This window comes from Myotis yumanensis, unplaced genomic scaffold, assembly GCF_028538775.1.
Source record: "Myotis yumanensis isolate MYYU_CA2020_CCGP unplaced genomic scaffold, mMyoYum1.0.hap1 SCAF_11, whole genome shotgun sequence".
Taxonomy (NCBI): domain Eukaryota; kingdom Metazoa; phylum Chordata; class Mammalia; order Chiroptera; family Vespertilionidae; genus Myotis; species Myotis yumanensis.
This window is the reverse complement of record NW_027223762.1, coordinates 44059202-44130600: the sequence shown is the minus strand read 5'-3', so window position 1 is coordinate 44130600 and position 71399 is coordinate 44059202. Positions and strand designations below refer to the sequence as shown.

Sequence of the window (71399 nt, the reverse complement as noted above, 5' to 3'; positions counted from 1 at the left end):
TTGATTTCTTCCTCAACCAGCTCAATATTCTCTTCATTCCAAATTCTTTCACCCCCTTCTCATACGACATCATGTGATTATGTTTGAGAGCTCATGAGAAAAGTGTCTCCAACTCATCAGTGCCCAAGAGACATAATCCCCCGAGATGAAATTTGTCCCAGACCAGGATGATGCTAAACCCAGGAGGCCACTGAGCTACAGGCCTGGCAACTGGACTCTGAGCATCTCCCAGGTAGACAGGTCATTGTACAAAGAACGGGATGGAAGGAATTGGGTGAAGACCCACCTTGATCTTCATGGTACTGGGAGCCAGGGCTGTAATCTCCTTCTGCATCCTGTCAGCAATGCCGGGGTACATGGTGGTACCCCCAGAGAGGACATTGTTGGCATATAAGTCCTTGCGGATGTCGATGTCACACTTCATGATGGAATTGTAGGTTGTTTCATGAATTCCGGCAGACTCCATGCCTAGTAGAGATCACGGTCTCTAGTTAACATCCATCACTCATAAACACCCTCACTTTCAGCTCCTCAAGTGACCCCCTTCTGTGGTTGCAATTAATGGTAGTTCAGGTCCTTATTTACCTCCCAAATGTATTAAGATCAGACCCTCTAACTAGTCATCACCCTACCTTTAGTTTCCCTCTGTTTGCCTGAGATATATTTCTAAGGGAACACTTTCATTGCATCATCTTTTTTCACAGCTTTATTGAGATATAATTCACTTGCCATTATATTTACCCTTTTTGAAGTGTACAGTTTAGTAGTTTCTAGTATAATCACAGAGTTGTGCAACTATTGCCACAATGTAATTTTAGAACATTTTTAACACCCTCCCCCCACCCCTCGCCAAAAGAAACCCCATACCCATTAGCAGACAGATACTCCCCATTTTCCCTTTTACCCTTCCCCAGTTCTAGGCAGCCACTAATTTACTCCCTGTCTCTATAGATTTCCCATATCATATAAATGGACTCATACACTATATGACCTTTTGTGTCTGGCTTGTTTCACTTATCATGTTTTCAAGTGCATCCATGTTACAGCTTGTGTCAGTACTTTATTCTCTTTTATATTCCATTGTGTACATATACCCATCATATCAGCTTTGATAGCCCTTCGTTGCCCACAGGTTGACATTTTGCTAACTTAGCCTGGCACAGGGATCTTCCTACATGCCAAACCAGCTCACGCCTACCTACTTGGCCTCCCACCTCTAGTCTTTTGTCCTTATGATATAATTTCACATAATAGATAGAAGAATCTTCCTAAAATACAAACCTGCCCTTGCTACTGCTGCCTAAAAACTTTCAGGAGATCTCCATTGCTGATATGATTAACCCGAACATTCTTAGTGTGGTCCAGCCATTCTCTCCATTCTCCCCTGTGTGAAAACATACAACAGGCATGCATACACACATGTGCACACGCACACGCACACGCACACGCACACAGAATTCGTCCATCATGTCCCAAATAGAACATGACCTTTCACACCTCCATGCCTTTGCACATACCACACATATTGCACATATTGTATGTCATTCCCTATTCTGCACTCCTTCCATCCCTGGATACCATAAAATGATACTCTTTCTTCAAGGTTCTGTCCAAATACTCACCTTCTCTAAGAAGTCTTCCCTGGTTTCTTAGGCCTATAGCACTCTGTCCAGTTTGCTATCTACCACTATACTGTATATCAACATTTGCTTACAGGCCCACCTCTTCTTATACACTCCTCAGCAAAGAGTTGTCCTTGTGTTATTCTTTCATTTAATCCTTGTTACAACCCTACTTAGTAGGTACTATCATTATTTCCACTTTACAGATAAGGTTACTGAAGTTTGAAGATGGTAACATGTCCAAGGTTAAAACCAGGTCTGCCCCAAGCCCATCCTGTTTACTACTATAAATTTCAACCTCATGACCTAAATGCTGAGCGGTCCAAGAAGTGTTTTGTTTATTAACCTCATTCTTAGTTCCATATTATGTTCCCTCTCCTGCTTTGCCTTTATCTTGATTTCCTTTTATTTAAAATTAGATTTTACCTCGCTGTATTGTTTATGTATTTTGGGCACTTCCTGGAAAAATATGGGCTATGTATAAACAATAAACAAAGAGTGCGTGACTCCTGGTGTTTCTCTTTCCATCCCACGCCCACCCCTCCACCCTGCCCTCCTGATTGGCAGGGACTGTGGGCAGTGCCTCACCGATGAAGGAAGGCTGGAAGAGGGTCTCGGGGCAGCGGAAGCGCTCATTGCCAATGGTGATGACCTGCCCATCAGGCAGCTCGTAGCTCTTCTCCAGGGAGGAGGAGGAGGCGGCCGTGGCCATCTCGTTCTCAAAGTCTAGGGCCACGTAGCACAGCTTCTCCTTGATGTCTCTCACGATTTCTCGCTCAGCTGGAAGCAGAAATGACAGAAAGTAGGTACTCAGCTCTGTTAGTTGGGTTGTCCCATTTTGATCTCTATGAAAGCCTTCTTACTTCTGCTTTGGATTCAGTCTTAGGAGGAAAGTTAATTTTTTTATTCCTCTTCCTAAAGTGGGAGTTCAAAGTCTTGATTCCCAAGCAAAATGTTGCATGGGCTTTTCACCTTGCTGTCTTCGCTCTGCCCTGACAGCGCTGCAGGCCTTCCTGAGGGCCTTGCAGGACACACCTCTGGTCTAGATGTAGGCTTATACGTTGTGATCTTACAGAATCTAGGAAGGCCCCTACCTAAATACTCTCTTTCCCAGGGTGGCCCCTGAGGCATGATACCTTCCCCTTAGATATTCAGACCTTATTTGTCCCAGATGAACTATAAGTGCCCCTAGTTAATGACATGCATCCCCAGATCTTACTACCATTCAGCATTACTGAAAATGAGCTCTGGTCCTGGTGTGGACATGGACAGAGGTAGCAGGTCCCTGGGAAGAAGGGGTGCTGTGAAAGGGCACTTAAGGGGGGCTCAGGGAGTGCTGCTTAGGATAAGTAGGTCTAAGCGTTGTTCCCCTCCCCAGGGTGTACTGGTTGGGAACCTTTCTCTTAAATCAGGTTGCCTTAACTATGTATCCGGTCTTGTCCAGAGGCCCAGCCTCTGGCTACCTAGAGCCTCCCTATCTACCCCAAGAGAGTTTGAGGACATATAGCCACAGACTTCTCACCAGGCCTGGGAACTTCTGGTCCTAGATCAGATTTGGTTTTGAGCTGAGCTCAGAATCAGGAAAGGGGCTGGATACCTGTGGTCACAAAGGAATAGCCTCTCTCTGTGAGGATCTTCATGAGGTAGTCCGTGAGGTCGCGGCCCGCCAGGTCAAGGCGCATGATGGCGTGAGGCAGTGCGTAGCCCTCATAGATGGGAACATTGTGGGTGACGCCATCCCCTGAATCCAGGACGATGCCTATAGACAGAGGGGATAGGACCTGTTAAAACTTTTCTTGTCTTTCATCTGTCTCTTCCTGGGACCATTTACCCATGATTTTCAACGACCATGTTTTTCTTTAGTAGCTGAGAAAATTCACCCACCATAACAATAATCAATCGTATTTTTGTGTGCACATCAATTTATTCTCCCAAATGAGACTATAGCCTATGGAAAGCAAGTAGAATGTCTCCTCTTCATGTACTCCTTGAAACACTTATGACAATGCACACTTGTCAATTTGCATCTAGACTGCACACTCTTTAATTGAGACTGGGTAATTTGTACATCTTTCAGGCATCAAACTAACACATATGCACAAGCAATTAGCATCTTAGATCTCATAGGAACTATAAAAACCATTTGAAAAAAATAAAATTCTCTACTAATAAAATTTTTTAGCAAACCATGAAGGGAAATAAGCTTTCTCAGCATAAGTAATCTCACTTGGTTCTACAGCCACATCATAATTGATGGGGCAACCTTATAATAGCATTATTTTATTATTATTTACTATTGTCCTGGGTGCTTTAGCCAATGCAATAAGACACAAAATGGAAATAAGAGGTATTATTATAAAAAAGAAACAAAATTGTCATTATTTGAAGATGATGTGGTTGTATACTTAGAAGAGAATCAACTGAAAAATGATTAGAGCAAATAAGATGGTTTAGTAAGGGCCAGAAGTAAAATAAATATCCAGGGACCAGTAGCTTACTCTTATACAAGATGTTCATCACAGCATATCTTATATTAAACAAGAAAAATTAGAGACAATGTAAAGGCCCAACAATAGACAAATGGTAAAATAAATAAATAAATAATGGAGTCATCATACAATGGCTTCCGGGTAGCCATTAGACATGATGCCTACAACAAAATCAAGCGCAAAGCACAGGGTTCAAAACTGTATATACCCGTACTTCCCTATTACTGTCCTTATCACCTGTAGTGAAATTATCGCTTACTCCGTCTCTTCCCCACTAGACTGTTAGCTCCACAACAGCAGGATCTGCCTTGTTTGTCAGTGGTGCAATGTTTGCACATGGTAGGCAGGATTGGAAAATATCTGATGATGCATGAATGAATGAATGAATGAATGAACATATCCATGAATACATGAATGAATATTAGTAAGGAAAAAAACCCAACCCAACCAAACAAAAGACCACCGAAAAGAATACATGAGTGAACGTGTGAATGATATTCAAGCTGTCAAGTCCCTATTAAAAACTGTCCTATTTTTAAGCCCCCTCTGTTTCCCTGAGCACCTTTCTACACCAAGGATACTTGCATATCTGCCATCTCAGTTTTTGCTATTCCTGCTTCGTGAGCAGAAACATCCCAGTATTGTTGGGAAGTGTGTATACGCTCCCAGGCTGACTGCTGTGAGGAATGGCCCTTGCTGGGTGTACCGGTCACGGCTGTTCATTGAACCCTTTCCATCTGTACTGGGCACACTCCCCTCCACATGGGCTTCCCGTCTGTTAGCCCTGGGCAAGGTTTCCCCTGGATTTTGGCTGTCGCTTTGATTCTTCTGAGCAGGAACCTCTATCCCTTCCTCCCTCTAGAGCAGTGGTTCTCAACCTTCTGGCCCTTTAAATACATTTCCTCATGTTGTGACCCAACCATAAAATTATTTTCGTTGCTACTGCATAACTGTAATGTTGCTGCTGTTATGAATCGTCATGTAAATATCTGATATGCAGGATGGTCTTAGGCGACCCCTGTGAAAGGGTCGTTCAACCGCCAAAGGGGTTGCGACCCACAGGTTGAGAACCGCTGCTCTAAAGTCAGAAAGGGCGCGATTACAATCAGGGCGACTCACCTGTTGTGCGGCCGGAGGCATAGAGGGAGAGCACAGCTTGAATGGCGACGTACATGGCAGGGACATTGAAGGTTTCAAACATGATCTGAAAGGACAATGCAGAATTAAATACTGTCTGGCAGAAATCACAGCACCTCTGGGCCCAAAGAATGGTTTGGAATCTTTTTTAAGGGCAGGAAATATGACTATTTACCCTACTCCCACCTCCCATAGGGCCTGGCATGGACTATGCACAGGGCAGGCTCTCAAAGAATTCTGTTGCCCTGATGTGTGAATGGGAGAAAGGATCATGTGTGGCATCCATTCTTGTGCCCGTGCTCAGGTCTGGCTGGCCTCTTACCTGAGTCATCTTCTCCCTGTTGGCCTTGGGATTTAGGGGTGCCTCCGTGAGCAGGGTGGGGTGCTCTTCAGGTGCTACCCGCAGCTCATTGTAGAAGGAGTGGTGCCAGATCTGTTTGGGACAAAAGTCAGATGAGTCCAGCAGACTCCCAGTGGGCTGGAAAACTCCAACTGACATGCTGTGCTGAGGGAGTATGGCTCCATGTTCTTGGATCTGGAGAGAACGGTCAGCCCTGGGAAGTTCTGATTGAAATTTAGAGGTTATATTGCTTCTCAACAGGACTCAGATCTGGGGCCATTATACTTAGCATGTCGATTATGTCCGTCTGAACGCCTTTCTCTCCCCTGCTTTGTGCCTTGGGCGGCCAGGCCCCCTACATCTCTGTGTTCCTTGCTTTCTGGCTTCTGCCTCTGTTTGGCTTATAGAAGATACCAGCAAGAGGTTGGAGAGGGGAGGAGTGTGTTGCTCCCGGGTACAGTGTGGCCTTTCATGAGCACAGCTCCTGTTGAGTGGCCCCTCTTTCAGGGCTCCAGCTCTCACGAAGTTTTACTGGCCTTGCCCTCCCTACGCGCCTCCTACCTCCCTCACCCCCAGCATTAGGGGAGGAAGAGCTTCTCTCTGTTGCTAGTAACTTGGGTGCCTCAACATCCCTTGCTGGTTCCCTTTCTGTGCACATCTCTGTAAGCAGCCCTTCCTTAAATTAACTCTCAAGCCCCAGCTGGGAGTATGCTGGCTCCTGCTGGGAAGCTGACAGACATGCTTGGACCTTCCTTGTATATTGTGACCCAGCTGGCACTTTAGAGCAGGGTCTCCCAACCTCGGCACTTTACTTTAGGTTGGACACTCCTTGTTGCAGGGGCTGACCTGTGCGTTACAGGATGTTTAGCAGCATCCTTGGCATCCACCCACCAGATGCCAGGAGCATCTCTTTATCTTGAAACAGGCAAACATGTCTCCCGACATAGCCAAAGGCCCCCTGGGAGGCAAAGTCGCTCAGTGGAGAACCCCGGTTCCAAAGGAAGTTCTTTCTCTCTGTGTCTAGATCCCTCTTCCGTGATCCAGGCCCACAAAACAGGAGTTTTTTATTTCTTCATTTCAGAGAGATTTCATGTTTAATTTCAGAGGCATTTGGCAAAGGGTGCCAGGGGCCTAAGCCTGGATTTTCTCAGAGATGGGGCACAGGGTCATTTGATTCCACTGTGCCCACACGTTGACGAGCCACTGGCTTTGTGACAGGACGATGCTCGAGATAAGGAGTGCAGATATGAACCAGACATGGCCCCTAGATTTTAGTTTCAAGAGAGGAGAAAGACAGGCAAAAACGACAAAAAACAAAGACACCCACATTTTAAGTGAAGAACAAGGCAGAGGCAGTTCAGTCAGAGGGTTTAGGTGGGCCCTGAAGGCAAAGGAAGTCTGCAGGGGCGGAGAAGGGCACCCAAGGCAGAGGGAATGGCACAAGCAGAGGCCCACGTCTCACAGTGACACAGAGCAGGTGGCAATCAGTCTGAATGAGGTGATGCCAGCATTTCTTCTAATGTGGTCCCCAGATCCCTTCTATCAGCATCATCTGGGATAGCTGTTACAGGTGCAGGTTCCTAGGCATATCTCAGACCCACGACGCACAGTCTTTAAAGTACTTTTTTTTAAAAAATTGACTTTGCAAAACATCCTGTAATGCAAACATCTGCACTTCATTTTATTTCAATTTTTTTGGAGTTTTTATAATGTACTTTAAAAACAAAAGATACCAATAATGTTAAAATTAGAAAAAAAATTTAAGAGGAATAAAAATCTCCCATATTTTAACAAAAAATTGACTTTTTTCTTCTTCCTAACTTTTCACTCTTATCAATTTTCAAATTTATCACTATCACCATTTACTTATTTCATATACTTTGTTTTATTTACTATTATATTATTATTATAATACTTTCATATTCAGTTTTGTTTCTTGCCACTTTTCAGATAATACAATATAAATAATTTTCTTTTTCATAGTAAATATTTATTTTTAATACATTGAACAACACTTATTTTTTAATGCTTAAACAATATTGCATCATATACCATCATATATTTAATCATATTACTATTCATATGGTATCTTGCATTTTTATCTATAAATAATCCTGGGATAGCTATGTTTGTGCATATTACATTTTCTTTTTTTTCTATTCAGGTTGTTTTCCAAAGAAAAGAATTCTAACTGTGGAATTAGTGGCCTAAAGAGTATGGCAATTGGAAGACTTTTTTTATTTTTACTACCAACAAAGAGGCTAAATTACAGAATAAGAAAGTGCCCATCTTACCCTAACCTGCATCCAGTGCTCTCGCTCTTAAAATAGGAAATAATTTGATAGATAAAAATAATATCTAGTTTCACTTTGAAATTTTTTATTTGTTTCAGATGAGTTTAAATTTTTTCAGATTTGCAACTTTTTATAATTTTCATTTGGGAAAGTATCTGCTCACATCCCTTGTTTATCTGCCTGGTGGACTTTGTATCTATAATCATCAATTGGCACTACCTGTTTATATCGCACTTGTGAATGTTTTTTTGCAATTCGTTGCTTACCTTTTAAATTTGGCTTTATTTTTGACATGCTAGAAGTATGAGTTTTAAGAAATCAGATTTGTCATTCTTTTTTTCTATGACTTCTTACACCAGAAACTTGATACTCACACTTATTATATTGTATTTTTTTGATCATTTGAGTTTTTATATTTAACTTTTATATTCAATTGATATGTGTTTGGTGAAATAGAATGAAGTAAGGGCAATAAACAAAAATACCTCACCTCTCAAATAAGTAATCAGTTGTCCCAGAATAATTTACTGAGTAAATCCTTTTCTGGTATTGCAAGTTTCGTTGATCATACATTTCCTCTTTATCTTTGTGCTGGTACCAAATTGTTTTAATTTTTAGAACTCTATATTATATTTTAATATTTGGATATGGCAAGTCTCCTCTTACAGTTTTTCTTATTAATTTTGTTCTTAGAAATTTTGCCTTATTTCTTTCTTCAAACATACTTTATGATTATCTTGCATAATTAAAAAGCGTGCTTTCTTTTTAGTCAAACTGATAGAAGCAGAGAGTAGAATAGTGGTTACTAGGAGGTTGGGGGGGTGGGGGTGATGGGGAGATGTTGGTCAAGGGGAGCAAAGTCTCAGTTATGTAGGCTAGGTAAATGCTGGAGACTTAGTGTACAGCATGTGGACTATAGGTAACAGCACTGTATTGTACACTTAAAAGTTGCCAAGAAAGTAAGTCCAAGTGCTCTCACTACGAGAAAAAAACACCTATGTGAGGTGACAGGTATGTGAATTGACTTGAATGTGATGACTGTCATACAATGTATATCACATCGTCAAATTGTATAACCTTAAATGTATACAATTTAAAAATTGTGAGATTTTTATTGGAATGGCAACGAGCCCATAAATTAATTTTAGAAGATTTGACAGCTTTACCTTATTCTGTTTTTAAAAATATGTTTTTATTGATTTGAGAGAGAGAGAAACATCCATTGGCTGCCTCCTGCACACCCCCTACTGGGGACTGAGCCTGCAACCCGGGCATGTGCTCTGACCAGGAATCAAACCAGCAATCTTTTGGTGCACAGGATGATGCCCAAGCAACTGAGCCACACAGGCTAGGCCCGTTTTTCTTCTAAGACACATACTATATTTTTAGTAGTTTATTTAAAGAGTTCATATTGTTGCCCTGGACAGTGTGGCTGAGCGATTAGAGCATTGTCTCTGCTCCCACGCCCCGCCTCGCCCCGCACCAAAGGGTAGTGGGTTTGATTCCCCATCAAGGGCATGTACCTGGCTTGTGGGTTCACTCCCTGCTCGCCAGTCAGGGCTTGTGTGGGAATCAACCAATCGATGTGTCTCTCTCACATTGATGATTTTTCTCTCTCTCTCTCACTCCTCCTCCCTCCCACTCTCTCTGAGAAAGCAATGGGGAAAAAACATCCTCTGGTGAGGATTAACAACAACAAAAAAGAGTTCATATTGTTACTACTACGAGTAAAATGTTTTTGTCTGTTATGTTTTTGAGTTATATATTGTTAGGTATACACAAATAGTATGAGCCATTTATTGAGCTTTCAGTATGTTTCCTACCTTGGGGTTATACTAAGTATTCACCTAATTCAATCTCCCGAGCAGCCTAAGGAAGAAAGTATTTTTATTTCCACAAATGAGGAAACTGAGCCTTAAGGGACGGATCTGCTCCTGGATCTCCCTGTCCCTTTCTGTGTTCTTAATGGTTCCACTGTATGAAGCCAAAGCTATTGTATTTTATCTATTTATCTCACATCCAGAGTGACTGAATCTAGGATCTGGAGAAATGTACAGTGAATTACAGATTTCAAATCAACATTCTTTATTCCCAGTGGCAGCCTGCTCAATACGCCCTCTATTACATTTCAAAAGGCAGTCAGTGCAAAACAAGAACTCCGAGACAACTGTCAGCAGAATTTATCAAAGGAATATTAAAAAGGTTCTATTAGCATTTTGCACACATGACTTTGTGATCACAGACTACATTTTTAAAAGTCCTCCTTCCCCACACTTTCTTACACACAAAAAGGGCTTCTAAAGCCCCCGAGAGAATCTTACCTAAGATTTTCATTAGAGAATCATCATCATCATATAGCAGCAGTGCACCTATCTGAGGTGGTGGCAGGAAATATTAGAAGGAGGCAGCATTAGCATTGGAAGGAAGGAAGAAGCGCTGGTGCAGAGTGAAGGCTGCGTGAGGGATGGAGCTGGGAATTCGGCACCACCAGGCAGGTCCTCAGATGACAGACAGGAAGTTGGGGACCTTCTCTAGGTGAGTGAGGAGCTCCTGGAGATTCCTGAGGAGGCGAACGACAGGATCTGACCTGCTTTTAGAAAGAGAAGCTGTGCAGCCGTGTAGAGAATTAATTGGGTGAGTGAGACACCCAGTCAAAGGAAGCAGTCAGGAAGCCATGCCAATAGTCCTGTGGGAGATGTCAACATCCCTGGTTGGGTGTGGCCATGGGTTTGGACAGGAAGGAAAGGCGGCTGTGAGAAGCACGTTAGAGGGAGAGTTGACAGGGCTCAGAGGACTGTGAGGTCCGAGGGTCACGGTGATGTCTTATCATTAAGATGAGCGCGCTAAAGGGGGAGTGCACCAGTACCTTCTCCATGTCGTCCCAGTTGGTGATGATACCGTGCTCAATGGGGTACTTGAGAGTCAGGATCCCTCGCTTGCTCTGAGCCTCATCCCCCACGTAGCTGTCTTTCTGGCCCATTCCCACCATTACACCCTGCAACACAGAAGAGGACGGATATGAGCTGCCTGAGGGCTCCCCTCAGAGGGACTCAGTCATCAGAGGGTTTCTGAAGAAAGATGAAGGTAGGAAAACTGTCCTTCTTCCCCAGGAAACAGAACAGCAGGCGATAAGGGTGAGGCAGACACCAGTGAATGAGGGAGACAAGGAGAGAAGGTGGAGGGTTTCTTGTGAGCTTGTCTCTCTTTTTTCTCCTAAGACAATGTCATTTTCTGAGAGAGAGCAGAGTTCCTCCACACGCTTCCTCTCCTTACCTTACTTCACACACACACACACACACACACCCCTCAGCATAGTCCCCACAATGCAGTGCTTCCTCCTAATGCCTCAAAGCCTTGTGTCCAGACGAGCACACACCTGGTGGCGAGGGCGGCCCACGATGGAAGGGAAAACGGCTCGGGGGGCGTCATCTCCTGCGAAGCCAGCCTTGCACAGGCCGGAGCCGTTGTCACACACGAGGGCAGTGGTCTCCTCTTCACACATGGTGAGTGTGGTCAAGTGAACCGGGGGCTGGAGCACCTTTGGGGTTGAGGGAGAAGAGAACTAGTCAACGGAGGGTCGAAAACATGTCGGAGACGGTCTTCTTGACTTTGGGGCCTGAGCCCACCGGCAGCCAGGGCCCAGTTCCAGGAGGCACCGTGTGGACCTGGCCTCCCAGACCCTGGCAATCGGGCCCCTTCCCTCTCCCCTGCTGACGTGGGCTGAGTTGTGTATCCCAGGTTCACATGTTGAAGTCCTAACCTCCAGGCAGAGTGTGAGTGTGTTTGGGGACAGGCCTTTAAAGAGGTAAGTAAGGTAAAATGAGGTCATGAATCCAATCTGCTGGTGTCCACTATAACTAACCCGATAGGATGGGTGTGTTTACAAGAAGAGGACAGAGACATGCGGAGGGGAGACTGTGAAGAGGCCCGAGAGAGCAGCCGTCTCCAAGCCAAGGAGAGAGGCCTCAAAAGAAACCAATCCCGCCAACGCCTCGATCTCGGACTTCAGACCTTGAGAACTGTGAAAAAATAAATTTCTGTGGTGTAAGCCACCCAGTCAGTGATAGTTTGTAATGGCAATTCTAGCAAACTCATCTACCTGCCTCTTAAAAACCCCAAAGGGCTACAACGCTATAATCCACTGGAGAGAATCTTAAAAGACTTAAAGGTTAGGAAAGGAGTTGAAAAAATGTGCAGCACATATAACAACGGATTATTATTTAATATATATAACAAATCAGTAAGAAAGATGTAAACAGCTCAAAAGAAAAACCAAGATGATGAAAGGATAATTGACAGAAAAGGTGATGCAAACACCCAACAACTGCATGAAAAGACGCACAGCCTCGCTAGTTACCAGGGAAGCGCAAATGCAATAAGACGCAGCAGAGTGTGAAGATTCAAAGCTTTATAATAGATGTTGGCAAAGGTGTGGAAAAGCTGGCGTCATTAACTGGAGAAGCACACGACTTGGAACTACCCCAAAGTCCAGAGTATGGGATCCTGTACTGAGATTAAAAGAAGATCCGGGCCGGGCTCCATGGGCCCACGTGGCTGGATTTCTAAACCATTCTACTGAGCGAACAAAGCAAGTTGCAGAATAGACTGTATAGCATAAAACCATTTGTGCAAGTTATTTTTTAAAACAAACCATAAAAACAACATGGTGCATTTTCCATAATTTTCTATTTGTGGATATAAACACAGCAAAAAGTTCGGGGGAAAAAAAAGTCTAAGACTGATCATAGTGATTGCCTCTGGAGGTGGGAAGGGGCTGGGAGAGGTGCCCGCTGTAATGTTTTACATTTTTACAAGGAGACTGTGCTCATGAACAGTTTATAATTAAAATCAACATAACATATCGTTAAGGGAGAAAGATGCAGGAGGTACAGGGGAAACGCACAATCCTCAGGGTAGAAGCACCTGAGGGGGAGGGACAGCCTGAGAGGAGAGGAAAGCAAGAGGTTCCTGATGAGACTCACGGCCCCCTGCTGTTTCGGACGGAGAAAACAGAGAAGTCCTCCTCCCATGCCGATACCTAGAATGGGACGGCTGCAAATTGAGGAGGGGGTTCATTTTTCCAACATCTGTGGCAGGTTTTCTTTTATCGGGGGAGGTTGAAAGACAACATCTGGCCCATTCTTGGCACTCCGTGATGAAAGAGAAGCAGCAGACACTCAGGAGGCAGTGAACCATGGCCCTCGAGCCTGGGAAGCCCTGGGCGGGACAGTGTGGCTGGAAGTGGGAAGGCCCTCGCTGAGGGGTCAGGAGGCCAGCTTTCAGGAGTCCAGAGAAGAGAGGCTCGGGGCGTGGAAAGAGGAGGTGGCGGTGGAAGAAGCCCCAACTGTGCTCCATTCAGGATGTGGGACCACAGGAGGAGAAGAAGATGGATGCTACGGAAGCCTTGATCCTGGCCCGTCGATGGCCTTATGCTGACTGGGGACAGACTAGTCGATGACCAAAGCCAAGAGGAGACAGAGCCACAGGCCTGTGAACACGAGGTCAGAAAGGCCAAGTGGAGACTGAGCAGAAGCTTGTTAACAGAACGTTAAGGCTGAAAGGAAGCCCCTTCCCGTTATGTGTGAAGCACAGAGCACACTAGGAGAGCGGCCCCTGTGACTTGCTGAGTCCAGCTCTGCTTCTGTCGCGTTGATCCTCGTGACCTCCCCTGACCATGGAGATCAAGTCCCAGCTCCCCAACGTGTCCCACAGGGCCCATCGGGGTCTGGCCCCTGCCTGCGTCTCCAGGCTCATCTTCCCTCCTGCCCCCCCTCAGCCTCCTCCTCACTTGGGCCATGTGGAGTTTCTTTCCATTCTCCGAGCTGTGTCACTTCCTCTCTCTTCTGACCCTTTAGAGTCTGGAAGGGCCTTCTCCCCACCTGTTTGCTACCCCTGCCACCTGTCAGGCCTCTGTGTTGACACTGCGTTTCCAGGAGGCCTCTCTGGCCACTGGTCTTGGTTAGTGGCTCCTCTTTGCCCCACAGCACCTAGAACCCTCCCCACCCCCCGCCCGAGCAATGACCAACTCTGCATATCCTGGCTCCAGCGAGCTCGGTGAAGGCAGCAGCCAGGCAGGTCTGCCTTATTCCCCATGATTCTTCAGTGTGTCCAACGTAAGGCCGCCACAGAGTGGGCTCCTAAATGTGTGTTATCCAAATGAATGCGCGAATGAGCCAATGACCGGCAAGGAGAAAGGTTTTCAGAACCACAAAGCAGGACAAACATGGGTGAGAGGAACTGAGGTCTGGGGTGAAGTGGAGGTTAGCACCTCCCTGCTCAGAGCAGTGCTGTCTGGGCTGCAGAGAAGGCCTGCCAGCCTCCTGCCATGTTGGAAGAATGGAGGCGTGAAGGGATGTTAGACCGGAGATGGGCAAATAAATGTTCCATGATCAAAAGGAAAAGCAGGCAGAGCTCTAAGACCTTAGATACTCCTGATACGTGGGTCAGGTTTCCAGAGGCGCTGTCCAAGAAAGCATTACTTTTGTTGTTGTTAATCCTCACCCGAGGAAATTTTCCCATTGATTTTTAGAGAGAGTGGGAGGGAGGAAAGGAAAGGAGGGAGGGAAGGAAGGGGAGAGAAAGAAACATTGATGTGAGAGAGACACATCGATTGGTTGCCTCCCACACGTGCCAAGACAAGAGCCAGGGATCGACCCTGCAACCCAGGTACACGCCCTTGACCAGGAATTGAACCTGAAATGCTTTCGTGCACTGGCCGACGCTCTAACCATTGAGAACACTGGCCAGGGCAAGAGAGCATTTTTTTAAAAATATATTTTATTGATTTTTCACAGAGAGGAAGAGAGAGGGATAGAGAGTTAGAAACATCGATGAGAGAGAAACATGTATCAGCTGCCTCCTGCACACCCCCTACTGGGGATGTGCCCACAACCAAGGTACATGCCCTTGGCCGGAATCGAACCTGGGACCTTTCAGTCCGCAGGCCGACACTCTATCCACGGAGCCAAACCGGTCAGGGCAAGAGAGTATTTTTAAAGAAGCTGTGATTTCTTATATTTGTCATCATTTACCAAGAGCAAATGTCAGTGTGACAGCCCTCCCTTTTCCCTCAGGACTGCGGTGCAGGAGCAGGTGGGAGACACTGAGCTTCATTAACTTGATCTTGGCATCTGACAAGGTCTCCTGTGACATCCCTGTTCTAAGAGCCAAGCGGGCTGAACAATAAATCAAGGGGCATATGTGTAGTCGCCTGTAGTTACTGAAAAGTGTTCATTGATGGATCAGCTCAACTTGGAGACAGTGATTGGCCTCAGGCCCTATTCTTTTCTTTTTTTCTTTAATCCTCACCTGAAAGGGGAAAGGAGAGAGAGAGAAAAAGAGAGAGAGAGAGAGAGAGAGAGAGAAGGGAACATTGGTGTGAGAGAGAACATTAATCGGTTGCCTCCTGAATGGGCCCCAACCAGGAATTGAACCCACAACCTAGGTATGTGCCCTGACCGGAAATCGAACCCGCAACCTTTCTGTATACAGGATGGTGCTCCACCTACCTGAGCCTCAGGCTCTACTCTTGTCCTTTTTCTCACATTCCATTTTAATAAATGAGTTGGATAAAAATATAGAGCACATGCTGATCAAACTTCCAGATAATACAGATTGGGGGAAAAGTGGTTTTAAATATGCTGGACGGAAGAACCAACCCCAAAGCAGATCTCAGAAGGCAGAGAAGACACGCTGAACCCAATCAGACCCAAGTTAATAGGATAAGCATGGGGTTCTGCCTGTGGGTCTAAGTAACAAACCGTGGAAGCTCTCGCTCAGCACCTGTGAGCGGGGCCCGGGGTCTCGCGACGGCCAGCAGTGCGCTGTGGCCAGGATAGAAGCTGACCCACCTCTGGCCGGGGTGCTGTGGCCGGCGCTGGGGTCACCCTTATTGGAAAAAGTGTGGGGAGGTGGGCTTGCATTCACTGCTGACGTGTCAAACTGCACTACTTTTTGGAAGGTGAATTTGAAAACTACTATTTAAAAGCCTTAAAATGAATATATAGCTTTTGTGTATAATGTCCAGGGTGGACAAAAGTAGGTTTACAGTTGTGAGTATGTGAGACAGTGTATTCTTGCATTATTTTTTTTTAATATATTTTTTTGTTTTTTTTACAGAGAGGAAGGGAGAGGGATAGAGAGTTAGAAACATCAATGAGAGAGAAGCATCGATCAGCTGCCTCCTGCACACCTCCCTCTGGGGATGTGCCCACAACCAAGGTACATGCCCTTGACTGGAATCAAACCTGGGACCCTTCCGTCCGCAGGCTGACGCTCTATCCACTGAGCCAAACCATCAGGGCTATTCTTGCATTATTATCCATTAATTATTGTAATACTTTCCATGTGAACTACTGTATATATCTCTTGATATAAAAATGCATGTGTCTTTGATGCCACAAAGGCACTTCTAGGGATTTACCCCTGGGACACACTCATGGGTCAGTGGAAAGATTTGGCCAAGAGCCAGCTCATCACAGCTTTGGTTAAAATAACCAAAATGAGAAGCAACTTTAATGTTGAAAAAAAGTCATTGAATAATAAATAAATTGGTTTGCAAACTATTTGCCGGAAACCTCCTGCAATGAAGAGAGCAGGATATCCGACGCAATGGAAAAGGTCCAGCGGCTTTGTCAGGTGAAACATGGCCGTATGTTCCCTGTTTCCAATTTTGGCAAATGCATTTTTTTTTAAATAATTTTTTTTAATGGGGCCCTTCAAATCTATTATCTATTGAATCCTCACCAAAGCCCTGAGGGAAGGTATGTTTATGTCGATTTTGCAGATTTGGAAACGAAGTCTCTGAGAAGGGAAAGAAAGCCGCCTGATGCCTCCTAGCCGGGGAGAGGCACGGCTGGCATCCACCCCAGGCAGTTTCCAAAGCCTGGGCTTGCCCCTTCCTCACCACCTTAATGAAACGCTCATAACTTCTCCATGTTTGGTGCCTTCGCTTCTGCCTCTCGTCTCTCTGGCACTGTTGGCAGCAAAAGCCCTAAAACAAAAGGGTCTGTGTTCTTGTCGCCGAGACGCTGGGCCCCTCCTAGGCCAGGATTGTGTCTGCATTTATGGTTAGAGACCCTGCACGTGCCTGGGTGTTCAGCACATAGTAGGTGCTCAGTTAATGTTCGATGACAAATGTTGGATGACAGCCCCCACCTGAGAGGCCCCCTCCCAGACCTGGTCTGCGCTGCCCCTGGTGTCCTCAGGTCCCCACGGTCCAGTGTCATGACAGTTTGGTCGCGGGGACCTGATTTCGGACCAGGCAGGGTCGGCTTTCTCTTCACAGGTGTCCAGCAAGCAGCTGTGTCTCTGTGTTCCAGCAAAGCCACACCTCCCTGACTGTCCTGGAGGGTCCCCTCAGCGCCTCTCTCTCTCTCTCTCTCTCTCTCTCTCTCAATTTATAGCTCAAGCCTGTCTGGCTTTTCAGCGAACCTTTTTGTCTCCCCCCGAGTTGCCCACACACAGAAAGAGAGCATTGAGCTTTGTTTCCCAGCAGCAGAGACAAGCCACAGAGCAACTTCCAGCTGTCAGCAACGCCGGCCTTCTGCAGCCCTTGGGGTGGGTTTAAATCTGCTTTCTTGAAGGCGGGCCCAAAAGAAAAGCAGGGGAGGCGAGGGCGGGTTCAGGGCTGCTGGCCTGGAGTGGCGCCTCCCGGAGGGGGGGCGGGGGGGGGGGGCACGCTGCCCGGGGAAGAAGGGTTTTCCACGGAGCCCAACTCTCCTGGAAAGTCTCTGCCGGGAGAAATTCTGCACCCTCCCAGCTGCCTGCTGGTAACTGGCGGCTAGACGGGAGCGTGTCAGAGGAGCCGGAGCCAAAGGCACTGTGGTTTCCTGGGGTCACAGCCGCTCTGCGCCCGCAGAAAGCTGAGGGAAGTGTTCTGGCTTCGTCAGCACGTCCTACATCTGGGCTTCATTGAGGACTTCGCGAACCTAGAAACACAGCTCTCCCCTCCTTTCCAAAAGCCAAACACTTGAATGTAAAGGATTTGCTCACTCACTCATCTCCTTGCGCCCCCACCCCAGCCCAAGCAAATATGAAGACAGAGGCATAATCCCCCTCCTGGCCACTCGGAAGGTTTGGCCTGAGTTCCCTCCACCTCTCCTTTCTTTGCCCTTCTCCTCCCTCCCGCGCCCCCTCCCCAGGGCCCAGGCCCATGTCTCCTCTGGCCTTCAGTTCCCTCAGCTATGAACTGGCAACCTTAACATCTATCTCTCAAGGTGATGGATCAACGAAAATAATGGGAATGAAAGTGATTTCTAAATTGTAAACCAGGATCAGCCAATTAAGGCCTGTCTGTATGTGGCCCACAGGCTAAGAATGGCTTTGACATTTTATTTCATTTTTTAAAAATATAATTTTATTGATTTCAGAAAGGAAGGGAGAGGAAGAGAGAGATAGAAACATCGATGATGAGAGAAAATCATTGATTGGCTGCCTCCTGCACGCCCCCTACTGGGGATCAAGCCATGCCCTGACCAGGAATCGAACCACGACCTCCTGGTTCATAGGCCGATGCTCACCCACTGAGCCGCCAGTAGGGCAGTTTTGACATTTTAAAATGGTTGCCAAAAAGCCAAAGAGAATTGTGGTAGGAAATTCAGATTTCAGTGTCTGTAAATAAGGTTTTATTGGAACAGAGCCACGCCCGTGTCTGCGCACTTACTGTCTATGGCTGCTATTGCTACCATAGGGGCAGAGTTGAGTAGTTGCTACAAAAGACTTTTAGGCTCACAGAGCCTAAAACATTTACTACCTCACCCTCTACAGGAAAAGTTTGCTCATCCCTGTCCAAAGGGCTGCTACAATCATTCTTCTCCTCTCTCCTACCCTTCTCCAGCAGCACTGGCTCCCTGGATGAAGTCTGTGGAATATTGGAAGGAGTTGAATGATCCACTTCACAAATCAATGGTTATCAAAAGTTGAATTCACACCAGTTTCCAAAGACATTTTAGAAATTACCGGCAAGTTTAAATCCTTAAAGGTAGGTCTCTGAGAAGGTGAGACTTCAAAGACTAGTTGGGGAACGATGTGGGGGTAGGAGCTTTACATGACAGGAAAGCAGCTGCCTGTTATAATTGGCCCGCACACGCACATCCATATGATCAAAGGGCCTGGCAGAGAGAAATCACTCCAGGAAAAACATTCCTTCCCTGAAAAATCCTAGCAGCACCTCTAATTAACTGCAGGGTATCTGGATATATGTTAATTCAGTTTCAAACGACTCCTGGTTAGTGGCATTTCGGATCCTCAGATTCTGTGGTTTGGACCTGCGCCGCAGGCTTTCACCTGGGCCTCTCATTCACTCTCCCAACTCAGTCCGGACCCCTCTCCAGGGCTCCAGATGCACAGAGCCAGCTGCCTGTGGGCATCCACACCCCATGCCTTCCCCCAGGCACCTCAATTCTACCTCCAGGTCTGCTCTCTAAACTGCAATTGTCCCTCAGTGAATTGCACCGCCCACCCTGGAGTCTATGCCCTACACCCCAACTTCTCCCTCCTCCCTCCCAACCGATCCCCAGGATGTCTTAATTCTATCTCCATGCCACCCTGCACCAGCAACCCCGGACACTTTACAAGGCGGTAGCACTCTTGCCCTGTTCCAGTCCACTCTCCTCACAGCGGACAGAGCAGCCTTTCAAAGAGCAGATCTCTCGCCGGCGCCCTTCTCTAGTCCCCCTTTGCCCAATCCTTTAGAGCAGTGGTTCTCAACCTTCTGGCCCTTTTTTTTTTTTTCCTTGTTTGAAACTAGCCCACAGACTGTAAGCACTGTGAGGCCAGCTTCACTATTACTTTTCCTCCTCCTTCTGGCCCTTTAAATACAGTTCCCCCTGTTGTGACCCAACCATAAAATTATTTTCGTTGCTACTTCATAACTGTAATGTTGCTACTGTTATAAATCGTAATGTAAATATCTGATAGGCAGGATGGTCTTAGGTGACCCCTGTGAAAGGGTCGTTCGACTGCCAAAGGGGTCGCGACCCACAGGTTGAGAACCGCTGCTTTAGCGTCATATAGAAAGCCCTGATCATCCAGCCCTGCCCACCCCTCTGACCTTAGCTGTCCCTGCTTTCTGCCTTGAAGTCTAAATTCAGTAGAACTGAGCCACTTAAAGATCCCAAAGAACATGCTTCCTCTCTACCAGGACTACCCCAACTGCAGGAACTAGCTCAGGTACCCCTCCTCCAGGAAGTCTTCCCTGATAACTCCGGGGCTGAGTGAGGGGCTCCTCCTGGAGCCCTTTTATGTATTTATTTACTCCAACATTCTCATCTGTTTTTCTGCCTCTCCCAGTGATTGCAGAAGTCCCTACGCTGTCTCTAAGGGTCCAGGAGAGTGTCCGGCACATAATAAGCGCTCAATAAATATTGATGGAGTGAACAAAGGGGCAGGAGGAAAGAAATCGTGCCTCAAGGCTAGGATGTCAGGCTGCCCGCCTTGGTTTCCCAGGCCTGGCATGTAGACTCTCTCTGCTCATTAGTTTCTCCAGCACCCATTCATCTCTGCTATAAGGTGGGGAGCTCTCTTTTCAGCCCAGGGGATAACCCATTCAAATCATAAAAGCAAACCCTGAGAGCCTCCCTATGCAAAGTGCAGCCCAAACCTACAGCTCAACACCACCTGGGAGCTTATTAGCAATGCAAATTAGCAGGCCCTGCCCGAGCCTCCTGAATCAGAAACTGGGGTGAAGTGCAGTCTGTAGTGTAATAAGCCCTCCAGGTGACTTTTAAAGTTTGAGCAATCAGGGTCAAGCCCTGAGAGCACTGAGCTGAGCACTTTATACATGTATTGTCTCATTTAATCCTCACAACAGCACTGCCAAGTAGGTAGTATCGCTATTGCTCCCATTTTACAGGACAGCACATTGCGGTCATTCAGCAACTTTGGTAGCCCGCAGTCCGCATCCACGGCCTGCACCACTACGCCTTCTGCCTCAGCCATAAAGAGATGTTAGCAGACTCTGAACGCAAAGTGGGAAATTACCAGAGTAAAATTAACGATTGCCCGTTGGACCTCCCCACACAGCGGACGCTCCAAAGCTGAACCCTGCCCTACCTTCAGTCCTGGTGTGCCTCCTGGGCTCCTTACCCCAGAGCCCTACCTCTCGGCCCCTCAGCCCCTCGGCCTCATTTTCCTCTTAATTACTTGCACACGTGTATCTTCGTGTGCGTGTGGTGGCGGATAACGGCATTGGCAGGTGGTTGCACAGCTGGGTGTGTCTTTTGGGACAAGTTGCTCAATTTCTCAGCGTCCTTATCAGAGAATGAATTAGAGGGCCCCTATGTTCCTTCCACCCCCGAAAATAGTGGTTCCCAACCTTCCTAATGCCGCGACCCTTTAATACAGTTCCTCATGTTGTGGTGACCCCCAACCATAAAATTATTTTTGTTGCTACTTCATAACTGTAATTTTGCTACTGTTATGAATCGTAATGTAAATATCTGATATGCAGGATGTATTTTCATTGTTATAAATTGAACATAATTAAAGCTAGTGATTAGTCACAAAAACAGTATGTAATTATATATGTGTTTTCCGAGGGTCTTAGGCGACCCCTGTGAAAGGGTCGTTCGACCCCCAGGTTGGCGACCCACAGGTTGAGAACCGCTGCCCTAAAACTACTCGATGCGATGGAACACTGGTTCCTACCCACCCCTGACTTTCCACCTCTCCCAGTGACCCGACAGCCTTCAGGGATGGATAAAATGTTCTGTTCACCTCAGCCCAGCTCAAGTCAGCGGGTAGTGAGACCCACAGATGACTAAAGTAAATACATTCTTATTCCCAACACAGACATCTCACAGACACAGGGGCCATTGTTAGCTCTGATTTAAACACCCTGAGAAGAAGCAGGTTTTCTGAAAAGCATCTGCTCGCCTAAGACAGCCTCCCAGCCATTCGGAGCTGTGACAAAGGACAGGAGACTGTAGGCCTGCGCTGCTCTGGCCAGCAGGATGAGCAGAGACCGCAGATGTTCTATCCCACTCATCACCCCGTTACGAGGATAAGGAGCACCCATCCAGCCTGGAACAGCCCTGCCCCAGGACGTCTCATGGCCAGAAGCAGGCAGCAGGGCGCTCGCAGGCCCACCGAGGGCCTTGACGTGTGTGACCGGGGCCAGCGTCATGGACGCCAGGCCAATCTGGAGGCGCCGCCTGCACCCAGGGGGCCAGGCAGCTGCAGGAGGCAGAGCCTGCGACGCTGTACAGTACTCACCGAAAGTAGGAGAGGTCCGTCTCCCAATGGCTGAGGGCTGGTGTGTCTTTGGCATAAACACCAGAGCAATATAAAACCCCAGAGGCGGATCTTCTTTAAACAGAGTCCCTAAAAAGGCCAGCTGACGGTGTGTTAGCAATATTACCATATAAGGCGCTTTTTTCAATAAATCGGCCTTGGGGAGGTGGGGATGGAGGGTTGGGTAAGAGTGAATTATCATTTGAAAAATGTATGCAAAAGGACTTGAGTGGCAACATCCCTGGTGCTGGTGGATTTGTTCCTTTTATGCTGTACTCACATAAACAGAACTCACACCAGGCCTTATAAGCTGCCCCGAGTGAGGCCAGATGCAGCTCAGCTCCTGGAGGGAGAACCATACCAAGAATGGCAGTGGGCCTCCTCCCTCCAGGCTTCCTCCTCGGGCCCTGCTGCCTGCCATCCTGGGTCGGCCTGGGACACCCATGCAGTGTCCTCAAAGTGGGTGCAATTGTGCCTGGCCTGGTGCAAGCCCAGGGCAGCTCAAAGCCGAAGGGAAATGCCGTCCATGCCTGGAGGAGAAATCCCCTGGGTCCTGCTCACCCGCTGCCCCTCACACAAGCTCCCAGCCCAGGGCTAAGGCACCTGGGCCCAGGACACCTTCGGCTGCCCCCAGAGCTTCACTGTCCCCTGCCTTCCACCTTTCCTTACTGGACCCCCTACCAGTCCCTGAAATTGGGAGTTACAGACCAAGGGAGCTGTCTTAGGGCTAAGGCACAACTAACAAGACCCACAGCTTGTAGAATCGCCCCCCCCTCCTGTGGTTCTTGCTTCTGTTTGTTTGTTTGTTTGTCTGTAATTCATGTACTCTCCCCAGGTAGCTGTTGCATTTTGCCCTCCACCAGCTGCCAGCTCTGTGGGAATTACCTTCACCTCCACATTCCCACAGTCCCAGGACCTCAGGCCCCACCCAGACTAAAATGACCAATTGCCCATTGGACATCCCCACGCAGAGGATGCTCCAAAATGGAGCCCTGCCCTCCCAGCAGTGCCCGTGTGCCTCCTGGGTGCCCCACCCCCGAGTCCTTCCCCTCGGCCTTTAAGCTAGAAACCCCCGAGTCAGTCTGACCCCTCGCTCCCCGCTCCCCGTCATGCTCCACAACCACCTGGGCACTCTCCTGCTGGCCCTCCTCCGAAATGCCTCTCAGTCTGCGTCCTCCTCTGGCCCCTCCAGTCCCTCCTGCTGGCCTTGTCCTGCTTTAAGCTCTGGTCCTGTCTGGCCTGGAGCTGCCATAGCTCCCTGACCGGCCTTCCTGCCCCTGCCCCATCTTCAAACCCAGTGGTTCCCAAAGTCTGGTCACCAGGCACACTGGACGGCAGCATCAGCATGACCTGGGACCCTGTTAGAAATACAGATCCTCAGGCCCTGGCTGACTTGGCTCAGTGGATGGAGTGTCAGCCTGGGGATTGAAGGGTCCCGGGTTCGATTTCGGTCAGGGGCACATGCCTGGGTTGCAGGCGCAATCCCCAACAGGGGGCATGCAGGAGGCAGCCGATCAATGATTCTCTCTCATCACTGATGTTTCTATCTCTCCCTTTCCCTTCCTCTCTGAAATCAATAAAGACATATTAATTAAAAAAATAAATAAATACAGATTCTCAGAAATCCTGGGAGTACAGCTCAGATATCTGTGTTTTACAAACCTCCCCCACCCAGGGGCTCAGGACGTCTACCCTTCCTGGAAGCAGCATGCATTGGGCACCTGCTGAAGGTGCCCAGGGACCCCAGGGGCCTCAGTCAGGGCTTAGGAGCTTGTGTGAGGGGCAGCAGGTGGGTAGGACACGGGATTTCTTCTCCGGGCATGGATGGCATTTCCCTCCGGCTTTTAGCTGTCCTGGGCTTGCACCAGACCAGGCACAGTTGCACCCACTTTGGGGACACTGCATGGGAGTTCTGGCTGGTTGGGAGTCCTGCAGCATTGGCTTGGTGCCCGTCTGTCTTCCCCGGTACCTGAGGACTGAGCAGGGCGGAGGTGTGGATAAGGTGTGCCCGCTGCTGAGAGAACCCAGGGGGAGGATTAGGGAAGGCTTTACCTGAGGGCTTGCGCTGGTCCCCTGAGAAAAGGGACACTGTAGCTATCATGATGTGTTCTTCCTCATCCTTTTGTTTTGTGAATCCTCACCCGAGGATATTTCTTCTATTGGTTTTAGAGAGTGGAAGGGAGGGAGGGAGAGAAAAACATCATCGATTGGTTGCCTCCCACACACAGGGAATCAAACCTGCAACCCAGTTCCGTGCCCTTGACCTGAATCAAACCTGAGACCCGTCAGTGTGCGGCCAACGACACTCTAACCACTGATCTCATCTTTCAGCCACTGCCCTGCGTGCTGAACTCAATCTAAACTCCGGGCCTCCAGGGAAGCTTCCCTGAGCCTTGCGGGTGTTTGGGCAAGTCCTCCCGTGGTTGAGGGGGGCATTCAAGCAGTGGCTGAGGTGGGAGCTGTCCAGCAGGGACAGAGTGACATCAGTCCGGACGGGCAGAGGCAGCTAACAGCCAGGGCCCAGATCATGAGTTCCCCCTCCCCCGACTCTCCCTCCTTGGGCGGGACAGGGGGCCTGTCTGCCTTGGCCTGACCTGGGATCTCGAGGGGTATGTTTCCCTTCATCCTGTCAGGTGGCTGCACTCCCTTCTAATCGTTCGGCTCTGTGGTCAGGAGGACGTGCGCACCTTGCTGGGTACAATCAGCTGATAAACAATAAAGAGCCTGTAATCAAAGGGAGGCCGTTGTGACTCAGGGTCCACAGAGCCCAGAGGTCAGAAACTGAAACCCTTTAGGAATCCTTAGGGATTGAATCAGAAATCCTGGGGGTACTGCTCAGCAGTCGGCGCTTCACAAACCTTAGGGAGGGGAGGCCCCCTTGGCTTTGGTTAGAGAGAAGGAGGTGGGGGAGGTGTCAGGCTAAACCAGGTGCCAGAGTACTTCCCCCTGCCCCCTTCATATGAGCCAACCCACTCTTAACATTCCTTTCTTTGCTTTTTGTTTTTCCTGATTTCAAAAATCAATGCAAAAAAAAAAAATCAAAGAACACAAAAATATTTATTTTAGAAAGCAAACGTCCCTTGCAACCTCACACAGACCTGAGTCAGAGATGGCCAACGTTAACAGTATGATGCGTATTCTTTCTATCATTTTTATATTACTTTCTATGTAATCTATGTGTATTACTTTATAAAAATGGAATTATGCTGAAACATACGTTTTTACAACGGTTCTGAAACTTGCTGTGTTCTTTTAATAATACTCTTGGATGTCTTTCCAAGTCAGTTCCTATAATTTTTAAAACCTCACCATAGTTTTCCATAATGGGGATATGCCATGAATTATGTAACCAATAACCTATTGATGGGCTCTTGGGTTACTTCTAAGTTTTTACTTATGCAAACATTGCGGCGATTAATAAAACTTCCCATGTGCCTTTGTGCATGTGTGAGTGTGTCTCTATGGTAAATTAAAGTGAAGTGGTTGGTTAACGCAGGCGCATTGGAAATATCGATAGAAACCGCCAAATTGTCCTCCAAGAAGGTTGTGCGTTTGCACTCCTGCCAGCAGCCTCTGAGACCATCTTCCTCACACGCTTCAGGCACTGAGCATCAGTGTACATTTGTTGATGACATTGGGAAACATTCATTTGCATGGCTCCTCACCTAAGAATTGTTTAGCTTTGCCCCCTGATTATAAAAGTAATACACGCAATAGATTTTTTTTTAAATAAAAATATGAAAATAGGTGACAACTGAGCCACTGCGCTCAGCTGGCTGTCCTTGTGCCGAAAGAACCCTGTGGAACATTGGCAATTATCCATCTTTCTAATCTTTCCTAATCCAAAAGGGGACACTTAGCATCCTCTTATTTTAAAATTAAAAATTTAAATTATTTGGTAACTAGTTAGGATGAATACAGTTGGATCACATGGTGAGAGTATGTTTAGTTTTGTAAGAAATTTCCAGACTGTTTTCCAAAGTACCATTTGTTTTCCCCCAGCAATGAATGAAGAGTTTCTGTTATTCCACATTGTGGTTTTGAGTTGCATTTGAGCACTTCTTTTTAATATCAATAGATTTCTCCCACTTGACAGTTGTTGATCTTTTAATTTCTTTGAGGGAAGGAAATAGCAAATGTCAATTATTCAGAAACTTTTAAAAATGATTTTTTTGTCATTTTATTTTTGTCAAAATATAAATTCATTTATTTCCTTCTGATTTAAAAGGAATACTTATTCAAAATATTTCAGGGGGGGTATGAAGTAGAAAATAAATATCCCCATCATCCAGATAATCACCATGAACTAAAATCTGTCCAGACATTTTTCAATACATATACGCATTTAGAAAATGATGTCTTAGTGTACACACTACTTTACATACTACATAATTTATTTCACTTTTCACTATCTTTCCTTTGTCACTGGAATGTCAGCTCCAGAAAAGCAGTGATTTCTTTTCTTTTTGCTCACTGTTGTATCTCCCATGCCTAGAGGAGGGCCTGGCACATATGGGCACTCAATAAATATCTGCTAAATGAAGAAAGAAATTTCACATTTGCCCTGGTTGGTGTGGCTCAGTGGGTTGAGCATTGTCCCGTGCACCAAAAGATCACCAGGTTGATTTCCAGTCAGGGTACATGACCAGGTTGCAGGTTTGGTCCCTGGTTGTGTGCATGCAGGAAGCAACAGATCGATCAATAAAAATATTTTTAAATAAATAAATTTCACTTTTATCACTTAAAATGTCTTAGAATTTCTTTTTTCTGTGTCCATTAATATAGGCTTTCAACATCATTTATTTTATTGGCTGCATATATTTCAATGTATTTATTGAACAAGTTCTTTACTGCTTGGCTGTGTAAGTAGTTCCCTGTTTGTCACTATTCTAAACAATACGGTAATTCGTATTTTGACTTAGGTCTGTGTACCTGAAATTATCTTCTTAGATCATTTCAAAAAGAGAAATTTCTTAGTCAAGTAGAATTCACATTTTAATTACAAATTATTTTGTTAAGTCAAATGTCCAGAAAATAATTGCAACTTCTTCTCCCTCTCAGGTATGAGAGTGTTCAGTTCCTTACAGCACAGCTAGAGAACCTCAGACCTTTTGATGTTAATACTCACTGAAGGCTATTTTTCCTATTGATTTTTAGAGAGAGTGGTGAACTCCCTGTTTGTACTTTTTGCATTTTTATTAGAGTGCTTAAAATTTTCTTACTGATTTACAATAGTTCTTTATATATTAAGACACTAATTAACCTTTTGCATGTCATAAATTCTACAAATATTTATTTCTAGTTTGTCTTTTAAATTTTATTTTGGCATTTGGTGTTTTTTTAACTAATTAATTTATTTTTACTGTTGACATTATTACAATGTCCCTGATTTTATCCCCCTTTGCCCACCTCCACCCAGCCCCATCACCTCTCCCCTTCCCCCACCTAGTTTATTTTTTTAATTATTGTCATGTTATCTTTTTCCAAACAGAAGTTTTAGTTATTTTTTAATAACTAAAGAATAATGTATATACAGAAAAGTACACAAATTTTAAGTGTATAATGTAACCTCTCTCAGTTAATAATTCTCCCAAGGTAAACACTACTCTGACAAAGTTTTAAATTTTATCATAATAATATCTGTCTTATCTTGGGAAAGATATACCTGTCTTATATTTTCTAAAGATAGATACTGATAACTATCTTTGGAAAAGCATTCCTCAACTAATAATTATGTAAATATTCACCTACATTTTATTCTGGCATGTTATTTATTATATTTGACATCTCTAATCCAGCGGAAATGTATTTTAAATGTATCCTAAACAATGAGATAGGGATCAAACTCTCCTGCCTTCTCTCTTCCCTCAAGGGCTACTTCCCAACACCATTTATTAATTAGCTGGCGTCATTTCTAAATTAGTCAACACCATGTCCTTGATTTGAAATGTTCCCTCTTTCTATACTCTCTGCTCTCTTCTTTTGTCTGTTTAATTCTGCACCAGTATCTCACCATTTTAAATATAACTCTAGGTGTTAATATCTGCTGAACTAAATATTGTATCATCACTCTTTCAAGCATTTCTTGGTTATTATTGCTCATTTATCCTCCCAGGAAAACTTTAAAATCGTTCTGTGAAATTCTGTCACCACATCCCCTGAAAAGGTTGAGATCCTAAATGGATTTACACTGAACTTATATACTAATCTAGAAAATGTTCATATCTTTACATTGTTTGACTTTCCATTTGTGTCTTTCCTTTTATTTAAAACTTTATGTCCCTCAGTAACGCCTGTTTTCATCATATAGAGCCTGCACAGTTCTCTTTTTAACTAGGTTTTTATATTTTTTGTTGCTATTATGTTGACATTTTTGTTATACTTTCTAACTGATTACTGACCTGTGGGAAATATATCTATTATATACACATATAATACATTATTATACACACATATCTAGTGATATTGCTAAACTCATTCATTTGACAGTTTTCTTTTTCAGGTAGGTAACATATCATCTGAAAAAAATACTTATTTTAACCAATATTTCTACCTTTCATTTATTTTCTTATTTTTATGTCACTATTTTTTTTAAATATGTTTTTATTGATTTCAGAGAGGAAGGGAGAGGCAGAATCAAACCCAGGACCCTTCAGTCCGCAAGCCAACGCTCTATCCACTGAGCCAAACTGGTTAGGGCTTTATGTCACTATTTAGAACTTTTAGAACAATGTTTGATGTTTTGCCCTTACAGCTGGCATCCTTTCTTTAATGAGAATGTTTCTAGTTTGTTCTTCTTTACCCATCCCCTACAGCCCCTGCAGGTTCTAATTCATTAAATCTGAGATGGGACCCAGGCAACTCTGCTGTTAGTTACACGGATAATACTGACGCATATTCTCCCCCACTACACCCCTGAGGACCCTACTCTTCTGTGTCCCCATTAAACATTATTCACTATGATGTGCACTGCCTTTATATTAATAAAGTATTATCTTATTTTAGGTTTATTAAGAGTTATTAATTGGGAATTAAACTTAATAAAATATCTTTTCAGCATCTCAATGACCTCCCCTCTGGGATAAAATATGAATAAACACCTGTTTGAAAGCACGAGGGAACTGCCAGTGCAGACAGGATGTGAGAGGACAGGTTTCTAGAGAGAGAAAAGTCATTGGGGTGAACCTGACATTCTAAGCCATGTTCCTCTTGAAACATCTTTCGGTATTAAAGCAGCACAGGGCAGAGGCCAAGAAGTTGAGCAAGAAGCAGTAACTAAGAGACTGAGGAGGTCACCAGCACTTTTGGCAGACGTATGGGGCTGGGGAGGAAAAGACTGGCGTTCAGGGCCCACTTTGCAGGAGGAGCACTGGTGAGTGTTCCGGGCTTCCCACCAGGACCCGGGTGGTTAATTTTATTGTCCATTTAGCTGGGCCACAGTATCCAAATACTTGGTCAAATAGTAATGTTCCTGGGAAGGTATGTTTAGACGAGATTAACATTTAAATCAGTAGACTGAGTAACACAGATGATTCTCTATAACGGAGATGGGTCTCATCGAACCTGTAAGGGCAAGCAGAAATAGAACAGGCCCTGGAAAGACTGAACCCAGCTTTGAACAAGTTCAGTTCCAGATTGGAATAAGATGATCGATCACTACTTGCCAAAATCCAGAGTAAATTCTCTCTCGAGGAAGATAATACTAGTAAGAGCCTTTACACAATTTTGGACACACTATCTGGCATTCAGTTTAAAAATTATCAGGAATACCAGGAAATAGGAAGGAAAGAGAAAAAAAGGAAACAATAGAAACAGATTTCTATATTTTGAAAAAAAAACACAAAAAAGATAAATTTGGAATATGGTTAAAAGGTCTAAATTATGTGTAATTGCAATCCCAGAAGGAGAAGAGAGAAAGAATGGGGCAGAAAGAATATTTGAAAAATAATGGCCAAGAAATTTCCCAAACTGGCAAAACACATTAAGCTACAAATTTAGAAGTATTTTGTATTCCAATTAGGATAAATACAAAGAAAACCATTCCTAGACATATAATCCTGGACCATTGGTAAGAGGTGGGGGGAAGAACTAAAATTTTTTAAAAAATTAAAGCAATAGGGGAAAATATGTTACCTTCAAAAGAACAGCAATACGACTTATAGCCAACAGTTTTATAATGGAATAATGTCTTTAAAATGCTGAATGAAAACAGATGCAATTTATAATTATAAACCCTGTGAAAATATCCTGAAAAATTAAATAAAGACATTTCCAGAGAACCTAACACTGATAATTTATCACCAGTTGACTTGCCTTAAGGAGAATTCTTCAGTAAGAAGAAAAATTATCCCAGTAGGAAGCACAGAAATTCAGAAGGAGTAAAGAACAATGGAAAGGATTAATATGTGCATAAATCTGCATGAATATTAACTATACAAAACAAAAGAAATAATGTCTTTTGGAGGTGAAAATATATGTAGAATTATAATGCACAATAAACAGCAACACTAAAGTCAGGAGTGGGGATAAATGGAGTTAAAGTATTCTAAGATCCTTGCATTGTCTTGTAAGGAGAAAAGTTACTATTTTACATGAAATGTTAATAACTCAAGGATGAATGTTATAATATCCAGTCATCTTTTAAAGAAAAAGAATATATAACTAATAAGTGAATAGAGGAGAAACCAATTAGAATAATAAAAAACACTTGATTAATCCAAAAGAAATCAAGAAAGGAGAAAAAAAGAAAGATAAAGGAGGTGGGAACAACAGAAAGCAATTTGCAAGGTGGTAAACTTATGCCCAAACATATCAGCAATTACATTAAGTTTAAATTGACTAAATATTTCTATTTAAAGATAAAGGCTGTTCCACTGGCTATTTGATGATATTGAATCGACAAAGAGATGCCCTTAAAATGCAAGATTGAAAGTGAAGCACACTAATCAAAAGGAAGTTATAGAAACATCAGGCAGAGTAGCTTGTAAGGCAAGGAGCAGTCCTAAAGATAGAGACATTTCATACTATAAAGAGAAGGAGAGAGAAGGAATAAATTTTTCTAAACAAAACAGAGAAACAGACTAGGGCCAGGATCAAACCCGCAACCCAGGTATGTGCCCTTGACCAGGAATCAAACCCGAGACCCTTCGGTGAGCAGGCAGACACTCTAACCACTGAGTCACCAAGCAGGGCCATATTGGGAGATTTAACACAATTTTCTCAGTAACCAATTGAACAAGGAGACACAAAAAAATCAGGAAGGAAATAGAGGGTTTGAAAAACTGGGTTAACTTTAACCTGTGTACAGAACGTTGAATGAACATTTCTGTTCCCCTGAAATTGTCTCTATGGCCCCAGCTGCAAACACCAGGCTCCAGGAGATGGCCACACATGGAGCCCCACACCTCCCCCAGGGATACTGACAGGCCCCGAGGTGTCTATGCAAGAAGCTGGAGAAAAGAGGCTGTCTTCCCTTCAGTCCTCAGCCTGTGGGGAGAGCAGTGTGGTGGGCAGAGGGGATTCTTTCCTTTCTCTGGGGGGGGGGGGGGGGGGGGGCTGCACCTCCCGCCAGGTAAGGGAGATTCCCAGAGGAAATCCAGGTGCCCACAATGGTTCTGCGTCTCCTTCAGCAGCTGACCTGATCTCCCCTGAGCCCACCTGAGAGGACTGGGGGAAGGTGATGAGAGACCGGGCAGGCAGTGGGGATGGGGCTGCCTCACAGTCCAATGGGCCAATACGCCACCCACAAGAGGGGCTGTGGTATCCCCCTGGAGGGGGAGGGGGTAGGGAGGGTGAAAGTGTTTGAGCTACACCAGCTTTCTCACATGAAGAAAGTGTGCAGCTCGGGGGTTGGGAGCATGGTTTGCACTACAAGAGAGCCAGCATTCAGCGGTCAACGCTGAATGAAGAAGTGATAGCCAAAGGGGAAAACTTTAAATCTACCAGCCAGTAAGTGAAAAGACACCTGCCTTTTCCCACCTGCCCTCTGGGATGACCCCAGCTCTGGGGGAGCTGGAAACAGACCACGCTCCTCTTCACTTTCCTAGTGTCTCAAGCCTGGGGCTGGCTTGGGAGGTGCCTTGGGATCCCAGCTTCTTCCCTTACTTACTATGAGGCACTTCTCTCCCCAAACGCCCACACTGCTCCTTCCTGGCAAGCCCTTGAGTGGTGATGCCCCAGGCCCCTGTCCTCATCCCTGCAAACAGGAGTGGCTTAGGGGAGCAGAGTGATGCGGGAAGAGGGACTGGAGGGCTTTAAAACGTAGGGTTGGAGCCGCCTTGCTGGCTGGTCTTTTATAATTCAAGCTCTACTTGACACTGGGGCCTGCACACCTAGAAGGGTGGTTTTTGAGAGATTAGGGACTGTGGTTTCCCTGGGAAAGGCCTCAGTGTAGCAGGACTCGGCTGAGCCTGGCTTGTTAGGATCCTCTGCCCATCTCTCTAGGCAAAAATGGGTCCCAAAGGGTGATTTGCAGCAGACTACTGGCTTCAGGACTCATTATTTCTTTTTGTTGTTATTTATTCTTTTTGTGTGTGTGTATGTGTTCAGGCCTCATTATTACTATTATTGTTATTATTGACAGCTGCCATATATTGAGTGGGGTCTACATGCTACACATTGTACTAAGCCCTATGTATGCATTTTCTCCTTATTCACGTTTTTTAGAGCTGAGGGCTTTTGCCGGGGAGGCTGAGACACTTATTGAAGTGACACAGCCAGTGAGTGAAGAAGCCAGGACCCCATCCCAGGTCATTCCAGCTGCAGAGCCTTCGTTACAGCCTCAGCATCACACCCTCTCTGAGTGCTGAGGGGGGAAATACGCTTGCAATGTGCCATGAGCTGAGGACGATTGGAAGCATCACTTGCATTCTGAAGGGAAGGTTCTCTCATAACAACATAATGCAAATAATTTAAAACTAGTCTGAATTTCAAAACGTTGCCACAAATGCAGGTCCTGCTTTTCCTACATTTGGCATAAGAATTCTTGGGTAGCCAGAATAACCTTGAACAAGCCCAGTGAAGACGATGTGAGAAACCAGAAATAGCAAGAGGCCACTCGGGACCTCATGAAAGTTCAAGTGCAGACACCATTTTTCACTGTCTTAAGAATACATTATTTTGCTAACACCTCATGCTGAGAATGGAGTCCAGCGACCAGGGCGGACTCCGGAACGGGGTGTGGAAGCAGTTATCCTGGAAAGTGAGTTTGTGTGCGGCCAACAGCTCAATAACACCTGAGAAGTTCGCTTCCTCCAGCTCCTGACACAAGTGACAGCCCCAATTTTTATAAATGTGAGGCCCACTTATGGTCCTTCAATGCCCAGACAATTCTTCAAACTTGAGCTAAATAAAGCACTCATGGGGACTTTTTGTCTCTAATGCTGTCAATACTGAGTGAGAGAAATTCTAGACGCAGATGCTTAAGTAAGATGGGCTGGGGTGTTAAGAGATGTTCCATGTGGTAAAGGGGCCAGCGCTGTAGATGGCTGGACCGTATTTTGATGGAACTGTTGGGGTTTTTTTCTTTAATATATTTTTATTAATTTCAGAGAGGAAGGAAGAAGGAGAGATAGAAACATCCATGATGAGAGAGAATCGTGGATCCGCTGCCTCCTGCAAGTCCCCTACTGGGGATCGAGCCCACAACCCGGGCATGTGCCCTTGACCGGAATCGAACCTGGGACCTTTCAGTTCACAGGCCGACGCACTATCCACTGAGCCAAACTGGCTAGGGCAATCCTGTTGGCTTTTTAAAAGATGGAGTGAGGCCCTACCTGGTTTGGCTCAGGGGATAGAGCATCGGCTCACAGACTGAAGGGTCCTGCGTTCAGTTCCGAGGAAGTGCATGTACCTCAGTTAGAGGTTTGATCCCGGCCCTGGTGGGGCGCGTGTGGGAGGCAACCAATCTCTCTTTCTCTCTCCCTTTCTCCCTCTTTCTCTCAAAATCAATGCAAAAAATATCCTCAGGTGGGTGAGGTTAAAGAAAAAAACAACAACGAAAAAACAAGATTGCCAGGGGTGGGGAAGCTAATTACAAAGAGTGACGGGAATAACTAAGAATGGTCTCTTCTTTTTTCAGTCCAGGAGATGTTTCTACTTCTTTCATCACCAATAACCCATTACCGTGTGTAACATCTTGCGTTCTCACTCAGGCCCGGGAAAAAGAAATAACCCTGGGCCGTGGTGGGAGCTCTTTATCTGGAGGAGGTTGAGGTAGGGAAAAGTAATCCTTCCCCAGGAACTGGTCACAGAGGCTGGCTACGCCTGGTGGGTACACTGGACTTCTTCAGGTCGTAAGGCCACAGTTCTCTCGTTAGGTCAGTTCTTTCTCGGCGCTTCACCCTCCAGGTTTTTGTGCGCAAACTCTACTGGCTCTCACAGGCAGGGTTTATGTTGCATAAATTCCAGCGGTGAGGTCATCCCCATGGAAGGTTTCCATATATGACAGGCCTCGCCGCTGAGCCCAGGAGCATTCCCAAGGCCCTTTCACTGATGCTGTCCAAGAGCAAGGTCTTGGCTGGACTCCCACACTGAAGGGGCAGTGGAGCTTTGGTTTCTGGAAATAGGAGAATTGTCCTTTCTGTCCAATCATAAAAGTGTTCTCTGTAGAATATTTGGAAAATTCAAACAAAGTATAGAGGGGGAAAAAAGATCATGCCATAATTCCATCACCTACAGATAACTAATATTAACATTTTGGTGTACTCATTTCTCACAGTTTTTACTAATGCATGTATCTCTGTATGTTTCAGGAGGGCAGTATTGCATTGTGGTTAAGAATGTGGTTTGGCCCTAACCGGTTTGACTCAGTGGATAGAGTGACAGCCTGCGGACTGAAGGGTCCCAGGTTTGATTCTGGTGAAGGGCATGTACCTTGGTTGCGGGCACATCCCCAGTAGAGGGTGTGCAGCAGGCAGCTGATCAATGTTTCTCTCTCATCGATGTTTCTAGCTCTCTATCCCTCTCCCTTCCTCTCTGTAAAAAATCAATAAAATATATTTAAAAAATAAATCAATCATCAGCTTCCAATTTGCCTTATAAAAAAAAATGTTCTAAAAAAAAAAAGAATGTGGTTTGGAGGTCTGAGACCACTCATTTAGAGTTCTGTGGGCTTCCACAACTTAATCTCTTTAAGTTTTATCTTCTTCAGCAATGAAGTTTGCACATACTTAGTCTAGCCCTCCACCAGTATAATAGTATTTTAACTTACAGGTTTATAATAAGTATTATCTGATAATAAAATTTCCCCCAATTTTTAATAAATATTTCTAACTTCACTGGTATTCAGGGAAATGCTTATTTTTTAAAATATATTTTTATTGATTTCAGAAAGAGAGGGATAGAAACATCAATGATGAGAATCATTCATCAGCTGCCCCCCACTGGAGATCGAGCCAGCAACCTGGGCATGTGCCCTAACCAGGAATCAAACCATGACCTCCTGGTTCATGGGTTGACACTCAACCTCCGAGGCACACTGGCCAGGGCAGTAAGGTCTGTTTTTCATGATTATCTTCAGATTTCTAGGTAGTTTGCCTACAAAAGCTATGTCTCCTTTCCAGTAGTAAATTCTCTACCTTGCTTCATTATAGTGGCTAGATGATCCTTTCAGGACACTGCTGAATTAACAGTAGTTAGGATGGGTCTATTCCTGACAATATTACTTCTTCATTAAAAACTAGAGGCCCAGTGCATGAAATTCATGCACTCAGGGGGGTCCCTCAGCCTGGCCTGCACCCTCTGGCAGTCCAGGAGCCCTTGGGAGATGTCTGACTAATGGCTTAGGCTCGCTCCCCGCGAGGAGGCAGAGAGGCTCTCACCACTGCCGCTGCGCTTGCCAACCGTGAGCCCAGCTTCTGGCTGAGCAGCACTCCTCCTAGGGGAGCACACTGACCAAGGGGGCAGCTCCTGCGATGAGCATCTGCCCTCTGGTGGTCAGTGCGAGTCATAGCGACCGGTCGTTCTGTGGTTTAGTCCATTTGCATATTAGCCTATTATATTGGATGATGCTGGGGTGCTCGCTTTGGCAGGACATATACTAAAGTTGGAACGATATAGAGAAGATTAGCATGGCCCCTGTGCAAGAAAAAAAATTATGCTGGGTGTTGCTTCAGAAACTGTATTTTATCATGTTAAGGAAGCTTCTTTCTTTCCTAACTTATTAGGGGAGTTTTAAAAATAAAGAATAAGCCCTAGCTGGTTTGGCTCAGTGGATAGAGCATCCACCTGCAGACTGAAGGGTCCCAGGTTTGATCCCAGTCAGGGACACATGCCCAGGTTGTGGGCATGAAGAAGGCAAACAGTCAATGATTCTCTCATCACTGATGTTTCTCTCTCTCTCTCTCCCTCTCCTTTCCCCTCTGGGGGAAAAAAAAAAGAATGTCAATTTTCATCTTCAAATACTTTACTATCTACAAGACACTCTTATGTCAGTGGAAGTATTTTATGGGGCCACCAATACCTTTTCAACAAACTTACCATGTGCATCCAGGGCTCTGGCGTCAGGCAGATCTGGACTGCCTTCCTAGTCCGCCACTTACTAGCTGGGGGTTAGGGACAAGTTCTAAATGCGGATGCACAATAAATGCTGGCAGTTTTGACACATTATTCCTTTACTCTATTAATAAATTTGTTAGTGCTTCATTTAGGATTATTGCATCTATGTTATTGAAAATGGTGTGAAGCGTGTGTATATGTGTTTGCACGATTAGGTATGTTCACAAAAATGAATTATGTTGGTTTTCTTGTTTCCTATGATCTACAGTAGTTAAAACAGCAAGAGATATTTATACATTCATGTCCACAGCAGCACTATTCACAATAGCCAGAAGTGGACGCAACCAAGTTGTCAACTGTGGGATGAATGGATAAACAAAATGTGTTGTATAGATACAATGGAATATCATTCTGCCTTACATGCTACAACACAGGAAATTTTTACATGCTACAACACAGATGAATCCTGGGACATTATCTAAATCAAATAAGCACGTCACAAAAAGATAAATACTGTGTGATTCCACTTACATGAAATACCTAAAGAAGTCAAATTCTATGAGACAGAAAAGAGAAGAATAGTTGCCAGAGGCTAGAGAAGGAGGAAAAGGGAGATGTTGTTCAATGGGTGCGAAGTTTCAGTTTTGCAAGATGAAAAAGTTTTGGAGATTGGTTTCACAATAATGTGAGTAAACTTAACACTACTGAACTGTACACTTAAAAAGATTAATATGGCAAATTTTAGAGTATGTGATTTTTTTTACAATAAAAAATGGCATAAGGATGATCTGTTCCTTGAAAGTTGGAAAGAACTCACTCATAAAAGCATCTGGAGATAATACCTGCACACTTTTTTCCACTTTATTAATATTGATTTTTTTAGTCTTTTAAATTAAGATAATTGTGGTTTCATTCACATGCATAATTTCTTTCTTACTAGAAAGTCATCTATTTCATTGTCTAGCAAATTAAGTATCCTAGTTTTATGTAGAACTTTCTTATAACATGCATTTATTGTATCTCTTTGTTCATTTCTAGTTTTTTTTTCTGCCTCTGGCAATTTTATTGTGTTTTTTTTGTTGTTGTTTTTTTTTTTTTAGAATGACATTATGAACTTATCTACCAATTCTCCTATTTTTAAATTCAGTAATATATGCTTTAATATTTCTCTCTTCTTGGCTTTCCTCATATATCTCATTATTCTTTTCTGTAATTTGAAGCAAATGCTTAATTCATATCTTTTGATTCTTTCTTATTAAATAATTAAAGCATCTAAAGTTCTAAATTTCCTTCTGTACAATATGTAGAAATTCCAGAAGTTTTAATTTATGATACTGCATTATCATTCATTTCCAAATAAAGACAACTGATTATATATGTATTTATTTTCTCATGCTTTCCTTCTTTCACCTTCTAAAAGGTAACCTTCTATGATTAACTTATTAATTTTTAAATTGTATAAACTTTAAGATCATTATTCATAATGTGTGCATATTAATTGTATAGGACCAGGCAACAACAGGACTGTTAGGGCAAGGCGGAGCAGTCCAGGCTGCCTCAGGGCCACACAGGGAAAGGGGGATAGTGACAGGCGAGGCACTCTTTCTTCCTCACTTGGCCCCACATTCCTACCCACGCTAAAACTGCAGGAGAAATAATTTCCAATATCCTACAGGTTAAGAACCCAATCGAAGAACAAGAATAGAGAGAGTTGGCTTTTAGGGGAAAAGTTCCGTGACCACTATGCTAAGTGATAAACACTGAACATATTCAGGACATTAAATTTTCAAATGAAGCAAAACTTCATACATTTGCAGACTTCCCACTACAGAATTTTGATATTAAAAAACCCCACTCCTCTCCTATACAAACTATTTACTCTTCTGCCCCCACCTGAGGGTCACAAACAATACCATTATTTCCAGGCCACCTTAGAAAACAAGCTCATAGAAAGAAAAGCACAGGATCAACTGCAGCTTTAAATACCTTCCTAAATGTTGCCCAACTCAGAAAAGAATAGTCAACACAAAAAATTGGTAGGGTGGGGAGGCATGGGAATGCAATCATTTACGTGGAGTGTAACCTGGAACTCCAAATAAAGACTCTATTATCTTCATCTGAAAGCTTTTAGGACCTAGGGAGGAAGTTGAGACAGCACCAAAATGCAGATGACTTCACAGCCCTGGGTGATGGCAACAGGTAGACAAGAAACACAGAACAATTAAAGGTGAACCGGGACATACCTGCACAACAGTACATCTCAAATTTCATATTCCCCCAAACTAGACCTTTTAGTCAGCCTGTTCAGACGAAGCTTGATCAAACAGATTGCTCAAGAGCACACATGAACAAATAAGTTAATTGCTTTTTATTGTAGAGGAAAAAATATCCTGAAATATTTGTTAAATAACATATTAGTAGTTCCCAACAAAATCATCCTTCAGGGTTGTCAAGCTCACCATCTGGTCAGACATAGTGAGCTGTCCCTGGCTCTCATAATAAACTTTATTAACATTTCCATAAACCACACAAAAACCCAAAGATTTTCTGAATGGCTTCCAAATTTCTGCAAAGATGCCCTTAATTAGTCCAAAGGTAAACAATAAACAAGTTGGCAGAGAAATTAGGAGAGCTGAAAGAAAAAAAAAATGTTAACAATTGGGGAATCTAGAACAAAGAGTATATTAGTGTTCATTATACCCTTCTTTTAAGTTAATTTCTTAGTTACAGGCAGACTGAAAAGTTGCTTTAGCATGATTGTGCTATTTTCCAGACTTGCCTAAAAATATATATTCAAATATTTCTTTTCAAATCAGAAATAGAAAGAGTTCTCTCCCAGGTGATACTCACTTTCTATTCTGCCTAAAAAAGCCCCCAGAACTTTATGGAAAGTTTAAATTAAGGGGCTACAGTACACTGATGTGATTTTATAGTTCCTGACAGGTGTTTGGGTCAAATCTCATCGCAGGTCTGTGATGGTCACTGCTCTGTCCACAACAGTCACATGGCTGCAGCTCTGTAACAGAGAAAAAGAAAGAAAGGGGAAGTCCTGGAACATTCTGAAGTCATTTTTTTTAAAGTTTCTTACTTAATAATGCTCATTCTGGCTAGTGGTTCCCAGCTTGGAATCCAGATTGCTACCTAACTGGCAGTTTCAGTAAAGGGTCTAGGAATCATTACTTCCAACGTGGGCCTATCTATCCTCGTTTATTTTTCAAATGTATCTATACTCTAGAGTCATTCAAAAGGTATATGTTTACCTAAAAGAATTGCTGACTTCATTGCTGTTTTTTGGGTCACTATGTCAATCAGAAAATAAAGCACTCCTCCTCGCACATGGGGAATGCTCTCTGTTGGCATGCAAAAGGGGTCTTTATAACTGAAAACCTGGACATTTTGGGGGATTGTTTTAACATCCTGGCCCCTAGACATTTATTACTTTCCAAGGTGGACTAACCTGTTTTTCTAACCTATACTTTAAGGATTTTTAACCTAATATTTTTTTCCTTTTTACTGAATTTATTGGGGTGATACTGGTTAACAAAATCATACAGGTTTCAGGTGCACAATTCCACAGACTAAGCTATTTTTTTCTTAACAGATCTGTCAGAAAGTTGTTCTCATTCTCAGCTGAAAACTGTCATTCCATGAGATCTAAGTTTTAGTTCTGAGTCATAAGAAATACACCCAATATCTTTTTATACAACAGTTCTTCTAACAGTAAAGCCAGTTCTCAGATTCTCCCTGGAGTTTCTCTTCTCAACACCCCCAGTTCCCTTTACATGACAATGTTCCAACTCTCTTTTCCAGATTGGTCACTTTCCAGTGAACCCTAAAGAAATAACACTCCATGCCCAGCATGGAGTGGAGTGACACTATCACAGTAGAGGGGCATACGGCAACACACTGAACTTATCAGCAACTGAAACTTTTTATTCACAGAATTCAACTTAGGGAAAAAACTTCCTAAGAAGATCATAAAGTCCCTATTCTCTAAGTAAAATTCCAGAATCAAATATACTTTACTTATTGTAAATGGTTTTTTTCCTATGATTTCAAATCTTTTATTGAAGTACTAGAGGCACGGTGCACGGATTCATGCACAGGTGAGGTCCCTTGGCCTGGCCTGCAGGGATCAGGCCAAAACTGGCATCCCCCGAGGGGTCCCAGATTGCGAGAGGGCAGTTCTTGGGTGACACACCCCGGAATTGGGCTCCCTCCTCTCTGATTCCGGGTGCATTGAGCATCTGCCCCCTGGTGGTCATGGTGCATCATAGCTACCAGTCAGATGGTCGAACGCTCGACGGTTGCTTAGGCTTTTATATATATAGATAGGCTTAGCAACTGATATTGATAAAGAAAAAAACTAACAGTTAATAAGCCAGCTTACTGCACTAGGTATTTTCTGCATATTATCTCATTTAACCCTCTCAATAACTCTATAAAGTAGGGATTATTATTATCATCCCCATTTACAGGTAGAAAGCTGAGGCGCAAGAAGGTTAAGGAGCCTGATCAAAGACACATGGTTCTTAAGTAGCAGAGCTAAGACTCCAATCTGTTTCCATCCACGCTGCCTCCCACGTATTAGGAAGATTTGGGAAGGTAGGTGATAAGGCTAATCTTCTATGTGGGTCAGAAAGGCAATGCACCTCATCAGCTCTGACTGTCTTCTCTGCTTGAGGCACAGCCTCGAATCCTTCTACATAGATACATACACAGAAGAGTGGTGGATCCTTGCTGTGTGGATGAAATCCTTTCTGGCGGCAGGAAGAAATCTCCTCTAGTCCATGGTCAGTTAGTTTAAAGAATCCAGTTCTGGAAAAAGAAAAAGCAGACCCAGAATCAAGCAAATGTGGCCCCCCAATCCCTAACACACGCACACACACACACAGCAGGGCAGAGCTCATTTTGAGACCACCTCAGAAGTATACTGGCTGGTAAGACTCTTCTCTGGTGAATGAATCAGTTAGAGAATGAATCATCACTGCCACCACACTCGTTTGCTAGGGGAATTCACAGTAAATAACAGGGTTTAGAATGAAAAAGAAGTTAACATTGAGATAATGTTTGATTTTGAAATTCTCTAATCTGACATAAAATCTCTTAAAATTCCTATTGCTTCAAGTCAAACACTTCAAATTTCTTATGTCCTTTTCTTAGAAAAGCACCTAGCCCTAGCTGGCCTAGCCCTAGCTGGTTTGGCTCAGTGGATAGAGCGTCAGCCTGTGGACTGAAGGGTCCCAGGTTTGATTTTGGTCAAGGGCACATGCCTGGGTTGCAGACTCCATCCTCACTAGGGGGCATGCAGGAGGCAGCTCATCAATGATTCTCTCTCTTCATTGATCTCTCTCTCTCTCTCTCTCTCCCTCCCCCCCCCCCCCCGCCTTCTTCTCTGAAATCAATAAAAATATATTAAAAAGAAAAGAAAAGAAAAGCACCTAAGCTTGGATATCTTTTCAAACAAGTGTACCAGGTTTATCAGGATATGGGGCTTAAAAGGAAGCCTCTTAGAACAGCCAATTAGTACCACAATCTATATATTTTATAGAGAACAAGGTCTTAGGGATAGAGATCCTTTCCTCTGAGGCTTCCCCCCACTGCCTCCTTGTAATGCCCCCCCCCCCCCATGTCCTAGATACTTACTCCTGGAATTTAGGGGAGCAAACAATGGCTATTGACTCCGGCAACATCAACTGATAGGAGCAGTGAGTGTGCAGGTCAACACTGGAGAGGAAGGCAGTCTGTGTGGGATGAGTCTGAGAAGAGAAAAAAAAAGTCAGAGACGCCCTCAATGAGAATTCACGGCTAACCCTGGCCCATTCAGGAAGGAAGAGTCAAATAGTTCTCAGCAGCTAGTGGCCACAGTCTCCTTCTCAAGTTCAAAGCCATTGCAGCCATGAGGGGTACACCTGAAGTTCATGATAAGTAATGAATTTCTTTTCCAGCAGTGTAAACAACTGTTGTTTAACGTGAGTATGTGAAGAGACTCATAATTTCTAATTGACCATCAAGACTTATTTAACTCCTCACAGGCTCTCTCTGCACAGCGAGAGTCATCCGTCCTGGAATAGATGGAACAGCTGCCCAACAATACTTCAACATGGTAGAAGTCAAGGACTTAACCAGTTAGATGAGTGATTCTTCTTCCTGACAGAGGTGTTAAAAGGTCAAACATGAGTCTGGGGCTCTAAAGGCAAAGGGGCAAAGGCTGTCCAGTGATAAAGCCTACCCTCCAAGGATACAGAGGCAGGGGTGACTGGGATTTCAGTGAGCAGGTAAGTCACACAAAGGAATCTGTCTTGTTTCAAAAAAGGACCACGATATTGAAATGTGAGGTTAGAACCCCATCTAAATGTACATTCAGTTTATCTCATTTGTTCTCAATTATTTGTTTAATTAAGCACATTCTTTGTACACAAATGAACAACCATGTAATGATATATGTTCACCTTTGAGGGGGTGTGATTTTAGATAACAAGAATAGAAAAAGAAAGACACAGTATGACTCAAAAAGTCCACCAACCTTCACTAACAGAAAAGCACAGAAAATCAGTAAGTATATTTGACCAGTGTTTTCAAACCCGCTGTGCAAAAAATGAAGTTCCTGAGGAGCTTGTCGAAAGCACAGGCCCCTGTGCTCCACCCCTAGAAACATCCATCCTGAGAAAAACTTCTCTTTTTTTAAAAAGCTCATTAGCCCTGGCTGGTTTTCTCAGTGGTTAGAGTGCTAGCCTATGGACCAAAGGATTGCTGGTTCAATCCCTAGCCCTAGTTGGGTGCGAGCGGGAGGCAACTAATCGATGTGTCTCATATCGGTATTTCTCTCTCCCCCCACTCCTCCTCCCTCCCACTCTCTCCAAAAAAAAAAAAAAAAACGGAAAAAATATTCTCAGGTGAGGATTAAAAATAAATAAATAATAAAAAAATAGCAGCTCATTAAATGATTCTCTGTGCCACCTTGTCTGAGAAGCACCACTCCACAGAACACTGTGGAAGAGGTCTGCAGGACAGAAATGTGTTAGCTGGATGCTGACAGGAAATTACACACAGATCTTCACAGGGCGGGTATGGATTTTGGTGACGACAAGGGAAAAACAGTTTCTACCTGATAATAATATGATCCTTTAGACTGCTGACAAATGGCCTGTACCAACACATTTTATCCCATGGTTAGAGCCAGAAATTCTTTTTTTTTTAAATTAAATTTATTGGGGTAACATTGGTCAATATGAACACGTAGGTTTCAGGTATGGGTTTATATGTTACAAGATCTGTACATTGCATCACGTGCCCACCACCCAAAGTCAAATCTTCTCAGAGCCAGGAATTCTAACTGGGAACGAATGAGGCCTACACAGGCCGATCCAGACCTCCATTCTAAAGCTGGGTTAACTAGAGAGACAATATAGAGACACATATCAGGGGCTCAATAAATAATTGTTAAACTAAATAAAAAAACCTTGCCTTGCCCTGGCTGGTGTTCTCAGTAGTTAGAGCATTCCATTCCTGGTCAAGGGCAGGTATGTACCTGGGTTGCAGGTTGGATCCCCACCCCCAGTTGGGGCTCATGTGGGAAACAACCAATTGATGTGTGTCTTTCTCACAATGACGTTTCTCCCTCTCTCTCCCTCCCTTCCTCTCCCTTCCAATGGAAAGCAATGGAAAAAATATCCTTGAGTGAGGATTAAAACAAAACAAAACAAAAAACCTTGCCTTGAGCCATTGTTTCCCTCTAACTACTATGCCTTCTCTCTCTCTCCTTCCCTTCACAATTGAGTTTCAATATAGCAAAGGAACAGAAATGAGCAAGGGGAGTGGATACTGAGGGCAGCCTGGGCGCCTGGGTGGGAGCAGAGCAGCCACAGGAGAGCACTGCTAGCAAAGTCAGTCCGAGACCAGGAGAAGGAGAGCCTTGAATATTGGGCTTGGGGTTCCACAATAGCTGGTGATCAATACATGACCATACAGAGAACTGGTTTGTTGCTGGCATTTTCTGTTGTTAAACTAAATAAAAACCTTGTGTTGCCCTGGCTGGTGTGTTCAGTGGTTAGAGCATTCCATTCCTGGTCAAGGGCACGTACGTACCGGAGTTGCAGGTTGGATCTTTTGCATTTTCCTCTTGCCAACTGTAAGATCTGAGCACACTTATGGTCTGCTTTTGTTTACTTTTAATCCCAAGTTAGGAAGGGATGGGACAGAAATATCATGGGGAAATGCTATCAATTTAGGATCTAAATTTGTTCCTACCTGGGCCCTCACTGATATTAGAAATCTTTTTGTTCATTTGCCGTTAAGTTCTTCCTGAAGTCCTAAACAGTAATTACTCCAGACTTTCTCCCATCTCCTCCACTTCTTAAACCCCCATCTCTTCTCACTGGGTGGTGAGTCTAGACTCCAATCTTGTTGAAATCAAGATCACCTAAACCGACTTTCCTCAACCCCTGCAAATATAACCTCAAAATTTTCTCTGCCCTGGCCAGGTGGCTCAGTTGGTTGGAGCACTGCCCAATATGCCAAAAGGTTGCAGGATTGATTCCTAATCAGGGCACATACTTAGGTTTCGGGTTAAATCCTTGGTCAGGCAACTGACTGATGTTTCTCTCTCACATCGATGTTTCTCTTTCTAAAAATCAATTTATTTAAAAAAAAAAACATATCTTTGGCTGAGAATTTGTTTAAAATCTGTTTCTTTCTCTCTGCCTTCAATTCTGTCTCAGAGGAATGAGTGTTTTCTCCCCCGTATGAAGATGAATGTCCTTTGTTTAGCTTTGATTTGGTACTTTCCTACATCCATAGTTTTGATTTGCTCCTTTCCTGTCTTTCCTGCCCTCTAAAATCTCCTACACTGGCTCACTGGTGTTAAAAACACAATCAGACAACTAACAGACAAGAATGGAAACAAACCTTAAAAATGTTGAGCAAAAGAAGCCAGACACAAAAGAATATATATTATGCTAGAATAATTCTATTTATATAAAGTTCAAAACCAGGCAAAACTAAATATCTCATTATGAATACACATTTAGGTGGTAAAACTATAAAGAAAGACAAAGATTTCCAAAAAAGTCAGGCAAGTGAGGAAGTGTGACTGGGCAGGAGACAGGGTGTGGGGGGTGGGAGCATGCTTCTGGCAATGTTCTATTTCTTTAAAAAAAAAAAAAATTATTGATTTCAGAGAGAGGGAGAGCGAGAAACATCAATGATAAGAATCATCAATTGGCTGCCTCTTGCATGCCCCCTTCTGGGGATCTAGCCCGAAAACCCAGGCATGTGTCCCGACCAGGAATCGAACCCTGACCTTCTGGCTCATGGGTCGATGCTTAACTGCTGAGCTACGCCGGCCAGGCTCTATTTCTTGAACAATGTTCTATTTCTTGTAGTTTGTGTACATAGATGTTTGCTAAATGGTTCATAATTTAGTTTATGTACTTTCTTATATATATTATATTTCAAATGTAAAGGTTTAAAAAAAACAAAATCAAACCAAAACTCATATTCAAGTCCTTCATACTAAACTATAAATCAAGCAAATCTTCTCTCGACCTGGCCACTCCTGAAGCCACTGGGAATCCCCTCTCTTTCCTCTCCTTTAGGACTAGGCTCTTCAAAAATGTGGTGTGCATTTCACTATCAGCATAACCTCCATTCCCATTACTTCTTCAGCCTTTATAACCTACTCCCACTGCTGCCTAAAACCCATTAAATTGAGGTCACCAGTGACTTCCCCAAATCCAACAGGCTCATCCAGGTCTTCATCATTCTAGAGCTCTCTGCAGCATGTGACATAGTTAACATCCTGAAATTTCTTCTTTTCTGTGTTGTTGTTTTTTTAAATATATTTTTATTGATTTCAGAGAGGAAGGGAGAGGGAGAGAGAAACATCAATGATGAGAATCATTAATTGGTTGCCTCTTGCATGCCCCACATTGGGGATCCAGCCCAAAACTTGGGCCTGTGCCCTGACCAGGAATCTAACTGTGACCTTCTGGTTCATAGGTCAACCACTGAGCCATGCAGGCTGGACCTGAAGTTTCTTCTTAAAATGTTCCTCCTCCTTTGGTTTCTGTGCTTTAGCACTACACTCATCTTTCTCTGACATCTCTTTGCTTCATTACTGCTTACTTCCTCTGTCCCTCTAGGTAGCCTGTCCCCAAGGCTTCCAGCGAATCTTTTCTTGCTCCCCCTCTCCTCCAGTTCCTAGGCTTCCAAGATCAGCTCTATGCAGAGGTTCCCAGATATTTCTGCCTTGGCCTTGCTCCCAAGCCCCAGCCACATTTCCAACAGCCTGATAACTATCTCCACCGATTTAATGTCTCACTAGTACCTTCCATTCACCATGCTCAGACTGAACACCATTCATCCCACTTCCAAAGTAAGTTCTCCTCCTGGAGCCCGGTTTCTGCTTATGAGATGATCACTGCCACTCCCACGAGTCAGGCTCCAAATCTCTAAGTCATCACTGACCTTTACTCATCATCCTCTTACTCATTCCCCACATCCTCTGAAATCCTACATTCATCTCCTCCTACCCAAGCACAATGCTATCATCCTAGCTCTCATAATTAGATTTCATCACCACATGAATCTCTTAAATAATCTCTCTGCCTCAACTTATCTTAAAACTGCTTTTGTTTTAATTTTTCTGAAGTATGGTTTGCTCTACTCAAGATGTAAATTCATACTGTACACCTGAAATGAATATAAAATTATATGTCAACTATGTTAATAAAAGAAGAAAGAATCACAAATACAGAAAAAAAAAAACCTTTAAGAGTCTCTTCTTACTAAAAAGAACTATTCTGCTTGTCTACCCAATGTATCACGTTAAAGCTTATCTACCACCATTTCCTGGCATGAACCATAAACTCCAGCAAACTCGACACTCAATGCTCCAGGCACCGTCTGCCTATTCCAATGCCTTCCCTTACATACAGAACTCTCCCTTGGCCCATCTTGTCAAAATTCTAGTAAATCATACCAAGTGGTCCCTCCCTCCTCTGAATTCCACAGGGCTCTCTTTGCTCCTCAAGGCACTTGGCCCATTCCGCCTCATGTGAAGAGTTATAACTTGTCTATGTGTCTAATTTCCTTCATGAAACCAGAATCATATCTTACTTAAATCTATAACCCCTGGCAGATAAGAAACAAGTTTTCTATCCAATAGGGATACACAATGGAAGGCAAATATTTATGTACTTAAACTGAATAAAGGACAGAGGCACATGGGACTGCCTCCCAGGTGAGTATTTCCCAAATTCTAACATACAAGTATGAGCCATCTCCCCAAATCCTGAAGTGAGCTGACTTGTTCATATGTAACCCTGGCATGCAACATGAAAAGCAGCCTGGTCTGAGAGTGAGGAATTGAAAAGGAAAAGAAAGAAAAATTAAGAAATAATTTTTAGAATTATATTTTACCTGAATATTACCAAAAGATTACATAAGATATGCAGACACTTAAAAATCACCTATATTGGTGGCCCTTCTGGTTTACAAAAAGATATAGGCTGCTTTAAGAAAAACCAAATGAAACATCTGAATTAACTTCCTTGGCTCATTTAAAATATTTTGAGCTCTATACTTTTAGGAACAGATAGACTATGTATGAAGTAGGCATAGCCCATGTCCACTTATATTCTAGGCCAGCATCCCATCACCATTCACACTCACAAGGAATCTGGGACATTAAGAAAACAAGTTCAGTTTTATTTAAAAAAAAAAATAATGATAATTAATTTAAAAATTTTAAAGCCCTAAGTAGTTCCCAGAAATCAATACTGGAGCACAAGCAGTCAAGTATGCTAGGGAAGTCGAGTGTGCATCCAAGGGAGGGAGACACAATCATCTAAATAATCTGAATTCGATTCACTTTGCTTTAAGAAGAAAACTGGCAGTGTGTTTACAACATCGTGAGAGAAGGGACTGACCCGAGAGCTCGGCATTGCTTACATGAATCCAGCCCAGTGTGATGAGGCCTTGCTGATCCTGTATGAGGAAAAGCTCTTCTTCGTTCTCCGTGTTGCAATAATCGGACCCAGCACTTTGCTTGGGGATGAGAACGTGGGTGATGGTAAATTCATTCCTCATCTGTCAATGAAGAAAACAGCCCATCCTGATTCCCAGGAACTTATGCAACCCCACTCGGTCACAGCAGTGGAAAGTTCAACATCTATATAAGTGAAGGCCCATCCCACCCCAGTCTACACCTTGCTCCCTGAGTCCCCCACCTTGTGGTTCCAACCTTGGCTGCTCATGTGCATTCCCTTGGGGGCGCTCTGCCAAGTCACAGATGCCCACAGCCCCATGGGGATTTCCTCTGAAGTGAAATGGGTCTACTGGTGGTTCTCGGGAAGCTCCGCATATAGTACCTTTTCTCTTCCTTTGCTCATGTCTTAAGGAGTTTCCCTATCACTGTTTCTCTAAGTCCTTCTCATCCTTTAAGGCTCAGTCCAAGTCTATTCCACTTCATTCATTTATTCATATTTATTCATTCAGCAGCGAGTAATGGGTTCTGTAAGTGCCTCCATTCAATGTTCTTTCCTTCTTCAAAGTTCTTAGTGCTTGCATTGTACACACTATTCAGCATGCTACTTACCTTTGGTGTGCATCTCCCACCTTGCCAAAGTGCTTGGGTTCTTTCTGTGGACACATGTTACGTGTCATATGTATTTCATACCCCCAGGTCCTACCATAAAGCAGTGCTTGAAAAATGGTATACAGATAATGACTGGCTCTTCCTACCCAGTGTAGAAGTAGGTATTTCTTACTACTGGCATTAAAATAATCAGTTAAATTCAAGGGACTCTGAAAATCAATCAGATATGGTCACCAAATTCAAAGTGACATTGCATTACGCTGCTGTCCATGGTTCCTTGGGCAAAGGGATTGGTACAAAGAGTAACCGACCCTGTTTATCTTCTCTCAGAGCCACAGGAGGCCAAGGGGGGGGGAAACAGTTTCAGCTCAGAAAAGCATTTGTTTTTACCAGTTTTCCACAGAGAATTCCACATGTCTCTACTCCCCGTGCAGTGTTGGCACCGGCTAGTTGGAGGAACTGTGGGCAGAGCCTCCCGGGAACCACCATGTGGCGCAGCCCATCAATTGTAGGAGCTGTAATGGAGAAAAGGGAAATATCTGAGACCATGGGCAGAGACTTCCCAAGCACACTCAGAGTTGGCAACCCTGGGAGAGCAATGTCCTATCACTGCCACGTCCCCTTTGCCCCCAACTTCAGGCAGTGAGAGGGAATCTCATCCTAAAAGGCAGAAGAAAGAGGGTTATAAAGTCTCTTTTCCAACCTCTGACCATAGCTATTGGGAGTACAAGATTTCAAGAAAAAAAAAGAGGCTTCAGCCCAACTGGTGTGGCTCAGCAGTTGAGCATCAACCCAGGAACCAAGAGGTCGCTGGTTCGATTCCCAGTCAGGGTACATGCCCAGGTGCAGGCTCCATCCTCAGTCGGGGGCGTGCAGGAGGCAGCTGATCAATGATGTTCTTCTCTCATCGATGTTTCTATTTCTCTATCTCTCTCCCTTCCTCTCTCTCCAAAAATCAATAAAGAGATATTTTTTTAAAAAGAAAAAGAGAGAGACTTCAATCATTCAAGTTAAGACAAGGGTAAACTACTACTTAAAATAAGTTTCTTCTGCCCTGGCCGGTTTGGCTCAGTGGATGGAGCGTCAGCCTGCAAACTAGGGGGTCCCAGGTTTGATTCTGGTCGGGTTGCAGGTTTGATCCCTGGTGGGGGGCGTGCAGGAGGCAGCCGATTGGTGATTCTTTCTCATCATTGATGTTTCTCTTTCTCCCTCTCCCTTCTTCTCTGAAATCAATAAAAATATGTATTTTTTAAAAGTTTCTGAGCTATTCAGGAATTCTGTCACCATCTAATACAAAGGAATAAAAAATAACCTCCTTGTTCAATTAAATTTTTACTTTTATTTTAATTATCTCTTTTATTTAAGATAAAAATATCAAAGGGTATGCCTTTCAAAGAAACACACCAGGATATATTCTAGATAACAGAAAGTAATATGGGCAATTACTTACTTCTGAATTTAATAATTTAGAAGAAAGCGAAAATGATAAAACAAAAAAATCCTTCTGGTCCTCATAAAAGGCATGCGCAAACAAAGCAGCTTATAAGCCTGGTTCAGAATGCCAAGCATGGACCCAGTCCCTGAACACCAGGGAGAAACCCATGAGAGAGCCAAAAAGCTAAAATCAGGGGGTATCTTTCACAGTCACATTTTCATTAAAAAAAAAAAAAAAGTGAAAAAGGATGTTCTGCTTCTGCACACTTAAAAGCAAGATCTGGACCGCAGGAGAGGTTACAATGTCAGACCAGGAGCCAAGCAGTCACGTGGCAGTCTGATGCCGGTATCTGAGGATTCTGAATTAAGGTTTGGCACCGTCCTTTCAATTCAATAATCACTTACCAAACAGACTCTGTGCTCAGCCCACAGGGAACACAGAAAGGAGTAATACTCAAGCCCTAAGCCGGCAAGAAGTTAAAGCCTAGTTACTGACTAATGACTATACTACCAGGTAATGACCTTTACAGATAATAAGAGCTCTGGGAGTTTTAAGAACAGAATCAATTTTATTGAAGAGAAGAAGATCTGGGAAAACGTTAAAAAAATCAGGGAAGACAGAGAGAAAGAAAAGAGATTTTAGGTTCAGGGCAAATGTTAACAAACCTCTTTGGATAAGATAGTCCAAGGACTGTTATGGGAATATGAGAGTCCAATTTGACCAAAGTATAGAATATGCATGAAGGAACAGTAGTGAGAGATAAGTCTGTGGAGTATGTGGGGGGAAACCCTAAAGGCCAGGCTTCAGAGTCTAGCACCCCTGGCCCACTCATACATCGTCCTTTTAAGTGGATCTTCTGCAAAGCAGACTTCCTTAAAAGACTACTTGAAAGCATATTCCTACCCAAAACGATCTATTCTAATAATTAAGGTATACTTATCAATTTGAAGCTATTGTTACTTTCTCAGATAGTCCATCACTGGTGAGAGGAGGAAAGACTATTAATGGTGTTTATGGCTGGACTGCATTATCACCTACTATATACAATATTCACCTTGACTAAGTTCCTTTAGGATCAGGAATGTTTTCAGGTGAAGTACAATTCAGTAGTGGCCCCCTTTAAAGTCAGCTGTCACACTACAAACCAGCAAAATAAATTTCAAGAGTCCTTTACAAAGGGCCAATAGTAGTCTCTAGTTCATTGAACATTTCAAATCTCTGTATCACCCTTTAAAGCTGAGGGTGGGACTTTCAAGGATATTATTATTTCTTCAGAAAACTGATCATGATCCAGGTAAATTATATGGCTTAAGAAAAGGCCACTTTCATAATACAGCCAGTGTGACAGGATGCAGTCTAGCAATACTGATCAAATGGGAGCTGTGACCACAGCCTAATGAGTGGGATACTGGAGGTCATCTTAGGCAGAATCCCCCAGAATGACACACTGTTTAGCTGCAGCAGCGATGAAAGAGGACATGAGCAAAAGGACTCACTTTCTGAGCTGTGCAATGTTCCAGGTTTCAAGGACCTGTCCACCACAGGTGGCCTGGCAGGCTTCACAGCTGTATTACAGTCTGAAGGCTGTGTGGCTGCAACAGGTGCCATGGGGGACACATCTAGGGAGGGCTTCTCCAAGTCAGGCACCAGTGGGCCGCCTAGGCCAGGGTCCACCTTCCCAAACTCCTGTACAATTTTTAGTCGCTCTTTTTCTAGTTCTTGGTTCCGGATCATCTCCTCAAAGGCATGGAACTGTTCCTGTTCCAACTGTTGCTTCTTCTGTTGTGCTACCCTCTGTCTTTCCTTTTCCATCTCCTGCTGGATGGCCCGGTTCCGGGCAGACTCTTCTGCTTCCTTCTTCTACAAAGAAAGAATAGGAGGACAAGGCTATTCAGCAGGGGGACTTCCAAAAATGTGCTTCTGCTCTGGCCTGATTTCCCAACACAGGATTCATGCTTCCTCAGTACATCTACACACATGGAAGTCACCCACTCCCGTCTATCTAGCCACCATATACCTATTCTTCAAGGACAGTTAATGTCCCATTACTCTCAATACCCTTCCCAATGACTCTAATTAATGTATTTTCTTTACTGAAATCTTGATGCAACTTATTGTCTGCATTTCATAGCTGGTATCACATACAGTTTTATTCTTTAACTGTGCCATGCATACATTCTATATCCCAAGTAAGGCTATAAAATAGAACCAAATCCAAACTTAAACCTGCTATGTTGGGGTTTCTATTGAATTTTTAACCCAAAATGAAAGCTCTGAAATGTTCTGGTGATCAGTTCAACACAGAATGACATTTTTAATGAACAAGAAATATTAAGTACTAATCTCCTCCATTAAGGTTTTCACTCACTCAGTGCCTTAGAAATATATGCCTCACAGTCCTAGCCAGTGAAATCACTGAGCAGTGGTTAGAGTGTTGGCCCATGTACCAAAGGGTTGCAGGTTGGATTCCCAGTCAAGGGTATGTACCTGGGTTGCAGGTTTGATCCCCAGCCCAGGTTGGGGCTCATGTGGAAGGCAACTAATAGATGTTTCTCTCTCTCTCCCTCCCTCCCTCCCTTCTCCCTTCTAGTCTCTTTTAAAAAGTCAGTCAATGAAAAAAATATCCTCCAGTGAGGATTAAAAAATAAAGAAATATATGCCTCATAACTGTTCGCCTCTCTGCTGGTTTTCCCCATCAGAGTCCAGAACAGAGCTCAGCAGAGCGCTGCAACATAATGTGGAAGTGCCTGCAGGGTGCACTCGCATCTGACACAGACCACTGAGGGCGCCCTGGGAGCTCCTCCGCATGCGTGAACTGACTCTTCCTAACAGGAGTGATTTGAAAATGGCTTGGAAAAAGGTGGACAGGCAGGCTAAATCTGTGTTAGAGTACTCAGCTTAAATACTTGCATTCTACTTTTCTGAGTTCTGGTACTTGCCAAAAATAGTAAAGTACCACAGGGCACAGCCTAAGAAGAAAAATTAATTTCCTTTTTTGTTATTATATACTCACTTTTTCTTCATTATATTCTGTGTATTCTTTGGTATATCGTTTCAACAGCTCTGCCTTCAGCTGTTCTGCTCTGGGAAATGCAATCTCATTTAATTTCTGACAGATACACAAAAATACTGAAAATTAGAATAAGTCCAAGCTAATTAAATAGAAAAGTCAAATTGGCAGTAGCAACAATATTTCCAAAAACAATTTGAAATACTCCCTATGGTACTATACCTGCTATTTCACACTGATCTGGTGAAATGGCCTCATCTCCTATTGCAGGATTTGATGCTCAGGTGCAGCCACTACTACTTTACCCTGAAGTTAGTGTGTGCCACTGCAAAGCTTTTGGATGGGTGACAATGAAAATGAAGACCCACCTTTAACGTGTCTTTCTTTTCAGGAATGACAGCCGATTTGTAATCTCGATGTTTTGGTAGTTTCTCAATAAAGAGCCTAAGGAAACAGATCAGCACGGTTAGGATACAAAGAAATGTCCAAAAGACTCTGAAGCAATGCACCTCTCTTTCCTGCAGCCACTGCATGACAGGGTCCAGATGTGCAGACGAGGCCATGTTTCCCCACCCACCTCCAGCCTATAAAGAGCAACAGAGTGTTTCTCTTTTCTCCCAAATCAGGTCCCAGCAAGCACCAGACTCCCACAACAAAAACATGGGGGCGGGGAGTGGGGGGAGCCTATCCTCTGCCCAAAAATACATTGCCAAAGACATTCTTTTCTTGTTGGAAGTCATTCAGGCTTCCAAAGGAAAATACCTCAGTCACAAATAATTCTCCAGAGAAGAGTTTAGCAGCCAAGGGCAGGAAGCTAAAGGAAAACCCATGTTCTATTTCTACTCGTAGCCCCATGTGACCTTTAACTTTGGCTTGTTTTCCTTTGGGATTCATGCTCCTTCAAGGAATATTTCTTGCATCATATAAACACTGAGAAGCTTAGACAATACCTGTATATAATATGTTCATGTTATATGTATGACATACACTATGATCTCTGATGAAAAGTGCTCAGAGAAACCTAAGTGCTACATTTTCTCTTTTAGTTCTTGTCCTTGGCTGTGAAGCTCAGTGGAAAAATAAATGGACTCAATTCACAGACCTCTAACATTTAGGATGTCTACTTGGAGACACTGAAAAAAAAAAAAAATGGAAATCTCGTATCTTATCAGAGCCCAAAGTGGCGAATTCAGAATTTCAGTGTCAGCTCTAGAATCTACTCTTTTAACTGCTACACCACACTGCCTCCACATGGTTCCTGTTGGAGGGGTTCTGAACAAAGGGGTGTTTCTAAACATTTTTTTGTTACTCCTTACCCGAGGATATTTTTCCATTTATTATTTTTTTCAGAGAGAGAGAGAAACATTTATGTGAGAGAGACACATGGATTGGCTGCCTCCTGTACATGCCCAACCAGGGCTGGAGATCAAACCTGCAACCCAGGTACGTGGCCTTGACTGAGAACTGAACCCACAACCCTTCAGTGCAAAGGCCGACACTCTAACCGCTTAGAACACCAGCTGGGGCCAACGGGATCTTTTAATAGAATTAAGTCATAATAAATACAAGGCAAGACCCAAAACAAATAAGTTGAGGGTAGCTTGCTCACAGCTATACTCCGCTATAGTTGGGATTAACTGAGTCTTCCATTTTCTGCCCATTGACAGGAGAAAAACAGAGGAGGGACCCTCAGTAGGGGGAAAAGACGACAACCCCTACTCTCCTCACCATTAAAACAAACTCTCTATAGAGCCCCCTCCTTTCAATCCAAGACCTCTCATGCTGCGATAAACACTCAAATCAAAATGACTTTAAAAATCTTCCCTGTGGGTTCATGAAAAAGATATAAAACAGCTGCCTTGAAATCTAAAACAAGTAGATTTATTTGTTCAATCATAAAGTCCTCAAAGGATAGTCAGATGAATAAGACACAGTTCTTATGTTCAAGAGACTTCCAATTCAGTAACTCTCTCACCAAGACCCTAAAGCCCAGGTTCATGTTCACCACCTCAGCAGGCTGAATGTGCGTTGTATTGAAGCTAAATCAGCCAGGATGTACCATGTCATATAAACACCTCACTTTTTGTTCACTTATGCTCTCAACCTGAAAGAAGAGACTGTAAAGTCCCCGAGGCCAAGAGATTTCTGTCTCATGCCTCCTTGTGTATTCCTCCAACACCAGTACAGTGCCTTGTATAAAGAGGCACTCAATAAAAATCTGATGAATAGAATGGACTTAAACTTCTGGATGAGCTGAATGAAAAAGTCAAAGGGTAAATAAAAAGTGTATATAGTATGCTTTCTTGTAAGAAAGGGACAATTATATATATGTATATCTGTATCTATTTATTCCACTTATAAAAATCTGAAGAAATATAGGAAGTATACACATAACTTATACATAATATATATACATAAATCAAAGTAGGGGGCAGGGGAAATAGGGTGGATGAGACAAGAGTGGGAGTAATAGAATCTAGTTTATAAGTAAGGATAAAAGTTTCCGACCTATACACGAAAACCTTTCTCTTGTTTCAACTGTTGTCCATTTTCTGAATGGGGACATATGGGCAGAAGGGACTCTTAAAAACAAAAACTGGGCCCTGACTGGTTTGGCTCAGTGGATAAAGCATTGGCCTGTGGACTCAAGGGTCCCAGGTTCAATTCCGGTCAAGGGCATGTACCTTGGTTGCAGGCACATCCCCAGTAAGGGGTGTGCAAGAGGCAGCTGATCCATGTTTCTCTATTATGGATGTTTCTAACTCTCTATCCCTCTCCCTTCCCCTCTGTAAAAAAAAAAAAAAAAAAAGTATATTTTAAAAAAACAAAAAACTGGGCAACATAACCCCTTTTTCCATACTAGAGGAAAAAGAGCTTAGTGGTTCAGAGGACAGGCTCTGGAGCCATCCTGCCCAGGTTCAATCCTGGTGTGGCCATTTACTGTGACCTCAGACAAATTACCTAATCTCACTATCCCTCAGTCTCTCTCTCTCTCCTCTCTCTCTCTCCCTCTCTCTCTCTCTCTCTCTCTCTCTATATATATATATATATGTGTGTGTGTGTGTGTATGTATATGTATATATGTGTATATATATAATAGAAATGGAGAAAAATAGTACCACCTGATAGGATTGCTGTGATGCTTAAAGAGATAACAAAAATAAAGAGCTGAGCACAGTGCCTAACATATAGCTAACATCTACTATGTGCTCATATGACTGACTGTTTTTACTAATAAACAAATAAAAGATAAGAACAAGAAGAAGAGATGAAGATATTAGCACCACAGCTAGAAATGTTCAAGGCATAGAAGAGCTGTGGCCCAGATGTATACTGTTCTCTGGGGTTAGATCTGGTTACAGCCTAGAAAGAGGATATATACCAAAACAAAGAGAGAATCATTGGCAAAAACACAAGAAAAACAACCTAATAGAACAATGCAGGGAAAAGAGATAAAGAGAAAAGTAAACACAAACGGTGAATAAATATATGGAATTGTATTCAACTTTATCATAAAAGAAACTGAAATTAAGATTTCATCTTTCAGCTTGGCAAAGTCTTAACGGTTAATTACAACCAGTGCAGGCAAGGGTACAGGAAAATGAGTGTCCTTATACACTCTTAGCAGGACTATAATTTGATACTATTTTTTTCTTAGGGAAGGGGGGGAGTGGGATACAACTATTAAAAATTCAAAATGTGCTTATCCTTTAAACTCACAATTCCACTTCTAGGAATATATCCTACACAATAGTACAAAGGTATATGTATAAGACTATTTTATATAGCATTGTTCATAAAAGCAGGGAAAACTAGAAACCTAAATGTCCATCAACGGGATTATTTAATAAATTATGGTGTACCCAAATGTGATAACATAATCACCCATCCATTGATCCAACAAATAGTTATAGAGCATCGACTATGGGGTCAGGCATTACTGTAAAGGCTAGGGATTTGACAGTGAACAACACAGTCACAAATTCCTCCCCAAAGAGTGTATATTACAGGGGGAACAAACAACAAACAAAACAAAAAGTGGATAATCAGTACAAGAAAAAGTCATTGCTAGAGAAGGGAAATGGGTAATGGGGAGGGGGGAGGGATTAAGGTTTTTAGATTGGCCAGCTAAGGGCATCACTGGCAAGGTGGCATTTAGGTAAAAACTGGAAGAGAGTGAGCCATGAAGAGATCTGGCAGAAGAAATAGCCCTGAGGCAAAGTGAGATGAATGAGAATGTCCTGATATGGAAAGATAGATAGGACTGTTCAGAAAGCAAGATGTAGAACAAAATATATTGTATGATTTCATTCATGCTTTAAGAAACAAGGATACACATGTGAGCCCATGTGCTTGCACGGGCATAAACATTTTCTTGTATATAACAGTAGCTCCCTCCGGTAGATGAGACTTTTCACTTTAATATTTCCCTTGCTGTATGTTTTGAAAAAATAGTTTTAGCCATGAACAAATATTAATTTTGTATAAAAATAACTAATTCAAAAAGTCAAGCAGAAATTATATAACATGAATGTATTAAGGACTCTCATTTCATTTCTTCCAATCTTAAAAAGTTAATCAGCAAGGTGAGCATAATCAGAGATGAAGACCTCTTTGGTTTATAAACCCCAATTCCAGTAGTAACCATTTTCAGGACAGGTGACAGACCATTTTCAGAAAGTGGGTTTGTGTTTCAGGAGGCTCAGAGAGCAGGCAGGAATTGCTCTGTAACTCCCTTCTATGTAGTCTAGTCAATGACCATAAAAAGCTGTGAAAGAATCCACTGCCTGGATTACTGTCTGTGCTCATCATGAAAATATGTGCTGCTTTAATATGCTGAAGATCTTTCTTCTACCCCAGGGTCTGCAAAAGGCAAAGCATTCCTACAGCAGGGAAAACCTCTGAGGCGGGGAATGTGCTTGAGATCACTCAGATGCCTGAACTGCTCCAAGGAAAAGAACAAACATACCTTTTAAACTCCCAAATTAAAGGATCCACAAAAGGTCTAGAACAAGAACAATGACTCTCAATAGTGGGGGTGGCAGAGGAGTGGTGACGTGAATGCCTGCCCCCTCCCTCCTGTCTCCTCAGTTGTAATAACTGCCAAAATGAGCCATTGTTACTGACAGAAACAGACCAAGTAAAACACAGTAGAAAAATAGAATGAGAATAGAGCTAGGACATTTTTCCTACTCTTAGGGCCTGATGTTTCAAGAATCAGAATTAGGGTCTTAATGATATCTGTAAGAAAAATAAAGCTACATTTATTGATCCAGGTCAAGCCCACCCAACAAAATCCCAAATTAAACCCCAAATCGAACAGATTTAAGTACATGAGCTGCTACAAGCCACCTCTCTCTCATTCAACTCTCCTCCAAGCCTAGTTCACCATATTAAATGGTCCCAGTTCATCATATACTAGTAAGGGGAACCATATACAGGGACAGACTCCCTGTATCAGTCTCGCTGTTAACACTAATACTAGTATTCATGCCACTCAAAGTAACATCAAGTCAGAAAATATCAATTTCTTAAGAACCCCTTTTACTCATTTTAAAATATACTAGTATATTTTTGTATTGATTTCAGAGAGGAAGGGAGAGTGAAAAAGAGATAGAAACATCAATAATGAGAGAGAATCATTGATCGGCTGCCTCCTGCATGCCCCACACTGGAGATCAAGCCCACAACCAGGACATGTGCCCAGACTGGCCGGGCAAGAATCTCTGTCCTCTTAATCTTACCACCCACTTGCCTATTTAGTAGTTTATTGCTACAATTAAATGCTCTCTTTTCTGTAACAGCAGCCTCTCATTCTCCATAGGTCGGATCTTTTCCATAGCAAAAAAGATGCTCTAGAACAGTGGTTCTCAACCTTTGGCTGCACATTAGAATCACCTGGGAATCTTTTTAAAATCCTGATTTCTGGGCCTCATCCTCTGGAAATTCTGTTTCTTTGTTATGGGGTGGGGCCACAACATTAGTAACAAAGAAACAGAATTTCCGGAGAATGAGGCCCAGAAATCAGGATTTTAAAAAGATTCCCAGGTGATTCTAATGTACAGCCAAGGCTGAGAACCACTGCTCTAGAATCTCCCATCTTAAAACACACACCACATTTTTATACAATCCTTATCCCCCTTCGATTACTTCCTCATTTTTCCACTTTACTTCTTATCCAAACTTCTACAAAGAGTTGTCTATGCCAGGTCTAGGCAAACTGTGCTAGTGGGTCAAATCCAGATTACCATCTGTTTTTATACATAAAGTTTCATTGAAACACAGCCATACCCTTTCATTCATGTACTGTCTATGGCTGTTTTCACACTACAAAACAGAGGTTGTGACACAGATCAAATGGCCTGCAAAGCCAAAAATATTTACTATGTGGTTCTTTACAAAAAGCCTGATGACAGAGTATACTCACTTTCTTACTGCCCATTCACCATTCAACCCACTCTAATCAAGTATTTCTTTAATCCTGCTAGTGAAATTGCTTATCAAAATCACCATCATGTTACCAAATCCAAATCCTCACCCATCTGATCCAGCTGGCTCCTCTCTGCAGACACTGACCTCTTTTGACTCACGGTCCCACTCTCGTGTGGACTTCTTCCTGCCTCTTGAACTTCCCTTCAAAGTCTCCCTTGCTGGCCCTCCTTCCACTAACCAACCTCAGGGCTCAGTCCTGGGCTCCTTTTCTCATTCTATAGTCTTATTATCAAGGAGTCTTGATCCTTTTATGTGCTACGGGCCCTTCTGGCATCTGATGAAACCTACAGATTCCTCCTCAGAATCTTTTTAAAGATATAAGTAATTTAAAAAATAAATACAAAGAATTACAAAAGAAGCCAATTCTACTGAAATATCATTTTCAAAATATGAAAAATTCTGATGTGTGCTTTTTTACTAATGTGCTTTTTTAATGCATTTATTAATGTATTATTATTGCATTAAAAACAGGATCTTGTCACAGATTTAATAACTGTACTATAATTATGAGGTAGTAATAAGTGTAAATGCTACCTTGAGATATCAGTAAAAATTATAGTATGATATGAAAATACCTTGATTTCTATTGGTGACAAAATTCCAAATACAGGCATATGTCATTTGAGGCCTATATTCAAAATTGAGGGAAATGCTAAATTTCAGTTAGAGGTTAGTAAAAATAAGAAAAGTTTTTCCCAACCAAGTTCATGGACACCAAGTTCTACATATGAATCCCTGTGGGGTTCCTGGCCCCAGATTAACAACATCTGTGCTAGAAGATCTCAGTGGTTCTCATGACTTCAGAACAATTGTGTGCTGAGGACTCCTGCATTTGTATTCCCAACTTAGACTTCTCTGAGTTTAGACTGGTATATTCAACTTCCTACTGGACATCTCTACTTGGATATCTCACAGGCATCTCAAATTTAACATCTTAGCATGTCAAAGAAAGCCCAGGCCTGGATGGTTGTGACTCAGTGGTTGAATGTCGACCCAGGAACCAAGAGGTCACTGGATAGATTTCCAGTCAGGGTGCATGCCCGATTGCGGGCTCTATCCCCAGTGGGGGGCAGCCGATACGTTTCTCTCTATATATCCCTCTCCCTCCCTCTCTCTCTAAAATCAATAAAAACATATTTTAAAAAAAAGGAAAGAAAACCCAGACCTGAACTCTTTTCAACACCATTCTTCCCATTTCAGTAAATAGACCACCACATCCTAAATTACAAAAGGAAGAAAGCCGAGGTCAATCTTCATACCATCGTCTTTCCCATGAACTCTACCTCCAGTGTACCAAATCCATGCCCCTTCAAGCCACCAGCCCCACTCCTTAATGGCTTTGTTTCCTGACGAATCGCCCTGTGTTCTCTCATACTCCACCATTCACCACACATCAGCCAAAATTTATATTTTTAAAATATAAAAAAATAAAAATAAAAAAATAAGATTAGGTCACAACCTCACTTAAAACATTTCAATGGCTTTCTATTGCTCTCAAGATAAAACACAAACCTATAAGGTTCTACAAGATCTGGTCCTGCCTGCCTCTCTGACTTCATCTGGAGCCATCCTTCTTCCTCTCTTGCTACCCTCCAAACACCATGACCAGCTCTACTGTATCCTTCAAGTCTCAGTTTAAATCTCATCTTCTCAGACAGACTTTACCATGACTACCCTATTTAATTAGATATTGCTTATTCTCGGTCACAGCACTCTCTCTGTTGCTTTCATAGCATTTTCCTCATTTTGTGACTGTATAGTTATTTGCTTACCTCTTTTTTTTAAAAATATATTTTTATTGATTTTTTACAGAGAGGACAAGAGTGATAGAGAGTTAGAAACATCGACCAGCTGCCTCCTGCACACCCCCTACTGGGGATGTGCCCACAACCAAGGTACATGCCCTTGACTGGAATCAAACCTGGGACCCTTCAGTCCCCAGGCCGATGCTCTATCCCAGGGGTGGGCAAACTTTTTGACTCGAGGGCCACAATGGGTTCTTAAACTGGACCGGAGGGCCGGAACAAAAGCATGGATGGAGTGTTTGTGTGAACTAATATAAATTCAAAGTAAACATCATTACATAAAAGGGTACGGTCTTTTTTTTTTTAGTTTTATTCATTTCAAACGGCCGGATCCAGCCCGCTGGCCGTAGTTTGCCCACGGCTGCTCTATCCTCTGAGCCAAACCGGTCAGGGCTGCTTACCTCTTTATTGTCTTCTCCCATAATTAAAAAGGTACACCCACAGGGATAGAGGCCATTTTATCTACTAAGTATCCAGGTACTAGCACAGTGCCAAGTATATAGTAGGTATACACAATATATATTTGTTGAATGAATATGGTCCTTGCCCTCAAAGCACTTCCTATGTCAGGAAACAGAACTCACAAGGCCCTTCAGAAAACATCCTCAGGTGAGGATTAACAAAACAAACAAACAAAAACCAAAACAACAGAACATTGCCAAAAGGAAAAACAAAAGGCACAGAACCTACGTTGAGTTTTGTCTTTCCAAACTGTGGAACAAAGCATATCCCTAAACCCTGAGCTTGCTTCCTCATTTGTAGAATGGGAGGAGAATGTCCACTACTAAATGCACACAGAACTGTGAAGGTCAAATGAAATAATGCAGGTTAAATACTCTATGAACTAGTAAGAGCCATACAAATACACTGGTATTATCAAAGGCCCTGGTATTATCAAAGAAGAAGACTAGGAATTATATATGAGACCCTTTAACTTTATTCCCTTCCTAAATGACATATCATTTCATCATGACTGGGAATTTAGGAGTTATTCCTTGTTAGTTGCACAGAATTTCTTTTATTTATGCTGCCTACCCTACCTAAGATGCTAAGCAACTAAAGGGAGCCACACAACTGTAGGTAGTCAATACTTACTTGCAACATATAAGTTAAAAAAAAAAAAAAAGGTAAGAAAAAAACTTTTTCCTGAATCACTCAATTTGCTACAAAATAAATAGAGGTGAGGAATTCTGACTCTGCAAAACCTCAACATTCATCCTATGATTAATAGAGAGAGGAAAAACATTCATCAATACAAAACAGGTACAGTTTAAATACCAACTCTCTTGACTAACAGCTGGGCCATGTAGGCACAGGCCAAAGAATTAGTCTCTTACTCATGAAATTACTGAGTCATGATAATAACACTTTAAGTACTCATGTCTTTGAATGTCAAGGACAGCCAATATGTAGGAGCTACCAGCAGAAATGATTAATGCTAATGATGACATAAAGTTCTCTAGTTTTAGCAATTCTGAACAAATAAAGGAGCACAAAAGCAGGATGAGTGAAGCATCAGTCACCGGAAAAAGGAACTGGAGGTGTCTTACGTCATATACTTGTTATAGAGAATGTAGGCATGTTCAATGTTGCCTTCCTCGGAGTAAATGGATGCCATTCGGATCATCTCGACTCCAGAGCGGAAGTACCGACGGGGTGGGATGTCTTCATTTATCTCCACTGAGCTACCCATCTGGGAGAGAGCCCTCACCCGATCTTCGGGAGCGAGGCTCCTATCTCCATGGTCACACATCATTACCAAGAAGCTCTGAGACAGAAAGGAGAAAAAGGGTGGCATCAACATCAAGGCCCATATCATCCCAGCACAACCCAGCACACAGTGTGTTTATTCCACACACCTCTACCTTATGAAGACATTCAGAGAAAAACACCATAGGCTATGGCTCATATCAAATAAGGTCTCATTCCCACAAGAAGGTTGAGACCCTCAAGGAAGCCTCTATCACAATGATGAGAAGATGGGTAGACTCCACATCCCAGTCCCTGTGCCATCATTAGGTGGTACAAGGAGTATAACTGTAATGGGCCACAGGGGATTCAGCTCTACCCTTCATACTAATGACTCGGTCACTAAGTGGCCCTGTCCTCAGCACCATAAAGGGAGGGGCAGCACCTTATGTTTTTGGCATTATTTCTCCTCCCAGCTCCCTACTCCCATCTACCCTGGTACCTGGCAGAGTACACTTAGGGAATTTCCATGATGCTAACCCGCTTCAAGTCTGATTTTTTTTATTCCGTCTGAGAATAACTGACATGTCCCTGTGGTGTGCTTTTTCAAATTTGCGCACAAGGTTAGTTAGGGAAACTGGATTGGGGATGAATGCTCACAAGCCTAACTTTGCTCACCAAACCACTATTCCAGTCAATCTACATCATTCCTCATATTCAGGGAAAAGAATTTAGGTCTTTTTTTTTTTTTTTAATGTGATACGCGTCACAGGATTTGCTGGACAGCCTTACGCAGGGGCCATGCAAATCTCTCTTCTCTGTATCGTTCCAATTTAGTGTATGTGCTGCTGAAGCGAACACAAGAATTTAGGTCTTGAAATTATTCAAATCTATCTTCAAAGACTAAGCACTCTTTGAATAACAAAAGGGCACGAGGTTAACTTGGAAGCAAAAAACCTGGGCGTTTTCCCTCCCTGGGTCTCAAACTGTGGTTAACTCTACAATCTTTCTAGATACCGCCGCTGTGAGAATCAGATCCCAGCTTCCAATAGGATGTCACTCTACATCATTTCCAAAAAGAACCGGGGTACTTGATACACACTGAATTACAGCGCATCCTAACCAGCTGCTCTAGAGTCTACTCTAGAATATACTACTACAAGCTATAGCAGAATGCCTTTTGGGAATTCAAGGCCCTGTGCCAACTGGCCCCATTTTGTCTTTTCAATCTCAAACCTTACCCCCTCCCAAAGGAGACCACTGGCTTCAGTCGGGATCCTCATCTGCCCAGAAATCCTCACATTCCAGTTTCCTTTCCACTCCCACCCCTGCTCCTCGGAGCTCATTCTCTCCTGGCCAATTCTCTCTCTAGGTCACATTTCCTCCATTCAGCTTCCTTCCTAACACACCCTCGCTCATCGTACGAGCGCTGTGGGTGCGACCAGGGATGCAAGGCGTCCCATCTCCCACAGGCCTTCTCAGGGGCTCAGAAGCCGCCAGCAGATCTGAAAGCTCCCAACTTGCCTCCTGACACCCTCAGCCCAGGACCCCTCAAGCTAACGGACCCAGAGGATGCTTGTCACGCCTCAGTACCTCTCGCGAGAGGATGTTCGGAGTCGCGAATGCAGCCTCCTCTTGAGGCCAGCGAGTGGGGCCGGGAACTGCAGGGCCGCGCCACTCTCCAGAGCGGAGCTCAGCATCCGCGGGAAAATGGGGGAAGGTGTGGAAAAGGGCTGCGGCGGAAAGACAGGAGGAGAAGAAAAGCAACCGCAGGAGTGAGCGGAGAGGAGTGGACAGGGACCGCCTGACAACTGCCTCAGGCCTCCTCCTTGAAGGCACTCAAGCCCAAGTTGCCAACCCGGGACAAAATCATCCAAGGGCTTCGGGTCTTTGGAGTGCGAGCAGCCGCGACACGCCGGGCCTGGCGCGGGGAGGGAGCCGGCCGCGGCTTCACGCGCGGGCCGGGCAGTGGGCCCCGGGGGAGGCGAAGGCTCCAGGCCCCACACTCACGGCGGCTGCTCCCCTTGAGTCAGACCACGCTCAGAGCCGGGGCACCCGGACCCTTCCCCACCTGTCCCTGTGGACCGCACTCGGACTTCCGCAAACGTCACTTCCGGCGCCCGCCCCGCCCATTCTCGCTGGCTCGTTTCATTTCATTCCCAGCAATTTAGGACCGGGGGGTGGGGTGGGGTGGGGTGGGGTGGGGTCGGGGGCGAGCTGATGGGCGGGGCCACCTGCAGAAAATCCGACCAATGAGGAGAGCGCTCGACGGCGGCCATCTTGGTAAAGGAAATCCACAGCGAAGACGGGGGACTAAGTAGTTAAAGGAACCGATGACCAAGATAACTTCTGTTTTTCGGATGATTTTGATTTTTGGTCGGGGTTTCTGGTCATATAGCTCCTCTGTCACACTCACACAAATCACAAACAATTCCCGCATTCAAGGAAGCATTGCTGATCTAGAGTACCTGGCCAAACTAACCAGGGTTTTTAAGTCAGGGGAAATCAAACTCCTGAAGTTTTCAGCTTGTTTGCGTTATTTTCTACACAAAATGGATGGTTCGGGGTATTAGGCAATTGCTTGTATTGCCTAGAAGAGAACATGAGACTCATTTTTAATGTGAGAGCACCAATAAAGTCTATTGAACATGAGTGTTTAACTTCTAAGGATCACTGCCGAAAGCAATGGGGACACAAATATCTGTGCGAGGACCTTTCTACCCCTGTGCCCAGCGCAGTATGGCTGCTTCCTCCAAATACAAACAGTGGCATATTCTGTGTGTGCTGTGCGGGTGTGTGCATACATGCACAGTCTCTTCCCAAAGGGGTCCTGCAAGCCAGCTAGTCGGTCTGTCTCAGGCGACTTTGTATATCACCTCTGAAATTTTGTGCTTTGGTTTAAAGGTTTAACTCTCTCAGGATGCTTTACTCCCCTCCAATGTACCTGCCTCCACTCTTGGGAGCCTCCCTGCAAATTTGTTCGTGATGTTAGTGATTACAAGACCTGTCTTTCAAAGTCTCGCTGAAAGCTCTTGCACAGGTGTTCCCTCTTCCGCCAGGCCAGCATCCAGATCTCTACTTTTTCTCACTCCCTTTTGTGTATATTTCTCGTGGATTTCTCTGAAGTGATTCTGTGTGGGCATTGGCTTTTCAGACTAATGGCTGAAAGCACTTAGCAGAGTCTTCCCCCCTTACAAGCATAAATATGCATGTCAGGGCTAGGATCCACTGTTGATTCTCCTGGATCTTCTGCAGATAACTCTTGGGAGGCATTTGTAAAGGAACTCTTCTGTGTCTTCAAAACTCTTATTTCTACTAGTATACTGCCTCTTTCCCCTCAGAATGTAAACATAGTGGGTTGAGCCTAAAGGAATTGATGCATTAGGAGTGCTGGTCAGAGGGAGGGTATACAAATGCAGGCAGGATCCTGGCAGAAGACAACACAGGACAAAAACCAATCCGTTCAACCTCTCACTCAGTATATATTTCTTGAGCATCTACTATGTGCCAGTTTCTGTTCTAGGTGCTAGGGGTACAGCAGTGAATAAATCCAGCAGGTGCATACTCCTCTTGTGGTAGGACAGACAGAAGCAGAGCTAATAGGGAGTGAGGCAGGGCCATCTGCTCCCACTGAGCACATTCTCCAAAAAAATAGCTCTTTTTTTGTGATGTTTAACTTAACAAGTTAATAGATTTTACACACGTGCTAGATGTTAAGACTATGATGAGAAGGCTTTAAGAAACCATGACTAGGAAGCACATAAGAGAGGGATGTGCATAATCACAAACAGAGCAACCACCACACACATGCTGTCCCTGATATTAGAAAGTAAATATGACTAGGTGATGGCAGTTTTTAAGATAATGAGTAAGAGGATATAGAAATATGGGAAGCAGTATCTGGCCCTTTTAGAGAAGGAATTTGTAAATATGGACCAAAGTTTTTGGCATCTGGGGCAAGTGGTCAGCACTCTTGGCTTTATAGGGGCCAGAAACAACAAGCAAGAGCACCCCAGGCAAGATAAACATCTGAAATTCCTCACTTCCTGATTAACCGGGAAAGTTGACAACTAGACAGTTTTGTACACGTGACCAGGAAACTAAGGATACAAAAATTCTGTGGGTTGTTGACATAATTGAGAAGACTATTCTACTTGCTCCTGCCCCAAAGACTGAAGGCTAAGCATGGAGGGTATTCTGTCAGCAAATGGCTTCAGTGTCTCCCCTTGTGGGCCAAGGCCAGGCTAGGAAGTGAGGTGCTTTTCCCTTATGGCCATGAACATTTTCCCTGAACTGTCTTCATAGGACCTCTTGCATACGTTAATATCACAGACTCCTGCACTGTTGCATGTTAGTTCCTACCTGCTCATTCTTCTGAAACATGAAGGGACTCCTGGAAGGCAAAAATTTTATATATAGCATCATAATATAGAAAACAGGCCTAGAGGAGCTTTCTGGGGGAGCAAAAACAAGGAAGACTCCAGGCAGATGTCATTTGCCTACTTGCTACTCCTGTGATAAGTGCCATACTTAAAGGGGACATCTCAGTACAGGAATGACACCCATTCTTACCTACTGCAATGTATTTTCACAGTAGCAGCTAATGTTATTCTTAAAAGAGAAATCAGATACGATTGCTCCTGGGTTTAAAACTCTCCAATTATTTCCATGGCACTTCAAATTAAAAATCTAAACTCCTTGCCCTCTTACAAGTGACTCAGTTCCTTTTATCTCTCTGACCTCATCTACCACTCTTCTCCTTGCTTACTACTCTCTCCCCACGCTGTCTAATCATCTGCTCTTCCCGTCAAGACCTTTGCACCGCTGTTTTCCCTTCCTGGGTGCTCTTACCCTGATCTTCACGTGGCTGGCTCCATCTTGTCATTCGTGTCTCAGTGTACATGTCATCTCCTCAAAGAGAACTTTTCTGACCACACACTTTAAGTAGCCACCCAGTCACCCACTATCACTTGGTCTTATTTTAACTCGTTTTATAGACCTTACCACTGTCTGCTATGGTCTGGATTATTTATTGTTTCTCTTTCCCTGCCAGAATATAATCTACAGGAAGACAGGAGCTCTTTATGACTTGCTCAGCTCTATTCCCAGTGCCTGGAACAGCTTGCAACCCCAGATGACACTCAATAAAGATTGTTGGATGTTCAAATGTTGTTGAACTAAATGTCATTTCACTTCTCCAAAATGAATTACAGGAATAGGTTGCCAATTATGGTGATAACTGAGACGAACAATAAAAAACAGTGGTCCTGATGCTCTTGAGACCAAGTCTTCTCCACAAGGTGGTTAATACTAGAAGCAGAAAGCCTCCAAGGCTAGATGCCTTCATTAATTAATCAAATATTTATTGATTTTGTTCATGGACCTATGTCAAGTGATGGGCCTACAATAATGAAAAAGAAAAACTCAATACCTGTTTGTTTTTTTAAGGCACTCATGGATGAATACTTAGAGCCACCAGAGGGGGGAAAAAATTTTTTTAAGACAATTAAGGTTCTCAAGGGGATACTAGGTGAGCTCAATGCATTGAGACACTAATACAGCCCACCTTGAATATTACTAGGGAATCGGGGTGCTCTGAAAGCAAAAATGGAATGTGTATTAAAAACTGTTTGTTTGCCCTAACTGGTTTGGCTCAATGGATAGAGCGTTGGCCTGCGGACTCAAGGGTCCCAGGTTCGATTCCGGTCAAGGGCATGTACCTTGGTTGCGGGCACATCCCCAGTAGGGAGTGTGCAGGAGGCAGCTGATACATGTTTCTCTCTCATCGATGTTTCTAAGTCTCTATCCTTCTCCCTTCCTATCTGTAAAAAAAATCAATAAAATATATATTTTTTTAAAAAACTGTTTGTATTGTTAAAACTTTTGCTATAAACCCATTGGGGGAATAAAATGACAAATACAATTTGAAAAGTAAATACTTGGGACAAAAAAGATGTGGGATGAGCTTTTTAAAATCAGGAAAATACAGCAAGTGTACTGGGAACTTTCACACTTGTGGTTTACTACTGCATGCAAATTATGTTCCTTTTCTGTTGGAGTTGGAATTACCTGATGAAGAAGTTGTTCCTTGAAAAAAAGGCTACAGTAAAACCAGTAACATGAAGATGAATCTGAGGTTTGGAGCTCCACCTATAGTTTGTTTGCAGACTGGTATCTCACATCACCAAAAAAAAGAAAAAAAAGTCTAGTTGGGAAAATGAGTTGCATGCATGCCTATTCCACCTCTCATGGTGGCCAAATGTCCCTCTACCCATGAGCCTTTCAGGTAGCTGTGTTTTGCCTTCTTATTCAAAACATAGTCTGAGCAAATACAGACATGAAGCGCCATGTTAGACAGAGGAGACTCAGAAAGCCTTGTCTGACCCAGAGTCCTACGAGGGTAGGGCAGATAGGCTCTGCAGCTCTGCTTTGGGGGACTGATAATTTCAGGGCTGTCACATTTACTAGTAAAATAATCATGTCAAGGATGGAGCCGATTTTGAGAAAGATAGAGGCAGTGGCATTGCTTTTTAATTTCCCCAAACCCTGTCATGGCATTAGATAAATCCAAACTAAACGCCCATGGGTAGGTAGCATTTACCAGGAAAGTAGAAGCCCCAAAGTAACAGGGTGGAACAGACAACCACCACCTGGCACAGACCTGCCTGGTCTCAGCATCGCACCAAAGGGAGTGTCAGACAGGAGGAAGCATCTGATAGGCGTGAGCACAGGAGGCCTTCACAGTGCCAGCAGTCGTCACCTGAGAGCACTGGGGGCCAAGTTGAGGACAGCAGCTGAGACTGGAAGGGGCTTTTTCCAGTCCCAACGTCAGTAAATACAAGGGGCCATGGACAAAGTGTAAGGCCTGGAGCAGTCTAGGCCTCTCTACCTGGACACTGAGCACTAGAGCTCCTTGCAATTCAGGAGAGACACAGCTGGAAGGAACCACAGACACAAAGGGAAAGTGTCTTGAGAAAGTGTGTGTGTGTGTGTGTGGGGCGGGGGGGAACAGAGCCAGGAAACCTCAGAAAGCAAGTCCCATGATCCAATACTACATTAAAATAAATACACAAAAGTTCTGGGAAGTTAGAAGAGATTTCTTCAACCTCACCTCCTCTTCTAAAGGTGTTAAAAGTGATTGCCCCTAAAAATAAAACTCAAAATAATTGAGATCAAATCCCATACAAAGATAATATGAGAAAAAGAAGAATAAGGAGAATAGCATCTCCTTCACCAATGAAACAAGTCAGAAAAGACAGGCCCACAAAACAGATAAAAACTATAAGCTGCTAGCCCCAGCCTGTTTTGCTCAGTGGATAGAGCATCAGCCTACAGACTGAAGGATCCTGGGTTCAACTCTGGTCAAGGGCACATGCCCAGGTTGCAGGCTCTATCCCCAGTAGGGGGCGTGCAGGAGGCAGCCTATCAATGATTCTCTCTCATCATTGATGTTTCTATCTCTCTCTCCCTCTCTGAAATAAATGAAAATATGTTTAAAAACAAACAAACAAAAAACAATAACCTGCTATTTCAAAATGAGCTAAAAGATGTGGAAAAACAGTGTAAAAGATGAAAGAACATGGTGGGGGGGTGTGAAGATATTATTTAAAGGGGACAGCATTTCTGTTTGGAATGATGGAAAGTTCTGGAAATAGTAAATGCTGGTAAAAGCTACACATGGGTGTTTGGTTTGGGTTTATCTATTTCCATGAAAGGGTTTGGGGAGATTCAAAAACTGTCCTGCTCCTTCCACCTCTCTG

The 71399-nt window shown here is 43.6% G+C and overlaps 2 protein-coding genes and 2 non-coding genes across 5 annotated transcripts in view; 1 reads left to right on the top strand and 3 right to left on the bottom strand.

Annotated features, from left to right (window-relative positions):
• ACTG2 (actin gamma 2, smooth muscle) overlaps positions 1 to 22194 on the bottom strand; it is a 24569-nt gene extending 2375 nt beyond the window's left edge. The window contains exons 1-8 of the mRNA XM_070429497.1: positions 22097 to 22194; positions 11259 to 11420; positions 10749 to 10877; positions 5571 to 5681; positions 5231 to 5315; positions 3220 to 3381; positions 2211 to 2402; positions 287 to 468 (exon numbers count right to left, since the gene is read on the bottom strand). Of these exons, the coding sequence (XP_070285598.1) occupies positions 287 to 468; positions 2211 to 2402; positions 3220 to 3381; positions 5231 to 5315; positions 5571 to 5681; positions 10749 to 10877; positions 11259 to 11384 (987 nt within the window). The 5' untranslated portion in view covers positions 11385 to 11420; positions 22097 to 22194. The remainder of the gene's footprint in view (positions 1 to 286; positions 469 to 2210; positions 2403 to 3219; positions 3382 to 5230; positions 5316 to 5570; positions 5682 to 10748; positions 10878 to 11258; positions 11421 to 22096) is intronic.
• A 13934-nt stretch (positions 22195 to 36128) lies between these two features.
• LOC139020207 (U6 spliceosomal RNA) lies at positions 36129 to 36236 on the top strand. The gene has a single exon (XR_011473223.1). It is a non-coding gene; the product is annotated as a U6 spliceosomal RNA (small nuclear RNA).
• Positions 36237 to 38961: 2725 nt separating this feature from the next.
• On the bottom strand, positions 38962 to 65724 carry STAMBP (STAM binding protein). Of its 2 annotated transcripts, XM_070429494.1 has the most exons (10): positions 65233 to 65720; positions 63501 to 63718; positions 54022 to 54097; positions 53657 to 53752; positions 52140 to 52503; positions 49599 to 49723; positions 48563 to 48700; positions 42257 to 42369; positions 41329 to 41428; positions 38962 to 39626 (listed from the first exon to the last, which is right to left on the bottom strand). In XM_070429494.1, the coding sequence occupies exons 2-10, from the start codon at positions 63704 to 63706 to the stop codon at positions 39570 to 39572; spliced, it is 1275 nt and encodes a 424-aa protein (XP_070285595.1). In that variant the 5' UTR covers positions 63707 to 63718; positions 65233 to 65720; the 3' UTR covers positions 38962 to 39569. The 2 variants fall into 2 exon arrangements, with proteins under 2 accessions (XP_070285595.1, XP_070285596.1); XM_070429495.1 differs by lacking the exon at positions 53657 to 53752 and having other exon boundaries at positions 65233 to 65724.
• Positions 64390 to 64500, bottom strand: LOC139020209 (U6 spliceosomal RNA). The gene has a single exon (XR_011473224.1). It is a non-coding gene; the product is annotated as a U6 spliceosomal RNA (small nuclear RNA).
• Positions 65725 to 71399: the final 5675 nt, after the last annotated feature.

What these genes read in the sequence shown, in the direction of transcription:
- STAMBP (XM_070429494.1), bottom strand. Translation starts at nt 63,706, where the DNA reads ATGATGTGTGACCATGGAGATAGGAGCCTCGCTCCCGAAGATCGGGTG. An exon ending in AACATTGCACAGCTCAGAAA is followed by an intron (nt 49,724 to 52,139) that starts GTGAGTCCTTTT and finishes TCTCCATTACAG; the next exon opens with CTCCTACAATTGATGGGCTG. An exon ending in TGCTCCCCTAAATTCCAGGA is followed by an intron (nt 41,429 to 42,256) that starts GTAAGTATCTAG and finishes TTCTTTTTCCAG; the next exon opens with AACTGGATTCTTTAAACTAA.